Raw genomic sequence first — 72089 nt, forward strand, 5'->3', positions numbered from 1 at the left:
CTCCTCGCTGTGGGATCTAAGGTCCTCCATAGTCTGAATTGAATGTATTTTGTTTTCTATATTCTTCCTCTTTTAGAGCTCCAGTTACATTGGGTAAATTTCTGTTTCTTAACCATTCCAACTCTTATCATTCATATCTGAGATCAAACAGACTTCTTTGATATTCTTTTCTATATGTTATAAGGTATCCTTATACTTAGTTAATTTCTATCCAAAACCTTCTTTACAGCCTTTATCACTACATTGCCCCCTTTGAATATAATATATAAATATTCAAGAAAGACACAGCAAAAAAGTAATATTTATCAATGTTTAGCTATTTGAAATTTCTAAATAGTTTGTATTGCTGTTATTAAATTCCTTCAAATTACCTAAAATCAAATGCATTGTAATATAATTCCATAAAAATAATTTGAAAATGTAAGCAATTAATGTATTTATATATTAAAACAATGCAAAAATAGAGGTAAAAAAAAGGAGCAAATTAACATTATTTATAAACATTGATAATAAAATCTAGACAAAATGTAATACAAATGGGATACAAAAAACAAACCCTTCTTTAACCAGTGCTTCCTCCTGATCTAGACTCAATCAACCTTAAATACAGTGTATTTAACGTTTTAAAAGCTCAAAATAAAATCAATATTAATATATCAAAAGAAACAGACTATAAAGCTTCTCAACAGGTGCCAAAAAGGCATTTAATAAAAATTTAATATGTATTCTTACACAAATAAAATACATTATGAAGAAAAAATATTTACAACCTAGGAATATCTGTGAGAAGTGAGAGAATAAAATAATAAGGGAGAGAAATGGAGGATATGCACGGAGAGAAAAAGAGAATCACTCTTCATGAGTACCTATGATGAATCCTACAATATTTTGGGTTATGACAATACAGCAATTCACAAAGTAGTCTGGATCCTTGGGACAGATAATAAACAAAATTAAAAGAGAAAGTAAGTTCAGCACAATTCTAGAAAAATTTCTAACTCTGTTATAGAAAGTTTATAGAAAGAATGCAAAGAAGTTTTAATAGATGAAAACCATTAATACAATTCAACATACACATAAAAATCTAAAGAAAAAAAATGTGTCTTATGCCAAAAAGGAAGTTTATGATAAGCACAAGAATTTGTGATGAACCTTCTGAAAACAAAATATGTACCTTTAAACACATATGTGCTCTTGCGATTGAAAATCCGTGTATAACATTTGACTCCCCCAAACTTAAGTACAGTCCCTCAGTATGTGCAGAGGATTGGTTCCAGGACCCCACATGGATACTAAAATCCACTAATGCTACAGCCTCCCCCCTCACTTTTTTTTTTTTAATAAAAAGAGGTTATTTCTTTTTGTAATTTTTTTATTATTTATTTATTTATTTATTTATTTTTGATACAGATGTTTCTCCTTTTTCCCCCATTGACACCCTCTTTCCCATCCCTCCCTGCCCTGTCCTCAGCTTTGTTGTTCATGTCCATTGTTCATGCATACGTGTATAGAAGTTCTGTGGTTTATCTCTCCACCCCTAACCCCTCTTCTGGGGATCGTCAGTCTGTACCCTTCTTCCACGTCTCTGGGACTACCCTGTTCTTCAGACTGCTATGTTCATTATATTCCACAAATAAGTGAGATCATATGATACTTGTCTTTCTCTGCTTGGCTTGTTTCACTTAGGATAATACTTTCCAGGTCTCTCCATGTCTTCTCAAAGGATAAGAGATCTTTCTTTCTTACAGTCCTTTAAATAAAAGGGCAAAACACCATGCATTCAGTCAGCCCTCCACATCTGTGGATTCCCAACCAGAGATGGAAAATACCGTTTTCATGTGAGTGTGTGTGTGTGTGTGTGTGTGCGTGTGTGTTTTAATCCATGTACACATAACCATGAAATATGGAGGGCCAGCTATTTATTGGAAAGAAATCTGTCTATAAGTGGGTTCCCATAGTTCAAATCTATGTTGTTCAAGAGTCAGTTGTACTTTCGTAACATAATGATTAAGTAAGTAGAAAGATGGGTAGGTAGGTACGTAGGTAGTGCGGTAGATAGAAAGATGTTAGTGAAAAGTGATAAACATGCCTTGGCCGGTTTTGCTCAGTGGTTAGAGTGTCGGCCTGCGGTCCAGAGAGACCTGGGTTCGGTTCCCCTTAAGGGCACATACCTTGGTTGCAGTTTGTCCCTGGCCCTGGTTGGTCGCGGGTGGCAGCCACTCGATGTGTCCCTTTCACGTCGATGTTTCTCTCTCTCTCTCTCTTCCTCTCTCTCCCTCCCACTCTATCTGAACAAAAAATGGAAATAGGTCCTCAGGTGAGGATAAAAAAAAAAGAAAAAAAAAGAAAAGTGATAAACACATGAAGAGATACCTAGACCTAAGATTCTGCATCTTATTTGATAAAATAAGAAACAAATCCAGGATGCTAATTATCTCATAATTAGCCAGCAAGTACTGGTGGCACTGATAAAATAAGTAGATAAGAGTGTAAACTTTATTTGTAAGAAGTAGAAAATAGTGGTAAATTTATCTCCATTTTTATGTGATATGTTTGTATATCTAAAAATTCTAAAAGGAGCCAATTGAAGAATAATTTTCCCAAATCAAGTAACTTAAATAGGAACATATAAAACTAATATATAGAAACAGTTGCATATTGATTTGTGTGTGTGTGTGTGTGTGTGTGTGTGTATAATATAAAACAAGGTGGAATATATAACAAAGTGAGGCCTGATTGACATAGCACAGAGTAAAATACAATATGTAGTCATGAATATAGCATTACATGCAAAATCTACATAAGGATAATTATAAACATTCCTGAAACTTGCAAAAGAAGACAAACAAATAAAAAGAAAAGCTATATTCTTTGAAAGGCTAGCACACATTAATAATACTTAATTTTTCTCAAATTTAACACATGCCAATAAAAGTGACATTAGTTATTTTTTTAATCCTTAGATAAATCAATTGTGAAGTTTGTGGGGGAAAAACAAACAATAAATAGCTAGGATTTTTCTAAAATATAATAACATGATGGAGTTAGCTAGCATTACCAGCTATTAAAACACTTTATAAAACCTCTATAAGCAGAACAATATAGTAATATAGGAATAGATGGAAATATCAATATTAAAAAAAGAAACTCCAGAATGTGGAGTAAATATGGAAATTGAGTATGCACAAAGGTAACATTAAATAAGGGTGGAAATGTAACTTTTTAATAACTGATATTGAAGCAATTTGATATTCATATATATTTTAAGTAATAAAACTATACCTGCCCTGTACATGGAAAATAATGTAAAATTTTCATTGAAATGTGAAAATTACAAGTATAAATAGTAAAAACATGTTAAATCATTTGTAGTTGGAGATGAAAGACAAATTTTCAAACTGAAACAAAATCAAGATGTAATTAGAAAAAGTTTAATAAATTAAACTACAGGAAAAAAAAATGAAGAAAAACTTCACAAGTAAAGTGAAAAACAAATTACAAAGTGACAAAAATATGTTTTCAACTTGCGTCACATCTAATGGAAAATAAAAAGTCTGACAACCTAATAAGAAAACTGATAAAAGGCAAAGCCAGACAATTCTCAGGTGAAAAAATGCAAGGGAAACAGTGCAAATTAAAATTTCACAGAAATTATATTTCTTATACATCACAATAACAAAAAAATGTTAAAAGTTGGACAATAAAGTCTTAGTAATTCTTGGGGAACTAGACATTTCATTTTGTTGTGATAGAGCAAAATTGTACAATGAAATGGAGAGGATGTTGGCAATACTGATCATAATTTTAGAGTCATTTACCTTTTTTTAAATTAAATTTAATTTTTTCCATCATCATTTATCCCCTCTTCAAGCTCCACCCACCTGCTTAACGGCCCACACGCCCCTCCACAGTCACCACACTGTTGTCCACCTCCATGAGTTCTCTCTCCTTTTTTGCTCAATTCCTCCACTCCCTCCAATGTCTCCCCCACACCAGAGCTGTCTTCCTGCTCTCTATCTATGTGCCTATCTCTATTTTGCCTGGTAGGTCCGTTTGTTCATTAAATTTCATGTACGAGTGAAATCATATGATACTTGTCTTTCTCTGACTGGTTTATTTCACTTAGCATAATGTTTTCCAGGTCCAACCTTGTTGTCACAAAGGGTAAAATTTTCTTCCTTTTAATGGCGGAATACTATTCCACTGTGTAAATGTGCCACAGCTTTTTATCCACTTACTTACTGATGGGCACTTGGGCTGCTTCCAAATCTTGGCTATTGTAAATAATGCTTCAGTGTACATAGGGGTACACTTACAGTCTCTCAAATTAGTGTTTCTTGTTTCTTAAGATAAATTCTAAGATATGGAATCACTGAGTCATAAGACAGATCCTTTTTTTTTTTCAAGGTAACTCCATATTACTTTCCACAGTGGCTGCTCCAATTTGCATTTCACCAAGAATGCACAAGTGCACAAGGGTTCCCCTTTCTTCACATCCTCTCCAACACTTATTGTTTGTGTTGATTTATTGATGGTAGCCATTCTAGCAAGTGTGAGGTGACACCTCATTGTCATTTTAATTTGCATCTCTCTTAAAATTAGTGATGTTGAACATTTTTTCATATGTCTCTTGGCCATCAGTATGGCCTCTTTGGAGAAGTGTCGATTAAGGTCCTCTCCTCATTTTTCAAATTGGATTGCTTGCCTTCCTTTTGTTTAGTTTTATGAGTTCATTATATATTTTTTGAAATTAACCACCTATCAGATATATCATTGGCAAATATGTTCTCCCATAGAGTGGTTCACTTTTTTATTTTGATGTTGGTTTCATTTGCTGTGCAGAAACTTTTTGATTTGATATAGTCCCATTTGTTTATTGTTTTCTTTGTTTTCCTTGCCCTAAGCGATGTATCAGCAAAAATATTACTATGAGAGATTTTTGAGATTTTACTGCCTATGTCTTCTAGAATTTTGATAGTTTCAAACCTAACATTTAAGTCTTTTATCCGTTTTGAGTTTATTCTTTTGTATGGTGTAAGTTGGTGGTCTACTTTCACTTTTTGCATGAACCTGTCCAATCTTCCCAATACCATTTGTTTTTAGTCCATTGTATGTATGCTCTTGCCTCCTTTATCAAATATTAATTGACTATAAAATTTCAGGGCTCTCTGCTCTGTTCCATTGATCTGTATGCCTGTTCTTGTGCCAGTACCAGGCTGTTTTGATTACAATGGACTTGTAGAATAGTTTGGTATCAAGTATTGTGATACCTCCAACTTTATTCCTCTTTCTCAAGATTGCTGAGGCTATTTAGTCTCTTTTTGGTTCCAAATAATATGCTTTTAAAATTAAACTTATTAGATAAGATGGGTTAACAAGTTCATGTAATTTTCATGTGTACAACGCTATAATACAACATCTATATATTTCATTGTCTGTTTACCACCCAAAATAAAATTTACTTCTGTCACTCTATTTTGATCCCTCTTTACTTTCTACTACCTTCCCCCACCTTCTTTCCATCTGGCAACCACTAGACTGTTGCCTGCGTCTATGAGTTTTTTGTTTGTTCATGGATTACCTTCAGTTTTATATCCCTCATATGAGTAAAATCATATGGTCCTTGACTTTTTCTGTCTGACTTGACTTGCTTAGCATGATATTCTATATTATGTTTTTTATTAAGAAAAAAAAAACAGTAGAAGGAGAAAAAGTAAATGAAAATAAAATTACTACCTTTAAGAAGAAGGAGAGTACATATATATTAGAAAGGATAGTGGTGGAAACAAGATTTCTCTTATGTACTTTTTAATTTTGATATTATTTAGGTACTATCTATCATTGAAACTCATATATATATAAAGAAAATTGTAAATTCCCTCTAAATAAAATCAAACTAAACAAATATCCTAATTCTGTTTCAAATTGTAACATGAACATACAGAAATAAAGAACTTAAGTAACTTTAAGACAAAGTATTTGACTAAATGTCCTAATGTTATTTATTCTAAACACACATACAAAAAATTTTGGGAATTTCAAACTTCATTTAAATTTATTTAAATTTTAAGGGAAATGTAAACTTTATTCAGTTATCCACTTTAATTGTAATATCAGTATTGTTCATTCAAAATTATCATATATGTTTTATAAGATGAAGCAATTACATCAATATATTTTAAAGAACCAGAATGTATAATGTAAGTTAAAATAGACAAAAATATAAAATACAGTTAAGTGAAAACTATGTAATAGTGAGGAGTATTCTCTTAAATATGAACAATTAAGTCGTATTTTCTAAACATGTCTATTAAAAAGGTCTGAAGAGGTTTATTCCTTCATAGTAAAAACCACTCAAGTGACATAATGACTGAGTGGGACATAAGGCCATTATTTATATCCTAATTAGAACAAAACAACAGGAAAGAGAGTAGTTTTTAAACAATCAGGTCAATTTGAAGAGGGGCTGGTTATTGAGTGTTATTAAAGAACCACAGCACGATGCTTATATTGAAAATGAAAACCTTTTATTTGTGAGAGGTGAGTAATAAATATTTATAGGTAAAATACCAAATAAATGGAATCTGTTTTAAATTGTCCAGGGGAGGAAAAAATATACTGGATAAGTGAAAAGGCTAGTAAAAGATTGATAGCTGTGGAAGCTAAATTGTGGATATATAAAGATTCAATATACCTTGCACCTTAATTTTGGTTAATTTTAATTTTTCTACATTTAAAAATGTATTAAAATTTAAAAGTAGACAATAGGTTACTTGAACTAAAAATTAAGACTATCTAAGTAATATATAAAAAGTTAGCATATTTTACATTTGTTAAAAGGATCTAAACATTTTTGAAATATAAGTAAAATATAGTTTATTGCAATTTAGTTATTTTTCCTTTATTAACACATGCACACCCGACTATAAAACCACAAAGAATATTGATGAAATACTGCAGCAGGCTAGATCACCTGCCAAGGCAACAGCCTCAGCTGATTCAGTTCTGGGCTGAGAAATATTGACAAAAAATTGCCATCACAAACATATCAACCTGAGTAGATTTAATGAGGATATTTATGAGTATATTTTCAGCAGTTGTGAATGTTAACAGAAAAGACAAGTATTCAATTCTTGCATCCTCTTTTTCCCCCCATTTTACTGTTTTAGATATGTAATCATTCCCTTGAAAAACACAATTTATTGTTGAGAGTATTACAAATGTCCCCCATTTTCCCCAATTTGCCCCCCTCCTCTCATCTCTCACCCCATCCCAGGTAATCATTTCCTTTTAATAACTCTTATGGTGGGCACTGCATATTCAAAATAAAAACAGTTTTTGGAAGTAGTAATACATGATCTCTGGTATTTATACTAACATATATCCTTCATGACACAATTCATTTCTATACCTGTTTATTGAATTTCAAGCATTGATCTTGACACTAAAGCTAAGACAATGAACTAAGCAAAGCTCTTCCTCATGAAAGTCTAGAGAGAAAACTGCCCAATACATAAATTAGCCATTGATAAGTGCTATGAGGAAAAGTAAAGTTGGATAAGGAAGAAACAGAAGGTGGGGGACACTGATATATGTGAGGTCAGAAAGCCTCTCCTAGAAGGTGACAGTGATGTGAACTTGAAGAAATTGAAGGAGCATGGCTGGCTCTCATCAGAGTAAAAGAATTTCAAGCAGAGGTTACAAGGCAAACCCTGAGAGATGGAAGCCACCCTAACACTGCAGATAAATCAAAAAGAGGCCAATGTAACTAGGGCAGAAAAGGTAAGAGGGCAGTGGGCATGGAAAGATTGCATGGCTCTCCAGAGGCTGCCTGATGCAGGACATACCAGGCAACGGCTTTATTTTTCATGCCAAGAGTGACAGGCCTTGAGTCCAGAACTGATACCTTACTTTTAAAATTAACAGTACCCCTGTATAAAGCACATGTAGTAAACCTCGGCTAGGCTCTTGATACGCCTAGAATTCATTAACACATTTTCTGTATTCCTTTCATTATCTTACTCTGCTTGAACTCTTTCATAAACCTTTTTCCCTCCTCCGACCTCCAGCATCTTCTTTATCATTATTATTCATAGTAATAATTTCACTCACTATCAGATTTAAGTGTTGGGGCCTTCTGAGGAGAATTTGGGCACACACATGCCCCCACCCAGGTACCTGCCTCTGTGATAATAAATTTTGCCTTCTTTTCTGTTATTCTGAATTGATGGTCCAAGCTATCAAAAGCCAAACCTTCCAGCAGTATTCTAATGATGCCTTCACTTTTGGTATGCTCAACAATTCTGCTTCAGCCTGGCTGGTGTGACTCAGTTGGCTGAGTGTCATACCATGTAACAAAAGATTGCCGGTTTGATTCTTGGTCAGGGCACATGCCCGGGTTGCTCTCAATCCCTCTGAGGGGCATGCAGGGGGCAGCTGATCCATCTTTCTCTCTCACACTCAGGTTCTCTCTCTCTCTTTTTCTTCTCTCTCTAAAATAAACAAAAACATATTAAAATTATTTTTTTTATTTTACTTCAGAATTTCTTCTTTCTTTGGCATCAATATTTTCTCTCTCTATTGGCTAATTCTCATAATCATGCCAACATGAGGGGATTTTCCTCAACCTCAAAAAAATTTAGAACAATCTTGACTCTACTTCTCACTAAAGTCTCCACTCTAAATCTTTTCTTCATTATAAAACTAAAGGAAATTGTTCCACTGACTACCTTACATTTCCCTCCAGTCTACTTTTGAGCCCATTTCAAACAAGTGAATTCCTCCCACTAATAAATGACAGGGGCTTGGAACAGCAGTGGAGGTCATAAAGAGTGTCAGATTCTTTGTGTAGTTCAAAGGCAAATATGATAAAATTGGGATTTGAACAATGTGAAGAGTCAAGAAGGCCAGCTGCTGCTAACACTCAAGCCTCATCTCTTCATCGCTCTCTAAGGACTTTGCATACCTGAAGCCTTTCTCTGAAGAATAGTTACAGAACCCTGAGAGCAGTCCTCATCCAAGACTGTTTTGCTTTTGTATGTTTAACAATGCAATATATATGATCTAAGGAAAAGTTAAAGTGATCATTAAACCTGAAAGATAAACTTAAACAATTACAACTCTCCTCAGTTACAGAATTATATCTATTAACCAGAAAGGGTGCATCTCAACAACATCCTCTGTTATGAGAAATATTTATAATATTTTTTGTTATAGGTAGAAGGAAGGAAGATAACATCAAATGTTTCAGGAAACATTGATCAGGAAGTGAAATAAGGGGGAAATTGAAGATGAAAACAGGTGTATGGGACAGGGGTCAGAGCACTTTTTCAGCTGACCAAGATGCATGCTATGACAAGGAGCTTCAGATAAGCTCGGGTGATGGCAGAGGTCATTGCTCTGTAGGAAATAAACCTTTCATAGTCTACATTGGTTTTCGAAATCGGATAACTTCCTTAATATTTATTTGATAAAACAAATGGCTATTTCCTGTTCGTTAACATCTAAAGAAACCAAGAGTTGGATCCCCCCCCCCATTATCGTTGCTATAGTTTCGAATTTTCTCTATGACATGGACAGTTTCTTGAGTTATTTCTTAAATTGCACTGGTTGCTTATTTTTGGAAAGTGTTTCTTGCACGTCCTTTATTTTGGAACTCCAAAGTGAAGCTTTGGGCCATGAGAAACATTGTTTGGTCAGAATTCCGGTCTTTGCTGCTGTCTTCACTGGGTTCACACTCTCCACCACTTGCAGAACGTCAGCTCAAATCCTCCACCCCAGACTCCTGATCACTGCCAGCTGACAGATCTGGACCTGAGCTTTGCAAGTTGTCCTGGGTTAGAATCAGAACAGACTCTGTCTCCTTGAGAAGAGCCCCTGGATGGAAATGATTTCATATTCACACTGTAGTCCTGGGGAGTGCTGCTGTGCTGCTGTTTGAGCTAGAAAACCTGTTTGCTGGGTTCACTTGGTTTATTCTTTATTTTAGATTACTGGACTTTTTGCATTTTTTTCCAGCTTTTCTTCTAGAGACTCTAGTTCTTCCGCCAGCAGCTGGGTTTCCTCCTTCACCACCATGAGGTAATCTATGACTGTCAGGGCTGCAGTCCCTTCTCAAAGAGGTTCAACATGTCACTCCAGAACTTGCACATGATGTTGCATTGCATGGTGGGGAGGTGGAGAGTTCCCTGGTCCTATTGTGATCAGCTTTAAGGAGAAAATTCATGTACTCGCCCCACATCTTCCACAGGTAAGCCCGTAAAGAATAGGCTCTTTCCTGAATTTTGAGTTTTTGTCTCTCCCTTTGGCTGTTACACAGGAAGTTTCCATATTGGTAGGAATAAATGTGATTTGAATGTGAATCAGAAACCGCTCATTGAACTCAAACACACAGGGAAATTGTTCCATTAACTGCCAGACACAGTCAATGAACTGGTCAATAACTGGAGAGATTTCTTTTGGCTCACAAGCTAGATTGCCATATCTGGGATTAAAGTCATGACCAAAGGAAATCGGTCCTTTTCAATTAATACCACAAAGCCCTTCAGTCTGGTAGGGTGGATCCAGCAGTAGGCTGGCCACGCAGCACACCTGTGCAGTCCTGTCCCAGCCATGGGACCAGTGAAGTTCACTTTCCCCTTCCTCAGCATCGAGCATCCCTGCATCCATGATGGCCTTAATATGCCTTAACCAGCCAGAATTCTCCATTCCCCACAGAAAGTCAATCACGGAGGGAGATTTAAGTGAACACACTTCCAACATTTTCTGCAGACTGTTTCTCATGACATGGATGTTCTCTATCCCAATACATTGAAACTTGATGCTGGAACAATTGTCTTCATTCCCGTAGCTCTTCCCTTCAGAGTGGTTTGCTGTGGCACTAAGTTTAGGCAGGGTGTCAACAACTTAAATGAAGTCGCTTCTTGAGTTGGTTTTCCTGATGGCCTGGAGTATGTGCTGGTCTTCCAGGTACCGGGAACTGAAGCCTAACAGGGCCTGGCCACTCCGGAAGACAGAAGCGTGGTATCTTTATAGTAGTAAGAAAGGGCAGGAAATAGCCACCTGCTCCGGGATTTGAACTCTCCACTAGGTGCAACGTGTGCCGTGGCCAATCTGGGAACATACAGTGCAGTAAGGTAAGAATTGCAAACTCTGTTGTCTCTGTTCACAACGCTGAGCTGCCAATAATCATTTGGTGAGGCCCATGTGCTTGTATTCTTCACTGAGATGGATCAACATCCAGCCTTGTTCTCTGTCTTCTTCATCCAGCCTGGGGTTGAATGAAAAGCAGTAGAACGCCTCGGGTTTGACTGGCCTTGCAAAGTGGATCAGAGACACGTACATCAGGCAGTCTCTCTCCTTTGACACCATTAACTGTAATAGCTGAAAGTTCTTACAAGGAATAGGCAGATGGCACCCAGGAGTGGCTGCTACCTGTTTTTCAGTGGTGGGAACCTGACGGTGAAGAAGTCATGTTTCTTTTCTGTGTCAGGTACATTTTCCAGAATATGACATGAGTAGCCGTCCAATAACGTATGTAGGGCTGCTTGTTCAGAGTATATTCCATCTGCCAAGCAGACATTTTTGACCTGGAGAGAGCGGATGTGCCCCGTGGCTGACCCCCGCCCTGCAAGGCCCTGGGCAGAGGCTGCCTCGGGCACCCACGCGTGTCTGCAGCACGGTGGGAGGGGACCTGCATTCAATTCTCCTTGGAGACGGTCTACAGTTACTCCCAACCCTCCCCCCACTTTATAAGTGTGATAGCTCTGGAAGATATTTTTTATTCTATTTTCCAGAGTGTCTCTGCAGAGAGCTCCAACTGCTGAAAGCCAGCTTTCAAATGTACATTTGCCGCCTTTCTTTACACGGTCTCACTTCCTTCCACTTTGCCAGTGATGAGTATACATTCCAAATTCTTGCTCTGAAATCCTCATCTCAGTCTCTTTCTGGAAGAACAAAAACTGTATGGTATTCTAGGTTTGGAGAACTGGAGAAAGTAAGCTGGAAAAAAAGTACCCTCAAAAGTGAGTTTACTGCCACGAGCAGAATTAAAACAAATAAAATGTTACTCAAAAATTCATTCATGTGCTGGCAGCTGAAGGGTATATGTTGTACAAATTCTTTCTACATTTTAAACATTAGGGTTAACATCAAAAGGGGATAAGTATTGGACCCCGAGGGAGTCTCCATGTAAGGTCCCTGCGGGTGGAGGGATCATTTGAATTTCTGTGATAGGTAGGACAGCAATATCTCCAATATTTTCGGTGTAGAAGCAGTCAACTTATTGCACATTGCTGCAGCCAGAGCAAAATGTCTGAAGCGCCATGAGATTAAACAGTCAGAGAAGGCTGGGAAAAGTCTTTCCAAAGGTTTAAAACGGTGCGCTTATTACGCGAGTGTCGGCTGACAGCCCTGACAGGTCCGGATCTTGTATGGGAAATCTATGTCTCCAACCTCAGCTGTCCTTGTCTGCTCAGCCACTTCCCTGCTGCTATAAACTTTCACTTTTTATTAGACATCTAGAGTGGCAGGTGAAAAAAATGTGATTTAGACTTTTCAATAAAATAAGGAAAGTTCAAAGCACTGAACTGGCAGCTTTGCTTCTGAAGAATTTTTTGCTGCTAGATTTGGGTACATAACTGAGCTCATAATAAAACTGGCAGGGAAAAGACTTGGCAACGGATCTCTAAAGGTGTCAGGACACACACACGCGCACACACACACACACACACACACTCACAGACACATTCTAAATGATCTGTGTTAAATTCATTTTCCTTATCTAGAGAAATTAGGTACTAGTGCTTGGTCTTTGATGACGATCCATGTACCTCTGTGGCAACTTCAGTTTACTTTTAATATAAAGACATCTGTATCATAATCTAAAAGAGGAGGATGGATAATAGCAAGCAATAAATACATATTTTCAGATTTGTCCTTGTTAATTTCACTAACATAAAAATATTAATAAACTCATACTTGATACTTGAGATTACATCTGATTATAAACATAAGCTATGTCAATAAAAGTGTGGAAGAAAGAAATCAATATGAGCTTATCTTGTGTGTAAGTTCTAGATAGAGGATCTTATTTTTACGAAGTCATAATGTGTATATTTTTCAAAATTAAATTATGTTGTAAAAATCAGCAAAAGGAATTTATGAATATATAAATCTAAAACCATTCTTAAAAGATCATTTTTGAGCCCGGCCAGTGTGGTTCAGTGGGTTGAGCATCGTCCCATGGACTGAGAGGGCACAGTTAGATTCCCAGTCAGGGCACATGCAGGGGTTTCAGGTTCAACCCCCAGTAGGAGGCGTGCAGGAGGCAGCAATAGATGTTTCTCACATCAATGTTTCAATCTCTCTCCTTCTTCTCTCTCTCTAAAAAAAATTAATAACAACATATTGAAAGAAAAAAAAAGACAATATTTTTAGTTAAAATGCCCCCTGGAAAATTGTCAATTGACAAACTGAATAAGGAATAAAGGAGGTTCAAAGGGAGCTCAGAAATATGTTGTATTAGAAAAAAAATATGTTCAAAAAATTAAAATATTAGTAGTTAACCAAGCAACCCAAGTTTTAAGTGAAAATTCAAAAACCTATTAATTATAACTTGTTGAAAAACAACAACAGTATTTATAACATATATATAAAGCCTAGTTAACCAAGGTTTTTAAAAGTGGTATTTTAAATATGAAAAAAAAAAAATAACACAACAGTCAAAATGATTTATTGTTCTTATCAAAATGACTTCTTCCCACCCTTTCTCCTCCCTCAACCCCTTCCTCCCTCCCTCTGTTCTTCCTTGTCTACAACACGTACAGTTCTAAAAATTAGGTGATCTCAAGAGTGAACACCAGTGATCTGTATATGTTTTGAGTGTCTGTTCACTGACACTAATCGATACCCCATGTGATTTCCTTGTAGTAAAATGTCAATACTAGTTCCTGTTTATAAACAGGTAGAAAAACTGGGCTGCTTCGTAAGAACTGCGGTTCTTTCTGGGGAAATCTTAGTCATGTCATGTTGTTTGACACATCGGTGAATTTAATACAGTCCACTTGATTGACAGAAATACGGGCAGAGATACACTTCCCAGAGTGTCCACAGTATTCAGCACAAACTCTTGCACACCTATGGGTACTCAACAAATCCATTGGATGAATAAATGAATGAATGTGGAAATAAATCCAGATGACTTGCTAAATTGATATTACATTTGCTTATTCAGTGCCACTAGTTTGCTCTTTGAAGAAAGCTGAGGACATTGGGAAATCGTCTGCGCTTTATTTTGTCCCATAATTAATTTGTTTGTCTCTATATTTCAAATCATGGCTAAATCGATTGGATCCCACAAAAAAACTGCATTCATAAAATTACCTGAGGCCTAATTAATTATCATGGTTATCAGAACCACTTTCAGTGTAGGATTATAACAGAACACCCAATTCTACCACCATAGGGGCTGTTGGAGATGTGCTGTACCTACCAAGAAATTGTCTCTTAGACATTGGTTTTGCCAAAACCTGACAATGATTATGCATGGGATAAGTTGTTCTCTGTTTGTTTTATGACCTCTATGGGTTAAAGTTGAAATATTTCTGTAGGATTCTGTGTTAAAATTGGTGTTCATTCGATGTCAGTATTTATTCAACACCTATTCTTGCAATGGTAAATACATACATATATGTGTGTATCTCAACATGACTTTTCAGACAATGGCGCAAAGTATCCATGCTCGGGAAATAATTCACCTCTGAAATGAACTTATTTGTTATATACAATTTTTTAAATGGAAATAAATGCTTTCTCACTCAATTTATTATGTGAAATATTTTATGTATAGTCAGTCCTGAAGTGTATTTACCACCTATGAAAAATAAATATAAAAAAATTCATCTTTCAAAGAAGACAATTATGGCACAACTTGAGCATGTGAACGGCGTCCTTCTATTAACTTAAATATGCAGAAGTAAAACAAGACACATATATGCAAAAACTATTTCCATAAACTCTGAGTTTGATAAATCTGTACTGTTAAATATTGCTTAAGCAATTTTTAATTGACAACATATGTTAAACATCACAGAGCAACGTGCACGAAGCGCTTTGCATCTGTCATAGCTCCTTAGGACTAATGCCTCTTTAATATGCTCTGGTCCTTGGTACTGCAGGGTGCTTTGTTTCTGTGTCAGGTGCCAATACTGGAAAATATAACCTTGGCAACTATAAAGGAAGTGATTCTGGAAGTTTTCTTTTTATATAATGATCCATAAATTGACAGCTATTAGAAATGAGAATACATCATTAATTTTACATAAGGACTCAGTTGCTTCTGTTGAATCCAAATAAGGATTTAAGTAAGATGCCTGTAGAGCATGACTGAAACCTGTACCAGCCCGCACATAAGGAGAATTTAGAGGGAAAATCTCTGTGCGCTGTGTCAATTTTATCTCATTAACATGTAGCAAAAGCAGTTAAAATGTTGACTTTATGTCCCATGGGTTATGGTATTCATTTAGTAGAACTCCTAAGGCAAATTATAAAATTTCCATTAATTAATAATATACAAACCCACGAGTTTAGTAGTAGTCAATATACCTTTTGCAGTTTTGCCTCCATGCAACAAGGTATTTCTTTTCCTGCACACATGTAATTTTCTAACACAGTAGAATTTAAGTAAATCAAATAATTTAAGCAGAATTGAAGTCTCCATGAAAGGAACCATCACTTAATGGCATTCTAGATATACCACCCTGCCCAAAGGATGTTGTGTTTTCCCCAGCTCAGAGACCTTTTGCTGACATCAACAGCATGAGAGAGTTTGTATCTCTTGTTCCTGAATTTTTAATTGGTCCATCTTTGTTTCATCACTAGTGTGTTGTAGTTTTTTTTTTTCTAGGTCCCTGCACTTATTTCAAAAGTATGTAAAGTTATTGTGTGCACCACCCCACAGTTATATCAATTCAACTGCTATGTCCAATTATCCAGTTCGTCCCTTCTGCATCTCATCCTCTTCTCTCATTTATTTGTCCTCTCATCATTGGTAAGATATTCATTCCAGTGATAGAACACAACCAGCTTAGCCAGCTGAATAGCACATGGAGGATAGTGAACAAGCGTCTTTAATTCTAGAGAGTTGCAATATAGTCTGTCTCTTTTCAGAATATTCACATTTTCATTAGAGGCAAAGGCGTTGTGTACTACGGATAAAATTGGGGATGGAAAAGGTTAAAGATTCCATAGCTGTACATTTGCAGGGTTGGAAAACAACAACACTGAGCTATGGATGAATACAGTGAGGGAAATATAACAAAATAAAGCTGTGGAGTTATAGAAAAAGATAAAGCAAATTCTACTTATAAGTGTATGAAGGAAATGTGTATATTATAAGTTTTCTAAAATACTCTTTTGAACTTGACAGATTTGAGGTCACCTTTAGCTTGAATGTCTTTTATTTGGCAATCAGTTCGTTTTAGATTTGTTCAGAGAAGTCTAGCCATGTATTAAAAGGTTACTGCTGGTTAGCTGAATGGAAATATGAGCTATTTCAATATTTTCTTCCATTCATAATTAGTATTTTTAAAAATCCTGGGTATCAAAATAGATTCTTATCTGAAATATTACAGCTTATCATATGTATCTCCATTACATTTAAATTATTTACAAATAAAACATTAATACTGATAATGGAGACAATGAAATGGAATAAGCATTGCTAAGGGAGTCATTTAAAATCGAATCTCGAGGCTATTAAGGAAGTTGTCCCTCAGTTCTTGGAGCTGCTATTAAGTTGCTAAACCTGTTGCTAAACTGAGCTTAAGGCTGAGCCATGAACATCTTGGAACAAGAACTGCTACACGGACACATATGGACTTGCTCCCTTGTAGTTTTCTCCTCCCTTTTTTTCATAGTGGAAGTAACCAATCCTTGTTCACCTCTGCAGTAAATTTTCATTTGCATGAAAGACTTACATTTTTTGTTTTTTAAATCTTCACCAGATATTTTTCTACTTATCCTCAGATAGAGTAGGGGGGAGGAGAGAAAGAGAAACATCCGCGTGAGAGGGACACATCTACCGGTTGCCTCCCAATCCCGTGACCGAGGTACGTGTCCTTGATTGTAATCGAACCCGAGACTCGTTGGTCCGCAGGCCGTCGCTCTAACCGCTGAGCAAAACCAGCCAGGGTTGTTTTATTCCTCCTTTTATAAATGCTTTCTTTTCTTTGTTCTTTCCAGAGCTCAGTTTGTGTAATCACCTAAAAATGTATCTTTCAGATTGCAATCGTTTTGCTCAAAATGCCTTTTTTTATTACCTTTCCTCTCTCTCTGAAATCAATAAAACCACAATTAAAAAAATAAATGAATAAAGTAAAACTGTTATTTTATTTGAGTTCTGTAACTGAAATTCAGACCACACAGGCATTTTATGTATCTTCTCTCTATATTACAAGAAAAAGAAGTGAAGAATTTGATCATTCAGAATTTTCTCTTTCTTTGAACTGAATATACATGTCTCCACTATGTTGTTATCTCTACAATCCTACATAGTGGGAATAGCCTTAAGAGAAATAAAATATTGTATTTTATAAGAACATAATGAATACTTTTCTCTTTTTGAAAAATTTATTTATTTATTTTTATTTTTTTCTTTATTGATTTTAGAGAGAGGAAGGGAGAGGGACAGAGAGAAACATCCATGAGAAAGAACATCAATTGGTAGCCTCCTGCATGCCCCCCCCCCCCCCGGGGATTTGGCCCACAACCTGGGCATGTGCCTTGACTGGAAATGGGTCGATGCTCAACCACTGAGCCACACTGGCTGGGCTATTTACTGATTTTAAAGAGAGAGGGAGACAATTTGTTGTTTCACTTATTTATGCATTCACTGCTTGATTCTTGAATGTGCTCTGACCAGAGATGGAACACACAACCTTGGCATATCCGGACAGAACTCTAACCAACTGAACTACCCAGCCAGGGCCATAATTTTTTTTTATAGAAACATTAATATTCAGCACAATGAGCAGTGTCTATAAGAAAAATTAACCCTTTGGAAAACAATGTATTATAGCATTATACAGGGTGTGGCAAAAGTAACTTTACAGTTGTTTTGGAAACTAATACAATACTTAATAAACAATAATACAAGAATAAACTCTGTGTTTTGTGTAGTCACAATCGTAAACCTACTTTTGCCCCAAACCCTGTATTCCAAAAGCAGTATATCCTTGAGTAACTGAAAAATCCAAAATTCTACTTCAATATCATGGAAAATAACTGTACTTTCTCTTAGGCTCTTTTTTGTTTTTCCAAGACAGAACAACTTCAAATGGGATATATTACTAGGACACATATTAAACTATGGAAACATGAAACAGTCACACATCATGGGTTTCCAAGCCCAGGGAGAGCTGTAGACACTTGGCCACGGAGGAGAGAGAAGAGCTACATAAGCGTCAGCACTTGGGTTACTTGGAAGAGAGCAAACTCTATCAAGCAGGATAACTTTCCATCTAGTAAAACGGCTCAGCTCCTCCCGGTGTCCAGCACCTCTCAGCGATTCTCTCATTGCATTTGCTCGTCGGCCTGTCATTTGCTCTTAACAAGTTTTATTTCACATATGTGCAATACAGACGTACAGGATCCATCTCAAAGCCAGTTCTAGCAACGCGTGACATTTAAAAGAAGCATAAATTCAATGTTAAACCTTGAAAAGTAATGCAGCAGTTTAATGTAGATTTCTTACAGGAAATAAGTAAGGAAAAGTCCTTAACCTTCCGGTACACGTATGTGTAGTCTCTTCACTGCTGTACTTTGCTAAGAGTTGTTTACTCACTCTGCTTCCTTTCCCTCTCTCCTCCTCTACATACTCCACTTTCACAATTTTTACGTGTCATCCTTCTCCAGAAATGACAGGTGGTCTGTCCCGTCAATAGCCTCTTCAGTGAATGCTAATTCTTTTATCAGAAAAGAAAATTATCCTTCCTCTTTAAAAATTGTGAGAAGGGATGGACCACAAATATTTGCACTGTGTTTTGTTTTGTAATATTTTCCTGCAACAATGCTGGCGTACATCCAAGAGGTGGGCTGCCCTATTTAGTCTTGGTATCTGATTCCCTTTTCAATCCACAGAGCAGTACATTTATTTATTTCATTTTATTTTTTTAACTCACAAATGTTTATTAATCTAAACAAAGTACTGTCATTTTAAAGCTGTAACTAAAAGTGAATGGTAACAGATGTAAATTATAACCTCACATTTTAAATGACATATATAAATGTTTTGGTTTTGTTTTTCCAGCTTTATTGCGATAAAATTGGCATATAAGATTACATAAGTTTAAAGTGTAAAATGTTATGATTTGATACATGTATATGAAAAATGGTAATCACAATAAGCTAGTGAACACATCCTTTGCCTCATGGAAGTATCATTTTGTTGTTGTTATGCAAGAACATTAAAGCATGGTGGTCAAAGGGTACACATTTTCAGCTGTATGATGAATAAATTCCAGAGATCTAATGTACAGCATGGTGTCTATAGGTAACGATATTTCTTCCTTCTCTAATTGACCTGGGCCTATGTTTCATTTACATTTTATGTCTCCGAACACCATGCCATCTGACTTGTTCTGATTGTCCTCCATCTGTTTTATTTTCCCTTCAGATACTATGTTGTTAGGAAATTTGGAGACGTTCTAGAAGAAACAAATTGCTAATCATTCAGACCCCCTGGTCAGAATTTCTAGTCAGTACAGCGGTGATACAAAGCGGTGTTACAAATTTGCACTCACACAAAATTGAGAATTTCAAGTGTGATTCTACATGTTACACAGGGAAAACTGCCTAATGGGGGTTCAAACTGAGTGCAGACTAAGAAATCCTTGCATGACCTCTGATTCCCTAATTCCCAGAATCTAAGTGGTCCCTTTTCCATCATCTGATCCCTTGTCATGTGTTTTTACTTTTTGTTTTCCTCCTGAAGAGCAGCTGTGAAAAATACCTTTTCACATTCTAAAAAATTGGCTTAACCAGTAATATGAATTCAGTTGGCTGATCAGGTTTCCGGAAATTTTAAGATATTTTTTCCTCTATAATCTTTTAAGAATGTTTCTACTAACTTGCTATTATAGTACAATTATTCCAAATATAACCCACGGCATTTTATAGACTACCACAATATCCCTCTAGCCTGAAAATACATACAAATGTTGCTTCTACTTTTGTAAGAAAATAATTTATGCATTGGACTTATAAACAGGTACAAATATTCAACTTGCCATGTGGGTTTTCTAGGGCTGTCACAGGGACCAGCATTAAAATATAGATCTCTGATGCTGTGATTCAATGAATAGTTCCCAATGCCATCCTCCAAATTCTTACTTACTTTGTGTCGGTTCTCAGTCTTTTAAAAATTGTCACTCCTATACTATTTTAGTAGCATATTCAAATACAGCAGAGCAATCAACAAAGATATTCATTTATACTTTGTTCTTGCTTTATCCACTCTCCTTTTTTCTGGCCTTAACTCTAAACCAATCCGTTTCCTGACATTTGTGTTTCCTTGTTCCAAAAATATTGTGCATCAGAGAACAAAAGTTTTTATGTTGACAAATATTCTTCCTAGCATTTGATTTTGAAAACTAAAATTGTTTATGATGCTTAGGAAAGAGTTGCTTGCAGAACCTTGGAGAGGAACTGCTTCACCAATTACACCTTAGGAGGCTAGACCACAGGTACTGGGCTCTGAGCTTCTGAAAAGATTTCTATGCCAACACATGAGACAGAAGATGCAGGGTGGTGCTCTTCAAGGGTGTATGAAATTCTTTTCAGAGTATTATGGTCCACAGATGAGAGAGTTCTTCCTCAGGGTTTAATGTAGGTAAGAACCCAGCTTCTTCTGCATGACCTTGGGAACCCTACTTTTGATGAAGGTGGATATTCTTCTCACCCAAAACAAAGGCGGTTCAGTGGTAGATTGAATTCATCTAAAGACAATTTTAATATGTTTACAGGAATCATATAACAAATTTAGTAGAATAAGATCCTTTTAAAAAAAAAAATGTATGTTTTTATTGACTTTTAGAGAGAGAGGAAGAGAGAGCGAGAGAGAGATAGAAACATCAATCAGCTGCTTCTTGCACACCCTCTACTGGGGATCGAGCCTGCAACCTGGGCATGTGCCCTGACCGGGAATTGAACCAGCAACCTCTTGGTGCATGGGTCGATGCTCAACCACTGAGCCACACTAGCCAGGCTAGAATAAGATTCTTAACCACCAAATAAACATGTTTTAAATATCTCCTATTCTTGTTAAAGGCTTTCCACATGCCTTTTGTGCTCTTAGGAATAAAAGTCATCCACTTGTACTGTATTTCCAAATTAGTTTTAATTTCTTGTCTATGATAACCACACAGTCATCAGCCACAGTATCTTCAAAAATCCTCAGAATGGGAATTTATTTTAGAGTCATTAAATTGAAAAGGTCACCAATATTTTAAAAATTGATAAATATTTTCAAAAAATTAAAAGGCTAATTAACATATTGAGATTTGAGATCCTCACTGTTTTACATGCTGGAACAAAAATAAAATATAATTTTCAACTGCCAAATTTGATGTTAATCTAAATAAGATCTAATGAAGACAGGAATTCTTACATATTACTGCTGTATTATTGTAAAATAAAAGGAATGTAAAATTTGAGACCTGATATACTCTTTAAATTTTATGTAGAATAGTTATAACTATGTTTTCATCTATTGATTAGATTGTGGGTGATGTTTATTTATTTTCTTTATATTTTCTTTTATTCTTCCCCACTGATTATATATCAAGAAAACAAGTGATGGTTACTCACTCTGATGCAAACATTTTGTTACATGGTACTAATATTTCTCATTGGAAAAATAGTATACCAGAATCCTGATTCTATTGATCCGTGTCCTGTTCCTGCTAGACTTTAGTTTATCCACCTCTGGTAAGTAGAACCAATCTCCTGGCTTTCTGACTAAATCAAGTTACTAAGCCTGTGAGGCAAGAATTCAAACTTCAGTTTTAGTAAGTTCAAAAGGTTATGCATAACTCATACAGCCAATGGGAAGATAGATGGCATGCTATTCTCTGGTAACATGCCAACTTTCCTAGGTAATCGTATTGAAAAGAAAATTTCTCTGTGTTCCATTATAAAAGCAAGTATTAAGAAAAACAGAGACAAACAACATAGCAGAGTAGAAAATATCTATTTCATAGTTACGTTCATTTCTTCTCAGAGCACTTGAAAAGTAGATATAATTAATTTTAGTTTCAATGTTCACTATTTCCTCCAACACTGAATTAAAATGAAAAAATATACAATTAAACGAATGATGTGGTCTGAATACATAGTGTCTAGATTGACCTACATTTGCACGTTTTTGTTGTTGTTGTTATTCCTTACCTGAGGATATTTTTTCTATTGATTTTTAGAGAAGCTAGAAGGGAGAGGGGAGGGAGGGAGAGAGAGAAACATTGATGTGAGAGAGACACATTCATTGATTGCTTCCCACACGGTCCCTGACCAGGGCTGGGGATTGAACCTGCAACCCAGATACGTGTACTTGACTGGGAAATGAACCCACGACCCTTCGGTGTGCAGGCCGACACTAACCACCGAGCAACACTGGCCAGGGCTGCAAAATTTTTCATTTAAATAATTGTCTTTTTACTCTAAGCATAAATTTTACTCTCAGTGTATTTTTTTAAGTAAGCCTTGTGGTCTATAGAGGATTGTTGATTAAAATACATATATTCATAATTCTGTAAAATAAACTTTGATAAAAAAGAAAATAATTCTTCAGAATATTTCTCTAATATGCAGATCATATGCATGTCATATCTATAAACAATTTTCACTACAAAGTAAAAACAAAAGTCTTTGCACAAATATAAATGAATATATATACTATATGAGTATGTGATAGAAAATTCTCTGAAGAATTTCACATCGTTGATATTATGTAATGTCCAGCAGTGCTCTTGGACTCATTTGCTTTCTTCCAGCAATAAGATCTGTCACTATGTATTACTTCTAAAAATTTCTCAGTAATAATATTATAGTCCTTGTTTTCATGATAATTCATTCCACTAAATGATGTCTCTTTAGTTTCTTAAAAATTATATTCAAACAGATTAAAAAATAAAAACATAAGTTAGCACAATTTATCAAAAAACAACTGTCTTGCCCTGGCCGGTTTGGCTCAGCAGTTAGAGTGTTGGCCTGCGGTCCAGAGAGGCCCGGGTTCAATTCCTGCTAAGGGCATTTACTTCGGTTGCAGTTTGTCCCTGGCCCTGGTTGGTCGTGCAGGTGGCAGCCACTCGATGTGTCCTTTTCACATCGATCCTTCTCTCTCTCTTCCTCTCTCTCCCTCCTGCTGTATCTGAATAAAAAAATGGAAAAATGTCCTCGGGTGAGGATAAAACAAACAAACAAAAAACTGTTTTACTAGTTTGACCACTATGCTTTGCAAATTATATGAGAATACTGATGCTTCATCTTCTGTTTGACAATCGTCATTCACAGACAACACAGAAATAGAAATAAAATAGCTCACCATGAAATCCAGCTCCTAGCTCCCACGCAACTTTTTTTAGCTATTTGTGCAAGATCATCACTTCTTTCATTCATTTATGCCAGTATATTGAAATCTATAACCCCAATGTAAATCTGTTCACTATTTATATTTTCAATAATGGTCAGTTATAGTAATAATATTATTATTTATTTCATATCAACAATTAAACAATAGCACAATTATTACATTACAAAGGTGAAATTTTAACTAATGGAAAATCCACTAGGTCAGATTCACAATCCTGGCTGAATTTTGGAATTCCCTGGAAAGTTTTGAAAAATGACCAAGACCCAGTGGTACCAGAGATAAATTTCGAGTTATGGTTTAAATTAATTTGTTAAGGTGATGAGTGTGAAAACCAAGTACAAAATTATTACTAAAAATATGAGGCAGCAACTGTGAATATAAAAATAATTCCACATTTCAGTTTTGTGAGATCTTTTTTCATCATGTTTTCATCTATATCTAACCAGCTACCTATCAACCACTTGATATTCTGGCAGAAAAAAACTCATCATTCACTGAAAACCAAGGTATATAATATGCCTGAATATCTGGTTTAAAATATAACACATCTTATGCTTAATTTTATGTATTTTGCTTATCTTCTAAAATATGATATACAAGTTAACAAAAGATTTGAAGTAACAAAAAAGAGACATAACAAGATGACAGATATGGAAACTATGTTTATTCTAATCAATAATTAAAGAAGGGAAAATTGAAGCAAATTAGCAAATATTTTTAAGAACTAATACTTAATCTCTGCAAAGATTCAGGGCTTGTATAAACCTATAAAAGAATCGTGGTAGTATAAATTTTGACAACTCATTTTTCAATAAACTTAATTATCTAAAATTATGTGCATTTTTTCATTTAAAAATAATGGCATGATTTAGGATAAAAATTCTGACATCATGATACAAAAAAAAAAAAAAGAATAAAACAAAACAAATCCTATAGACAAATAAGGTTTGTAAAACATATCTAAAAGTTTGGAAACAAAGTCAATGTTCTATGACAAAATAACAAATGACCACAGGTATATTCACTCAAAGTGTTATTATGTGGCAGATAATCAGTAATCTTAATACTTGCTCCTGTTGTAATCTTAGAGGTAAATCTAGAGATAGATAATTGCATGTATAATTGAGTGTCAAGTATGTAAAGACCTAAAAAAAGAATGCTAGAGAAAATAAAAAATGTATTTATAATGGCTTTACTAAATTTTGTACCTGAGTAATAACAACTCTAAGTTTTTTATTGTCCCTTCTGACTTTAGATTTGTTAAGATATGTAAAATGTTAGTGTTTATCTTTATAATGGAAATAAAAATAAAAGTGGAACTCTGTTATTGCAAACAAATGGTGGTAAACGTGAAGATCCCCTCCTGGGAGACCCTAATTTTCCATGGTTACTAATTCTGCCGAAACGTCTGCGACGGCAGTGTTCCTCCTCAAAGATGACATGACAAGTTCACAGGAACCAGTGAGTACAGCTGCAAGTCAGAGAAAGGACTGAACACTTCTTAAAATGTACCCCATAAAAATATGACCCCTGTTTGGAGTGCAGTGGATAGCAGTAATAATGATTCTGGGATGAAGGTTTAAACTGGGATTCTCAGGCAATCCAAGACTATTTTCACATATATTGGAACCCAAATAATGGCAGAACCATCAAAAGAGAAATATTAAATGTGCTGTTAGTGCTGTTAGCTTTTATCCTTTGTTCATTTCGACCATGGCATGTCTGTTTAATGATAAAACGAGTAGTTACCATAATAAAAAGTATTTTCTTAATGGATGCAGTAAAAATTGTTTCTCTTATAATTCACAACAACAAAATTATTATTATTATTATTTTTTTTTTTTTTGGCAAATCCTAGTGGCTTTTTTTATTATAGTATTTTGTCATTTTGTTTTGTTTACCAGGCACACTTCATACTTATCACCAGTAAGTGACAACCTTATTTTTACACAATGTATATTAGATGTTTCTGAAAATTCATGTAAGAACAAAAAGGACACCCTGGCCAGTTTGGCTCAGCGGTTAGAGCGTCGGTCAGGGTTTGGTTCCCGCTAAGGGCCTGTATTTCTGTTGCAGTTTGTCCCTGGCCCCAACTCGTGTGGGTGGCAACCAGTCGATGTGTTCTCTCACATCGATGCATCGATGTTTCTCTCTCTTTCTTTCCCCCTCTCTCCCTCCCGTTCTATCTGAAGATACATGCAAAAAACTATCCTCGGGTCAGGATAAAATATAAAATTATATATATATATAAAAAAAAGAACAAAAAGGACAACTTCATATCCAATCAAAGATGCAACATATTAAAATACTTGGAAAAGTTACTAAGGATGCATTATATCTTGATAAGGTGGACCAAATGCTGTATAATTCTGACCTTGTCCCAGGTTGTTAAAACTGAGCATTTAACTTGCACAGCAAAAGCGTCAAGCAGGATGCCAATTTAACAAGCCTTATTGCCACTGATTTTCTCAGGAATAGAAATAAAAGGAATGAAAAACCTAACTCACATTGTTTTTCAATAAATTTTAGCTTTCTTGTAAAATGTGTTCTCTAGGGGCATCTTAATTTAAATTATAATAGTTTGACTGCTGACTATTACTGCAGCAACTTTTAAAACTGTCTGTGTTGCTATAAATTGCCTATGAGTCAGATTCATTGCAAGGTGAGGAAGGGCATTCTGAATGCCCTATCTGTTTTTCTCATCTAATCCAAACCTAAATAAATAAGCACTCATGCATTTTACTTGCTGCATCCAGCTTAAAACAAAAACAAAAAACCTAGCAATAAAATAAATAAAAGCAACAGAAAAAAATGTTTCTGTAATAAAGCAAAGTTTTCAAAATGAGCTAGTATTTGATATAACCTTGTGAAGAGTTCTGATTAGCATTGACCTTCCTTTTCACATGGAAAATTGTGCTAGCCAGGTGGGAAATGAAGTCTCAAAGGTAAAGTAACAGGTCAGTAAAGTCGAGCATTTAATCAGATAATGGAAGCCTATGTCATTAATAAGTGTGTCATTTGCTTCAATAACGGCATCACTTTAAGAAATCAAATCAGTCTTTTAATACCCTGCACATAACTCCTACTATTCCACCCACAAACTCTTCCCTGATCCCTGCTCCTTCTCATTTCTTCTTTCTTATAACACTGTTGTCTTTATCCCTCATTTGACTTTAAGTAGAAAAATTTATTATATAAACATGTATGCTTTATCTATGCTTACTTCACTGAGACAGATTATAAGTCTCTTTAGAACTCAAGATGTGTCTTCTTGTCAAGTCTCAAGAGAGCAGAGATTTCTAAGTTGCTTAACAGCGTATTTAGCAACTAATGCAACCAAGTGGCTACAATGAACAACACCAAAAACTCTGAAAGTAGTATGAATAATATAATATATTTCTTATATAACTGAAAATTATACAAATATAAAAATACACATCATATTTTATCAATTGATTACTAAGCCTGGTATTTGTTTCAATAAATATTAAGAAGTGAATGGATAAAAGGAAAATAAGTTAATTATCACTTTTATCATTATTGGATTTGACTAACAAAAATTAGCAAAACACAAATTCTGAATGTTTTCATATTCAGAACTCCACTGTTCATTCTTTTTTTAATTTAACAAGATCTAGTTCATATATAAGGGCAGTGATGGAAAGAACATGAAACTAAAGCAAAAATATCTTGGTCTTTATTGCTGTTTAGTGGTCTGTTGTTGGACCGATCATATTAACTGTCATATTTTAAAAATAAACAAAATTTTATCCTAATATTTTATAGCTTTGAATCTTATGTATTCCCCAGTGGATTTCTTTACATTTACAGCTTTATTGTCTTTGCACCCAAGAACATGGGTGGTTCCATCTTCCCTTTCTCCTGACATTGACAGCTGAACATGTTTGAAACTACTAATAAAAATATGTTCTTCGTAGTATTCTGTGACATATCTCTATGCTGACCCACTCTCTCTCTTTGTATGATGGTTTTGAAAAGTATTTTTGGTGCCTGATTTCACATTTGTTATTAGCAGTCACTTCTGTTATTGAAATTTACATTAAATTCACTTTTAACCTTCTGAGTACAGTTCCACACATCAATTATTTTATGGATATCTGACTTTGATTTCCCATTTAATAGTATTGACCTCTCATGAACTTTATCCTGGGAGTTTGTTTCTATTTTTTAAGAAAAACATTGATCTGGTGGGTGTAGCTCAGTTGGTTGAGCTTCATCCCACACTCTGAGAGGTCACTGGTTCAATATTCGGTCAGGGCTAGATCCCCAGTAGGGGGCACGCAGGAGGCCGTCAATTGATCGTTCTCTCTCATCAATGTTTCTCTCTCTTCTCTCTCTCTCAAAAATCAATAATTAAAAAACATATTTAACAAAAAACATTCACTGTCTAAATCAAATATCAATAATAGTGAAATATCCAAAGGCTCTACTATTTTGAAAGTATCTTTGAACGACTATTTCAGGCCCTACTTCAAGAACTCCAACAACTAGTTGGATTTACCATACAAGTAAATTATTTCAGCAAAATAATGATGCTGTATGCATACATATGTGTTAATATTGGGGTACAAATATATGTTCATGCACACATTGGTATGCATGTATACATACATTGAGGTTTTTTTAAATTTTTATTTCTTACCCCTTTACTATTAGATTTTATTTATAAATGCAGAAGCCCATGTAATGTGTGGAATGTTTAGCTAGTGAATCCTTATGTACAAAATATATTTGTATAATTCTGAGGAACCAAGAATTTAAGTCTCATTGAAACAACCTGAATGTGTTTTTCTTTTGTTTTAACCAAAAACAAACAAAAAATTCATTATCTTAACATTTTCCCTACTTCTATTTTCTGTCACTGGGAGAGCAATGCAATGAAAATATAAGGGCATTATATTGTTAAAAGCAAGACAACAGGCCCCAAATGGGATTGCTTATGCTAAGTCCCCTGTCACTAAACTGAAATGTAGTTTAATTAAAGTTCAGCTCAGAACTAGTTAGGTAATCTGCCTGATAGACTCCTGTCATCCCCTAAAGGAAAATAACATTGCAGGTTATTACCAACCCGCTTTTTCTGTTTGCCTAGTGTAACTTCCCTGTTTTTTTTCCTGTTCTCTTCTACTCATAAAAGTCTTTTATTTTGTACAGCTCCTCAGAGTTCCTTTCTATCTGCTGGATTGGATGCTGCCCAATTCAAATTGATTTTTGCTCAATAAACTCTTAAAATTTTTAATATGCCTCTGTTTATCTTTTAACAGTTCTGGTGTCAAAAGACAGAACTGAAGTAGACCCCAGACACCCCCCAGAAGCAGCGAGCAACCAAAGGTAGGTTCTTGTTCAACTCCTTAAGCTCTGCTTTCTAGCTGCCTCTGGAGATAGTAGGTAAGTCCCTCTGGGATCCTTTTTTTTTTTTTTTTTTTGAGCATGTCTTTTTTCTTGGCTGGGTCCAACTTTAAAACAGGACAGGATCTAGGGTCATATTGGGTCTCTCTTAAACTGGACTTGGTCCAATTGGAGGCCTGGGGTAAACAACATTTTTAAAGGCTGAACAAGCCGGTGAACTTTGCCAAATACAATTTTGAATTACAGTAGCCTCAGTGGAGAACTTTTAACCTAGATAAGCTTATTTATTTATGAGGTGCCTTAGAGAAAAAGGAGTCTCAGCCAGGCACTCATGAGGTAGAGGAAACTTACTTTTCTTTTTCTGCAGGGGAGACGTCTGTTGGGACACACCACTGGCTCAGGCGCCCGTAGCCCAGATCCTGGGGAAACTGGCAGAAGGTGGCAGCCGGGAGAATTCTTGCCCACCAGCTCTCCCAGATCTCTGTATGTGGTGCCTGGTGGGGAGAGGCAGGTGAAATGTCACATTGTCCTTTCCTTCCAGATTCAGTTTGGCAGCAAAATCATTAGTAAGAATTAGACATTTGAATTGTGACTTATGCATTAGCTTTTGGATACTCACTGGTAGTCCATCCTTTCTGTCCCAGAAATAATAATTGCTTTCTTGTTTGTCTCATTGTGTTTTCTGAAAACTTGGCTCAACAATCATCAGGTTGGGGAACAAAAAATATGTATAGTATATGGTCAGACAGAAGTGTGAGTTGCACAGGTAAGTAATATAGTTCAAGAGCTGGCAATGCACTCTGCAGAAAAGATGTAAACATATACAAAGGATAAGGAATATCAGGAGCATTTCTTATTATGGATGGTGCAATTTTAATTAGAGTTGTCAAGGTAAAACTAATTGAGAAAGTGGCATTGGAGCAGAGATGTGAAGAAATGCAGTATTTAGTCCTTTAGCTATCAAAGCTCTGTAACCATGGCTCCTCGGGTCTGCTGGAAGAACAAGCAGGCCGGCTGGGCGGCCACAGGCCAAAGAAGCCTTGGAGGGGATGAAAATGCAGCACGAGGGGCAGAGCCGCGAATAGATCATTTTACAGATGCAGGCTGTTCTGGGACACAAGGGGAATCATTATGAGTGAGAAAATAAACAATTATATGGTAGACAGCGGATCAGATGAAGCGGCAACATGTTATATTATCACTGGAAGAACGTGAGAGGGTAAAGAAAATCAGGTTTAAATCAACTATCTGGAGAGTAAAATTTAAAAAAAAAAAAAATTGATTTTAGTTTTGGAATGAGTGAGAGCGAGGCAAGTCCTGAAATCCGAGCGGTGCATATGCAGGAGTGACCTCAGGGTTAAAGATGTCTGTATTCAAAGGGGGACTGTTTGGAAAGCGTCTGATAAAGATGTAAATATTTGTTGAGTGAATGATAAATGTCAAGGGGAAGGAAGGAGATGTTCTATGAACAGTAGTGAAGAAACTGACTCCATTTCCACACTCGGTTTCACGAAGGTCATCAGGAGGACAGAGCGACCTCTTGAGAGGGCTACAAGAAGTCATTTTGTAAAGTGGTTTAGGGTAAATAGAACCAGGCACTGTAACACATACATTCTCAACAGCAGAGGTTTAACATATGAATTTTATTTTACTCTCATACCTCTGCTCCACACGATGAGCAGGGAGCTGTGATCCCTCCTGTCAATTGGATTATTCCATTGTGTAGCAGCACCATCATTTCCAACCTGTGTGGACCAAGTCACCTCGAAAGAAAGAATGGGAATCACTGCAGGAGGCTTTTTATGGTCCAGGCATGGAAGTGCTGTATATTATTTCAGCCCCATGTTCCATTGGTCAGAAAGATCCAAGGAGACGCTTTCATACTTTGAGGATTTACCTTTAATAAATTTCTAAAATTCTTTTTCATTTTGACAACCAATGATGCTGGATGTTTCGATAGAAGGCTGAGCATTTCAAGGTTAGATGAAGCAAGAGGTTGGCATAGATGAAATGAAATGAGAGGGAATGAGAATAAAGAGAATGATAGAGCAGGAAATATTTTTTTACTGCACATTGTACCACCCAAGGAGGAAATCTTCAATTAAACAATTTTTAGAATGCCAATGTAGAATATACTGAATTAACATAAAGTTATAAACTGATCACTTGCTAAGATAAAATATTTTGCACTTCTATTACATGGAATAACTGAAAATATTTATCAAATGTAATATGCCATTTCATTATAGATTTGAGATTCCACTTAGGATTTATATACATATTTCATTGAAAACATGTTCTGAAAAAGAACTTGCTTTCAATATTTCACGATATTATAGAAATGCTATGTTACTATTTAGATTGCCTTGGTAGAGATAAAAATATGGGTGTTACCAACTGAGAACAGACACTGATCTCTAATAGTTTTTTAATAGAAGGAATGGTTCATTGAGTTTTGTAAATTGAAACAACTAGTTCCAGGCCAGTATTTAAAGTATAAAAGCAGGTTTTCAGATTTGTCCTTAGTAAATTTACAGAAATATACTAATGAGCTCTTCTGACATAAATGCAGCAGCTCTTTCCAAACCAAAAGGTTAACTGTTTTTTCATCAATGTACTTTCAATTCATTATTTCACATTTAGGAGGATGCAGGTGGTAATATCTCTTCATAGCCTCCAGAAGTAAATCAAGAAGGTCAGGCTTGAAAAGTTCACAATTATATTGAATATATTGACATCTTAGAAAGACTAATGGGATGAAATAATGAAGGCTATAACAATTATAATGGAGAAGATAGAGGAAATTAATAGTAATCATCACCTACAACAGATAATTCAATAATGACTTCCTTTTTAAACTATGAAAAGATTACATTACATATATAATAGCTAAGATTATTTATATGTTTGTATGTATATATATTCTTATAAAAAACTCGAAAGAATGGAGTATCAATCAAATTTGGGAGGGAATTGCTATTTTTTCAAAACACAATTTCAACTGGGTAATTTAATGGGTAATCATCAGCTTATATAACAAAAACTTTTGGACTCTATAAAACCCAAGCTTTTCTTCCTTTATGTAACAAATGTGAGGATACATATTATAGGCAAGGAAATATGCTAAGGCCTATCAAGTATATAAAGAAAAACAAAAGTTCCAAGTTGCTTCAACAAAGTAGCAATATTTCAGAAAATGGTCAGGTTTGTTCTTCAGTTTTACAGTTTTACCAGATAAAATGAGTGATTGTGTGTGTGCATGTGTGTGCACACAAACATGTATATATACATATGTTTACACACATATACACAAACACACATACATATACACATATATGCATGTTTGTATATACATTCACACATACACAGAAATATACACATGTACTTGTAATATATTGAGGGTTTATATAAAATACCTTACTTCTATCAAATGTATAAAATTAAAATTAAAGATAAATCAGGAGGGATATTATAAAATATGAAATCTGCTAAGAAGTAAGATCTCTGAGAGGAGAGACCATGTCTAATGCCCAACACTTTATATAGATGCTTAGAAGATAGTTTTTAATTAAATATGTCCTTTTAGTTCTGATGGCATTTAATTTATTGTCCTAAGTTTGCCAAATAGATTATTATATGAGCAAATAGTACTTTTTCTTTTTCAATATCTTTACTTTTCTTTTCTCCAATTGTATGATAGCCATTTTTATAATGCATATACCTGTTTTAAATACCATTTATAATCTTATAAAATATCATTGTATAGCATACTATTATTTAAGATTCAAGTGTATTGTAAAGTAATGGGATTTATAATATGACATAAACATTATTCTTATAATATTGAAATATTGAATATACAAGATTAGAAGTTGCTGGAATGATTAAGTTGCATTAAGATTTTCTTGTTAAAAAACAAACAAGCAAACATTAAAAAAAAAAAAAAATAGAGTGGAGGTATATTCAGAAGAACCATTAATTCTACATTAAAATTTAATTTGAGCCCTGGCGGGTTTGGTTCAGCAGTTAGAGTGTAGGCCCTCGCATCATAGGGTCCCAGGTTCGTTTCCCGCTGAGGGTATGTACCTTGGTTGCTCTGTCCCTGGCCCCGGTTGGGGTTGTTCAGGTGGCAACCACTCAATGTGTTTCTCTCACATTGATGTTTCGCTCCCTCTCTCCCTCCAGCTCTATCTGAAGAGAAATGCAACAAATGTCCTAGGGTGAGGATAGAAAAATAAAATAAAATAAAATAATGGCTAACGTCTAAAAATAATTTAATTAGAATTCTCCTAACCAAAAGACAGCTTATTATTTTTGACTATTTTATTTAGTTTTTTAATTTATTGGGGTGACACTGGTTAACAAAATTATACAGATTTCAGGTGCACAATTCCACAGCATATCAGCTGTACACTGTATTGTGTGTTCAACACCCCAAGTAAAGTTTTCTTTTATCCACTTTTATTCCCCCTTACTCTCCTTCAGTTCCCTGATCCCTTTTCCCCCAGGGCAGTCTCCACACTTTTTTTTTTCAATTCTTCCACTCCCCCCAGCCCCAGCCCTTCAACTCCCCCCACCTGACAGCTGTCAGCTTGCTCTCTGGAAGACAGCTTATTATTAAGGCTTTGCAAATATGCTCATTTTTCTACTTCCAAATGGAGTGCTCTTCTCTCCTTAATGCATTTTACACACCTTCCCTTGCCAAAACATAACTAGATTATTCAATGTTCTCTTTGCCCAAATGCATACCTAAGCTTTTATATTTCTCCACTCAAAGAGTGGAATTTGTTACCTAGGGCAAGTTGCATGCAACTGATTACCTTGAAGTCAAACATTCAAATTCACTCTGTTGAGAAGAGCTAACCTACCTGTGTGAGTTGGTAGGAGGATCCAGAAACCTGATTTTATTCCCTGTTTCTGTCATTTACTGACTGGATGAACTTATATTAGGTAACACATTAATGTTGTTTCTTCATGTGCAAAGTTATTGTTTTAGGAATCAATTGTTAAATTTATTCAAAATATAATACAATTCTATGTCATTATCAGTAGAGTTCTCACATGATTTATCAACCAAAGTAGGATAATTTAATACTGAATGTGGGTGCTCTAGATAGTTATTCTTGGACAATAAATGTAAACTGGTACCACCCAGAGCAAACCAGGTTGTATGACCAACATATATAAGTATGAAATAAATATTAGCTATGTGACTGATAATGATTATATTGATGTCTCAGATTTTGAATTTTAGCATTGTCTTGAAAATATTCAAAAAATGTAAATTAAACTTATCTTTATTGACATATATTGAAGTATCAGTGTTATACATAGATTTGTTCTACTCCATATATATCTATGACTTTTGGAAAAATAAGCAATTTTCTTTGAACATTTCAGTTATCTCATGCATAATATTATCTTCTTTGTATTTTTATGGATTAATGTAAGAATTAAATATGAGTATATATATATATATATAGAGAGAGAGAGAGAGAGAGAGAGATTTATAATAAAGTGCACTGTTTCATTTCTTTACTGCATAAAGTTAAACATGTAGTATATATTAGAAACACTTTTAAGAATCAATGATGATTTACTGCAATTTTTCATAGGCTCATCTGGCTTAGATGATTGTCTTTAATGGTACTTAAGGTAAGTTTAATTTAACATGCAATAAATAAATTAAAGAGTTACCTGCAAATTATAACCTTTGCTATGGTATACAATTACACATACTTTACAAAATAATTAATTTAAGCATGAATATATATGGCAAACTCCAAATAACACACAGGGTATGCCTTGTATTTACGCAAAATCATTTTCACTAGAGAATTTTAAGAAATCCTTAGGTTTATATGTCTAAATAAACATAGGAATATGGCAAATGTACTCAATTTATTCCTACTTTTATGATACCTATTTAAAGATTATTGAAAAGAAACAGCAAAATGACAAATAAGAACATTTAAATAGATATGTCATATGTTTTATTCTTATTTCTTTCATTTAAATCCTGGTTTATATTATCACATAATTTCTAAGTATGTTTTCTTTATAAGTATTCTGTTCATTTTATTGTCTATATTTTATTTCTTTGCTTATCCAGAGAGCATGTTACACAAACTTAACTAGATATTTTAGATTTTCATTTTATTCCTTACTTATTTTTTAATTAGGTTAAGACGTAGTGTGGTATTAGATTATACTATGGTTTTCCTAGATTCTTGAATTAATTTTGATAGGCAATGGACATAGGTTGGGAGCTAATTAATCTAATGCAATATTTTATGTGTTGGAATTTCTAGATCTGCCTAGGTTTAAGAAGAATAAATAAAATTTCAGTTTATATAAGTAAATCATCTTAAGATTTTCTAGCCATCAACATAAATAAAACACCTTCTATGAAACTGAGCAGCTCACATCTGGTAAAAAAGCATAACCTAAATTTCAAGCCAATATCTTGAAGACTATAACAAATGTATAATCAACATGTGGACACTACTTTGCTCCAATAAATTACTAAAAATTAATTACCTGCTCTAAAGTCATTAATGTGTCCAATTGGCCTATTGGAGCATTTGATCTCTTATCTGAAAAGTAGTTGGTATTTCTAGAGTTATCAATATCTAGCTTGACTTGCTTTGGGTATCATGTTAAGATTTCTATGTAAACATAAGCCTCTGTGCTATAGACTAAATGGTGGTGTCCATCCCCCAATTCATATGTTAAATTATATCTCCCATGTGGTAACACTAGGAGGTGGGATCTTTGGGGGGTGATCAAATCATGAGTGTGGGGCCTTCACAATGGGATTAGAGCCCTTATAAAAGAGACTTCAGAGAGGTACCTTGCTCTGTCTGCCTTGTGAGAACATAGTGAGGAGGCAGCTGTCCCTGAACCAAGAAACAAATTCTTAGCAAACACCAAATCTGCTGGTATGTAGATCTTGGACTTCCCAGCCTCCAGAACTGTGAGAACTAATTTCTGTTGTTTGCAAACAACCCAGACTATGGGTATTCTGCTATAGCAGCCTGAATGGAATGACTGTGAAGAGGTTTAATTAAAAAAAAATAAAATAAATAAGCCTGAATAATGAATGCATCAGTGTACTGTAAATGGCTGGAAATTTTGGGAAATCACAAGTAATGATATGTAGGAACAGAGCTCAGTCCCTTGTTTCATATTCTGCTACATAAAGGCATGGACATATACAGTTGTAAAACTATGGCTCATTTGTCTGATCTGAAACACACAAGAGTGGTGACAGCTTTGATGTCTTGCCATCTACAGCGGCATTTGTTTGCTGCTCTCACATTCGTGATTTGTGTTAAACATTTATAACATCCTGAATAAATCCAAGCTTCAAGCCTGATAGATTTGTCTTTTAGCTTTATGAAAGTTAACATACTGAATATTCTTAGTATTTAGACATTGTCCTATAGAAGAGCTCTGTTGAAGTTACTGGCTTATATGCTTTGTAAATATAAATAACTACTGACTTTATTCTGCCAGGTTTAATGTCTTACTAGAGACTTAGAGGTGGCTTTATTGATCAACATTTAGGGGCAGCTGGTTACAAAGTGACACACCACTGTTGGTCAGGAAATTAATGTGCACTGGAACAAAATGACAAAACTAGACTAGAGAGTGTTAAGAAGAAAACAATCAAATTTCTTGCCTGAAGAAACTTTAGTACAATTAGGCTAGGTTTGAAAATACCAAAACATTTGCTACAGTTTATTATAATCTCTTAGACCCACCAAATCCACTGTAAAGCTATTTTATTCTTCCAAAACTCCCTGGACTGACTACATTAAGCATAAGCACAGTATCTTATGTTCTAGAACTTTATAGGTCTCCATACTTGCAGTTGTAGAATATGGATGAAACCGCCCCCCTCTCACCTCCCTTCTTTCCTTTTTGGGGGAACCCATTGCCCATTAGCCTATTACAGAAAGTTCAAATTAAAGTGATAAAAAGATAAAGCAACATAATACTGTTTTTTTCAAATTAAATAATTTACTTATATTGTTTTAAACGTTAAAACAGAAAACATTTTTAATAAGCAAATACAGGATAAATATGCAGCCCAATCCCCTGGAATGCTCATGGGGTCCCTGTCCCTGAAGCTCCACTGGAATACATGTCTCCTCTTGGTGGGGGCCCGGGGCCTGCCCCCAGTGATGTCCTTTCTCCACCCCAACACTAATCCCTTCCTTCTATACTCCTGGACAGAAGAAGAACTTGGCCCAACCCAGCCTCTCTCCTTTCTACTCCCTGGGAGATCAGCGTTGTGAGTGTATATGAAGCGGGACCCCCTCCCCCTATACCAACACACTTCCGGCTCCTGTGGTCCACTCACTGCACCCTGACCCCACGTCCCCTCACCCCACCTCCACAAAGAGACACTGGACTGGGAAATGGGAAGGAGTGCTGGCTAGAGGAAGACCTCTCTCCAAAGACATTTGAAAGGAAAGGGCTGGCTGGGGGTACCCCACTTATTTCCCCTCCCTTCAAACACCTAATGGACCTCCTGGTTTCCCTTACACACCCTTAGGTGAATCCTTGGTGATGTTTTTGGCAGCTTCAATATAAAATGTCAATTCTCAAGGAACAAAAGTATATAAATATCTATGCAATTATATGTTACTATATAACCTTACACATTATAATTTGCTGCTTATCAATAATATTTCCTCACATTTCTTCTTACCTGACTTAAATTCTCTTATCCTTCATTGAGAACTTCTGTGTATATCCCTTCAACGGCTTTGCCCTTTTTGTCACATTGGTCAGTTGCAATTCTAATGACAGACAGCTCTCAGTATATTGCCTGCCTGCAATACATACAACTGAATAAAGTTGAAGAATAAGTCAAATTTTAACTTGTCTTCTTTTATGTTCATGACCACTGTCCTCAAGTGAGACCATAATGCTACCAGGCAGTCATACCCTACTTCTTCTTCTTGAATCACGTTCCTTCATTCCTATGCTGTTGTACTTTACCTCTGCTCCCTTCAAACTCCTAACTGTTCCGCTCTCTTCACGGGTGATACCTTTGCTCTCTATTTCAGTTCTAAAAGTAATTTCCCAAAAACATCCTGCCATTCATACCATCTTAAAATAAATCAAACACAAAAACTCAAAACTATGTTCCTTAAATCAAACCAGATTTTGCTAAAATCACAGAGGCATCCATACCGATGCTATCTATACTGAGCGACCAATAGTCTCTCTTGGTCTCACTTCAGTTATTAGTAGAATTTGATCAACATTATTTCATTCTCCTCCTAGGAACAACTTCTTTATTTAGCATCCAGATGCCATATACTCTTGGCTGTCCAGCTGCCTCATTGCACATTCATTTAGCATCTAGAAAAACAAAGAAAGAAAATTTTTTTCTGAGTCACATAAGTGAGATGGCAAAGGGTGCATCATTGTCTGGAAAGTGTCACGATAAGACATGCACACTGTGTTTCCACCACCTTATCGATAACCTGTGGGAAATGAACAAACCTGCTAAGTGCAAAGAGAAGGGTACTGTGTGCCAAGACTGAAACACAGACTGCCACCAGTCCTGGTCCAGTGGGGCGTCTAAAGTTGCAGACCACAGGTGAACTCATGAGTTTCCTGGAGGCACTGCCCCTAAATCTGAGAGGGCGGCAGGCGCACCACCCAGTTCATCTAAGAGAATTGAACAATTAGTTGCTAACTAACTGTTTTGTTTTTAAAATATTTTTTTGAAATGTGCTTGTGTGTGTGTGTGTGTGTGTGTGCGTGTGCGTCTGTGTGTCTGTGTATGTGTGTGAGTGTACTTACATTTAAAGTACTTTGAGCCCTGGCCAGTTTGGCTCATGGTTGGAGTGTTGGCCCTTGGACCAATGAGTCCCGGGTTTGACTGGATCAAGGGCACATACCTCAGTTGTGATTTCTGCTGGCCCTGGTCCGGTCATGTGGGAGGCAACCAGTTGATGTGCCCCTCTCACATCCATGCTTCTCTCTCTCTTCCTGTCTCTCCTGCCCTCCCACTCTGTCTGAAGATAAATAGATAAATATCCTCTGGTGAGGATTTAAAGAATAAAACAAAAAAAATAAAATACTTTGAAATGTTTTTCTACCATATACTTCTCTGCTCTGCATGTTAACTTAGACATTAATGAATGAACTGAACAAAATATATCAAAATTTGACCCTAAATTTTGTTAAAATTTCTCTAGCATTCATTTCTCTTAACCCTTTCTAACATATTTATGATATTTTTGTCATATTCAGAGAACATATTCTTTTGATTTAGTTATTAATTTTTCTTTTTCTTTTTCATTGATTTTTTAGAGAGAGAGAAAAGGATAGGGAGAGAGAGATAGAAACATCAATGAGAGAGAACATCGACTGACCAGCTCCTGTATGCCCCCCCCCTCCCCCGCCCCTAGAGATTGGGCCCACAACCTAGGCATGTGCCCTGTCCGGGAATCGAACCGGCAAACCCTTGGTTCATGGGTCAGTGCTCAACCACTGAGCCACACTGGCTGAGCAAGAACATAGTCTTTTTAAATAAATATGTTAAGACAAGCCAATTAAGTAAGAAAAAGTCAACAAATATCAATTAATGCATTTTAAGCACATACTGGTGACTCAAAATAATTGTACTGCTATAGGCATGCTTAATTTTTTTTATTTCTACAAAAATATTATTTAATATGTTATTTCACAATATAATTGAGTACTGGGCGCCCTATGGAACTGTATATTTTGCTTACAGAGAGGCGCAGAAAGAACACGGTGGAGGTGGAGCCGCTGGTTGTTACACAGAAGCTGGAACAAATGATCTATGAAACGAGGAACATAACTATCACCCATTACTCCAAAATTTCTCCTTGGCTTCCTGCTGTCGAATTTTAAATTTTATTTCATTTTTCATTCACTGGACATCTGTACAATGTGATGAAAGGAATGTGTAAAGAATTTCAGATCTAAAAAGTAAACGAATCCACTAAGTTTACTGACTGACTCTTCCGACACTGGTTAAGAAATATTTTTACTGTTATCATCTTGTTTCAAATCTAATCTTACGAAGCTTTTAAGAGAAGTAATACATATTACCATGCCAATATACTGTCTGTGGGATCTCAGACCTAGTTAGCATTTTTATTGAACTCCTGTGTTAACATTTTCAGAAATGCTCTGTTATTAATTACCAATTTAAATCCATATTTTGATACCATGGGTCACTATTAAATGGGTCATTTCAGCAGTAATAGCTCTTACTAACTGCAATACTTCAATTTCAGCAGATTTCAGTGTTAATAATTAAAGTGTGCATGTACCACAACCTATTTGTCATGATAACTAGACAGCATAAGACATTAACATCATTTTGCTTTTGATGAAAGACACCATTCCACTCCACTGCTGTTTTCAAAAGCATTTTACTTCTCTTAATCTAGTCTAATTAAAGGAAACTGGTTATTTACCTGTCATGTAAAAATAATAATTTCATATTTTAACAGTAATCTGGGGAGGTATGATTGCTAAATTTGCTAGTTGACTCTGTAGGAAATATTGCATATAATTTATTATCGTTTTGTTAGTTCTGCAAAACCGACTATCACCGGCATCGTTAAGGACTAAGAGTATTCCTCTGTGCATATTCATCTTCAAGGCATCTCAAATGTAAAATGTGCAAATTTCTTCCTCTCCAGCTCTTACGTTCCCACAGCCTACTTGTATTCCAAAGAGAAAACTGGCAAATTTGAGCAGCAGGCTACAAAATAACAGCTCTGAGATTATAGTTTTGTCTCAATTAGTCTAGCTGTGGGATTGAGAGAAAAACAACCTACTCTCCTTGAACTCCAGTTTTCTCTTCAGTATTATTTAAACTGTGCTCCTGGCTTTGGAATTCCATAGTTTTATTTAATCTCTAATAAAGTTAGAAGCAAGCTAGAATTCAACAGAAAATAGTCTCAACTCTAGAAAATGTACTTTGACTTCACATAATAAACATCATTACAGATCATAAGTTTACTCATGGAATGTGTGTTCTCAATGTATATGTATTACAATATCACTATTGTAAGTTACTTTAAAGGGAATGGATATCTCCTTTTAAAAATGAGATTTGAGTCTTTTTATCTAAAATTGTTTAATATCTTATGTGAAAAGACATAAAAAACATGTGAAGAGTGGTAAGTAGTTTTTAAAAAAAAGAATGGTTCATCTCTTCAAGAAGTACACACCCCAGCTCTTTGTAGAGAAGAATTATTTTCTTTAAAGTTCATACATGCACACACATAATCACACAGAGTTTTCTGTTTTAAAGTATTGCTGTGCTATAAAATAAAAAATAGTAATATATTTTAACCCAACTGGCCAATACTGCATTTGAGTTGTGAAGAAAACACTATATTTTTTCTTGTTTTCTAAATGTATTTCTCATTTTATGCTATATCCATCAAGTAATCAGTTGGCCATAACCAAAATATTGTGAGGTCAGCCATTTAATCTAATCCCTGAAGGTAGAAAGCGTTATGTATACAGGAAGGTAATTATGAGACTGTAAAAGTGTGCCTCGTAGGTGAGGGTAGTGGCATTGTTACTTACCTTATCCATAGGATAGTGTTTATCTTCTTGTTTTTAATTTTCTTCTATGTATTGATTCTTTCCTCACTCACCCTCGTGCCTCCTGGAAGCTGATGTCAAGCGCAGTTTGAGGGGTGGGCCTGATTATTCTAAGACTCTAAGGGCTACTCTGTCATTCTATGGGTTTCTCAACATTAGCACTACTGACATTAAGGGTTGGATAATTCTTTGCTGTGGGAGCTGTCCTGTGCATTGCTGGTTGTTCAGCACCACCGCTGGCCTCAACCCCCTGGATGCCTGCCATGCTGTCCTAACTGTGATAACTAAAACATGACTTCAGTTATTGTCAAATGTCCCCTCCAGGGCAAAATCGCCCTCCCAATCACACCGCTGAGTCTAAGGACATTCTAAATATCTTTGCCAAAGATTGGCTCAGAAATGAGCATTCAGATATAAGAAGGCTTCTGGAAAGTCTAGGTAAAAGTTACAGCACCTGTGTGAAGACACAGGGAGGAGGCTGTTTCTCATCTTCCTCTGAGCATGGTCACGTCAAGGCTCGGGGCATGTAACTGCGTCCCCGATTTTTTGATGCACCTGAGGGTGAAGCCCAGCTTCGGAATAGTGAGGGAATACTGTAGACGCAAGGATCCTAAAATACAGTTCAGGAGGTTAATGAATCAGCCATCCTTCAAGCCCACATTTGGACTTTTACTAACGTGGTGGAAGTTATTTTCTTAGTGCATAAGCAGACATGAGTCGGTTTTTATTTTAAAAAAAAATTTACATGTTACCATAAGGAACTATTATAAAGTTTACATTGGATTTTACAGATATTTTCCTTGATTTTCTTTCCCCTCTTTCTTTCTGGTGGTGTAGAAACTTTAAAAATCCATACCAAAAACTTTTTCCCCCTCATTTTATTTGGGTTTTTCAGATTTAGAAAATACATACTCTTTTGTTATCAAAAGTTCAGCTGAGTAATATAAACTTGAAAATCCATGACTTAGATACAAAGACTAATTTAGAAAATATTTTATTTCTATAAAGTCTGAGAAGCAACATGTACTAGTCTCAGTTAAAGCTAATTAGGCTGCAACATGGTATTAAGTTTCAATGCAGAGATGACCCCCCCCCCCCCGGGCCTTTTGTTCCCCACCTTCAAATGACATCTGTTTTCAATCTGACTTCAAGGTTTATAACTCACTTTTCTGAAAGAGTTCTAAAACATATTGTTGAAATTCAAATAGATCACAAGCCACTCTGCTGTAGCAATATGAATCATAGTTCTTCATGGTCTCTAAGCTTAAGAAACACATTGTGCAAAAGAAATTCCCTTCTGTTGAGTAAATCATGATCTTCAACTTAAAAGTGCTGTCCTTACCCTGGCCAGTTTGGCTCAGCGGTTAGAGAGTCAGCCTGCGGTCCAGAGAGAACCGGGCTCGGTTCCCACTAAGGGCATGTACCTTGATTCAGTTTGTCCCCGGTTCTGGTTGGATCATGTGGGTGGCAGCCACTCGATGTGTCCCTTTAACATCATGTTTCTCTCTCTCCTTCCCACTCTATCTGAACAATAAAATGAAAAAAAATGTCCTCGGGTGAGAATAAAAAAAAAAAAGTGCTGTCCTCCATATGATTGTCGTGTTTTGGTACTTTATTGCAAATTAACTAAACAATTATTTTTATTTTGGCCCTAACAAATCTATTTTTTCAAATAAAATATTCTACTCAACAAAGTATTTCTTTTAAAAAAGAAAGCTGATTCTTCACCTAAACGTTGCAGAAGTCTAACATGCAATCTCAGGGATGTGGAGGTCAACATGCACAGTCCTTCTTCATGCCTCGTCTTCATCAGAGATGTGTGTAAACAGGTATATTCACAGATAGTTACAAAAGAGATCAATAAAAATCTACTACTATCTACTATTAATTTCATTATTAATGTATTTCTAAAAAGCTTTTATGAAGGCTAATCGTTTTCAAGAATTGACATAATTCTATAAATTTAAAATTGTTGCACATTAAACTGTTACATCTTCTCTGACCCCACCTCTTGTCCTTCCAGATTATAACCTTTAATGCCTCAACACCAATAAAACGTTTGACACAGAGGACTTCGATGCCTTGAACATTACAATTTCACTGTCTCTTCCCTTCTTGAAAACCTTTTTTTATTCCCTACCCAGTGTATATATCTGGTCCTTATTTATAATTCTCCTCTAAACACCGTCACATCCCTTGCCCCTTATCGCTTTGTCATACCTGCTTGGCAAAATCACAACGTTAGCTACATCCAATCTTAGGTACTCTGACTCTGCACTAATGCAGCCAAATGTGAACAAGAAAAAGCACTCAAGCATCCTATCCGGTCTCTTTAATTGCATCATTGTGAACCGGAGTGAACACTGCGCGCTGCCCAGGCACCATAATGCATTTCTGTATTCCATTTGCTTCTCTCCTCTACTTAAAAGCTATTTTCTACTCTCCTCTCTCCAAACAGCCATTGTTTGCCCCTCTATTCTATTCTCAGGCAGCAACTTTCTTTCTTACTTCCCCAAGAAAATTAAATACAAGATTCTAAGAGATGCCCACTATCCTATCTACCCATCATGTAACATCACCAGCCCTCCACACCTTGGAAAATTTTTCATTTCACATTCTTGCACACCTAACTTCATAGGAAATCCATGCTTACAGTTGATTAGGTCAAAACCATCAAACTCACAAGGGGCCTATTTTTCTCTCTTTCACTTTATGCTGCATTTGTCAGGATATCCTATTGGCTCTACTTTCAAAAACACATGCTGATTCTGACCCATTATTATTATCTTCACTTCTAGCAGTTTATTTCTCACTGTATTATTTATATAACCTCGAGTATGTCTCCATGCTTCTATTCTTGTCTCAATACAGTTGCCAAGGATGCTCTTATATAAACCTTCATTCAATGAGTTAACCCAATGTCTTTCAACTAAATTCTTCTATATTATTCTTTTTTTTTCTTTTGATAATTCAAAATAAGTTTATTTTATGTTCAGACAATGGCTGTACCCAGATCTTTCCATATTTGGTTATGTGGTTTTTCTTGGTTCATTTCTCTAGCTCTAATTATACTGCACACTCATCCAGAGAGAATTACTTAGTTCCACATTCACAACATTGCACATTTTCAGCTATTTATTAACTCATGAATACTAATAATATTTTATTTTTTACTTCTCCCCAATGTCATATAGTATTAATATACAAATAAGAACCTCATCTTAATATCAAATGTCATAAAATGTGGCAAATATTCTTTTTTAATTGCTAAATCTTTAGCGAATATCTAGGCTGTGCCAGGACTATGCTACATTCTAAGACTACATTGGTTTACAACGCAGCATTTCTAATCTCAGGTATAGTTTTTGAGAAAGACATTTTAATGGCTACAGTAGGGAATATAAAAATATTAAGATCCATGTATTTCATGGAGATAGTAGAGTGTTATGGGAGCTTGTAAAAAATATGCCTATTGAATTCCACACCAAATAATTCATAGGACGTCTCTGGGCAGATACAAGAAGACGAGGAGGGCAGGCAGCAAACAAGTGACTGTGTGTCGGAAGGTGACACCATACGTCAGGGCGTGAGATGTGAGAGGCAGGTCGCGAGCAGCCTTCCAGGACTGAAGAGCATAATGAAAAGCTTCTTTCTCTGTTCTCTATCTAATTTCTTTATTTTTTTCAGAGATAATGGCTTGCATTTCTTCTTTATGAATATTTTTGGTTATCTATTACATGTTACATTCATTTACTACAGATTACAACGTTAACACAGCAGTTATTTGCATTCATAATGAAACACATTGTCCTTCCCATAATCTTTACTGTTAATGCTCATAATTAGTCACTTTCTCCTTAATGGATTCTCTAAAATCTAGCACTTTAATCACTGCAAAAGAAGTGCCTACAAATAGCCCAAAGGAAAGAGAAAAACTTATAAACTACAACCATTTTAACTGATGAAGGGTGCATAAGGGAAATACAGTCCTTATAAATTATGAGTAACTTGTATTTCTCATATCTCATTGTGATTATTATCATTCATTCAATAAACATTAATAGCTACACTGTTACATTTATATTATACCATAATTGCATTGTATGTTATTATGTTATGTCATAACAAACTACATTAAAACCCCCTACAAAGCATCTGAGAAAGTGAAATTACCATTTCCCCCTATAAAATAAATCTCTAGAAGGGAAAATTGTATCACATAATTTGTTTTATTTTCTTTCTGCATTTCCTGAAATGTGAGTTTCAGATAAACGTAGTCTGCCTTATAAAATGTGCACTAAGAAAAGAAACAGATGATGTTCTCTTTTTTTTAACCTTATTTTTATTGTTCACGCCATTACAGATGTCCCCACTCCTCCCAGCCCCCCTCTGCCCACCTCCATACAACCCCTGTCCCCTCTTTCCTCTGGCCATCACCGCACTGTTGTCTATGTCTGGGTTCTACATATGTTCTTTGGCCAATCCGTTCACCTTCTTTCATGGAGAGTAACCCAAAAGTTTGGTCAGTCTCTGGCTCCCTCTCTTACAATATGTATAATCTCTGGTAAATCACTTAACTTTTCTGAAAGTTTTGATCACATACAACTAATAAACAATTATAATAACATTATTTTTTATTATATATATTATTATGATTTTACAGTGGTACTTTATGGAATCTGCATTTTACTTTGTGGCGTGCATTATTTTTCTCCTCCAGGTATCTTGTCCCTTTCTAATTTTTTTCTTTGTTGATTTTAGAGAGAGAGGAAGTGAGAGGGAGAGAGAGATAAAAACATCGATGAGAGAGAACATCAATTGGCCGCCTCCTGCATGCCCCCTAAAGGAGATTGGGCCCACAACCTAGGCATGCGCTCTGACTGGGAATCAAACCAGCGACCTCTTGGTGCATGGGTTGACGCTCAACCACTGAGCCACACCAGCCGGGCCCCTTTTTAATTTTCTTTTATTTCTTCCTCTGTTCATCAAAAATATTTAATGGAGTTTAAGTCAGGTGATATAAATACAGAAAGAAATTGTATAAAATACATTTTATTCATATCCAAAAATAAAACATCTGTAATTATTTCTCTTATAAAGGAAACTTAAAATTTACATATTTTGTTTTGAAAGGCACATTTTGACATTTCATAATATATCATTTTATCTTTTATTACTCAGCATCTCTATTACTTATAGAATAAATATGGCAATAGCAACCCCTTGATTCTGATTAAGGAAAATATATAGGGCGCCCCCCAAAATCGATACACACTTCCAATAATTATAAAGCCAGTGTTTATTAAAATAAATTTCATTTTAAAAATTTAATAGAATCGACAAGCATCCTGTATACATTTTTGGGGGACACCTTGTATATTGGTAATAGTAATTGTGCATGTAAATCTAGGTATAATAAAGAAAAGACTTACTGCCCTGGCCCATGTGGCTCAGCCGGTTGGGCATCATCCCATATACTGAAAGGTTGAGGGTGTGATTCCTTGTCAGGGCACATGCCCAGGTTGTGGGCTCCATCCCCGGCAGGGGTGTGCAGGAGGCAGCCCATCAATGTTTTGCTCTCACATCACTGTTTCTTTCTCTCTTTCTCTTCCCATTTTCTAAAAATCAATAAAAAATCTTGAAAAAAAAACAAAAGACGTATCAAAGATTAGAAAAGACAAAATCATTCCCATTTTAAAAAATTTGATTTCTGCATATGCCCAGGTTGGGGACTCAATCCCCAGTGGGGGGGGGGGGAGCGGGTAGTGCAGAAGGCTGCCAATTGATGTCTCACTCTCACAGGAATATTTCTCTCTCTCTAAAAAAAAAAAAAGCTCAGTAAAGAATTGATTTTTCACAAACATGCTATTTCAAATGTTTAATGCTATTGAATTCCTAGATGTCTAGTGAAGGGGTGTGATTCTGAAAGTCTAGTAACATTTATTCTTTACATATAGTGAAGATTTATTCATTGTGTTGCATATTCTCAATTTTTTTTTACCAATTTGAATATCAAAAATTGCTGTATCTTTCTTGGTATAATCTTTAATTTGCTTAACATTTCCAGACTAATGTCAGTGCTTCTTTCTCAGTTGCATTTATTGCATATACTCTGATGATCGATTATGTAAAAAACTCGGTGTGCCACTGGAGTAATGCAAAATGGCACTGAGAAATGACATGTATTTTAACATGGATGCTCTTAAACACCATTGTATGTCTTTAACCCATTTATAGTTGATATTTGAGAGTGGTATAGAAAAGAGTCCAATTTCATTCTTCTACATGTGGATATCCAATATACCAATTGTTAAAAAGACTACCCTTTCCCTATTGTATACTCTTGGTACATTGTTAAAAATTAGTTCATTATTTATGCATGTGTTTTTTTCTGGGTTTCCTATTTTTTTCCTTTGATCTATAAGTCTATTTATATGATCGTATAATGCTATTTTAATTAGTATAGCTTTGTAATATATTTTGAAGTCATGATGTGTGATGCCACCAGCTTTGTTATTCTGTCCCAAGATTGCTTGATTATTTGAAGTGCTTCATAGTTCTATACGAATGATAGGATTATTTTTGTTTTTTCTGCAAAACAATGCCATTAGGTTTTGACAGACATTTACATTGACTCTGTAGATCTCTTAGGGTAATATAGACATATTAACAATATTAAGCCTTCCAATCCATGAACAGAGGAGTTCTTTTCTTTATTTTAGTTTTAACTTCTTTCATCAATATTTTGTAGTTTTCAGTATACAGATACTTCATCTCCTTGGTTAAGTTTATTTCTAAGTATTTTATTCTTTTTGATGTGATAAATGGGATTGTTTCCTTAATTTCTTTTCTGGATAGTTTGTTATTATTGTATAGAAATGCAGCTGATTTTTGTATATTGACTGCGTAACTTGACTGAATTGGTTTATTAGTTCTAATTGTTGGTGTACGTGTTTCTTTGAGTATATATGTGTGTGGAGGCTGTAAGGATTTTTACACATAAGATCATGCCATCTGTGAACAGAAATTATTTTATTTCTTTATTTTAATTTAGATAGGCTTAATCTTTATTCTTGCTTAATTGTTCTGGCTGTGACTTCCACTACCTCATTAAATAGAAGTGACAGGAGTGGGCACCCTTGATTGTTCCTGATCTTGGAGGACAAGCTTTCTGTGTTTCACCACTGAGTATAATGTTACTAGTGTGTTTGTCATATGTGGCTTTTATTATGTTAATGTATGTTTCCTCTATGCCCAGTTGGTTAAGAGTTTTTATCATGAAAGGGTGCTGAACGTTCCCTTTTCTGCATTTATTAAGCTAATAATTATGTAATTTTAATCTATTAATTTATTAATGAGGTATAGCACCATAACTGATTTGCATATGTTGAATCTCATTTGCATGCCAGAGATAAATCTTCCTTAGTCATAGTTTATGATTCCTCTTAATGTCCTGTTATCCTCTTAATGTCCTATTGAATTTGGTTTGCTAGTATTTTGCTTAAGATTTTTGCATCTGTGTTCCATAGGAATATTGGAGGGTAGTTTTCTTATAATATGTTTTGCTCTGGTATCAGGGTAATGTTAGTTTCATCAAATGAGTTTGGATGTACTCACTTTTCAATTTTTTTGGAACAGTTGAGAAGGACTGGTATTAATTCTTCATTGCATGTTCGGTGGAATTCACCAGTAAAGTCATTTGTTCCTGGGTTTTTGTTTATTGGAAGGGTTTTGATAACTGATACAATCTACTTATTTGTTATAGATCTGTTCAGATTCTCTCTCTCTTTATTATTCAGTCATGTTGGGTTGTATGTTTCTAGGAACTTATCTATTTCTTCTAGGTTATCCATTCCATGTAACTTTATATTGGCATCTGTGCATTTGAAAACACAGCCACCCTTCCAGAGTTTTATGAACTGGTTTCTATAGGAAAAGACCATCACAAATTAGCCTGGCTAGAGATTCTTGGAGCCTCTCAACAGCACGCTAGCCACCCTCTTCCCTTTGTTCTTACCTGCCCCCACCAAACTATGCTAGCACCTTGAGCTCTGGGATGGTGGCTAGTGAGCAGAAACAAAAAAAAAATCCTTTGAGCAGTTTACTGGAAGGCCTGGATTTTGGAGGCACCTGTGACTTTTCCCTGTTCCTGTGCCTTTTCCTAATCCTGCAGAGTCCTGCTAAACTGCAGCAAGCTGACCTCCCCTTTCCTTTGCTATAGCTTAAATCCTATTTGGCTGTTTGTGATTGGTTGTCTTTAGGTTTAAATTTTACAACCTTGAGGAATTTATTTCTAAGCTTAGACTTTGGTTCACTTATAAAGATCACCAAAGCATTGGAACCGACTCAGTCTGATGGCTTCCCTGTTTAATTAATTTAGCAATATAGCAATGCATATAAACTACATGTTCTTAAAAATCAAATGTAGCTGAAAAAAAAAGTTATACTTAAAATTATGCATACATTTTCTGGCCCACTAAATATAACTCATTGAATAGTTAAATCTTCATCAGAATGAAGCCAATGTGAATTGCCAAATGTCACCGTCATCTGAATATTCATATAATTTATCAGTTTTATAATATTAATAATTTTTCACATGACCAGGAATAATCACATAAAATTCATTCTCTCTTTAAATAAAACATGCTCCCTATAAGAAAAGAGAACTTAAGTTGGTTATATTATTTTGTACAATCATTTAATTGCATTGATTTAAAATTTTAGAAAATTGTAATTTAAACATGAGCATGAGATCATAAAATGATTACTGCTTTTTATAATGAAGGTTTTTACTACATACATAATTAATCTTTATTTTTAATATTAGTTATAGCTCAAAATGTAAAGCAATTAATAACTAATACATTCTGGGATCTTCATATCTTGTGTAGACTTTCAAAATGTATTGACTTTTCTCCAAGGCTGATTAGAAATAATTTTCAATTAAATTGCTTTGCAAGTGTTAATTGAGAATCAAATTTTCTTACACAAAACATTTTCTATGGAATTATCTAACTTTAAAGAACTACCTACTTTTTATATTTACATGAAAATACTTTTATTTTTCATCAGATTTAAGAAAGAAATTTAGTAATTCCAGGATATCTGGAAAATATTAAAAGACATGAAGTAAATATCTGGTGACTGCATTTTATCAGACAACAAAAAACATAAATGTGCATTTTCTCTAGTATGATTAAATACGCCAACCTGGCATTTACGTTTTATCACAATTCACACATAATTTGACACACAGTATTATTTGTGAGTTAATTTTTTTCTTTCCTTGTTACCAATCTATCTTATACCAATATTGTTAGTGTAATGTTAACATAAACTGATCCTATTTATCATTTATCTTTCATCTATCATCTATCTATCATCTATCTATCTATCTATCTATCTATCTATCTATCATCATCTATGTATCATCTATCTATTTAAATTTGAAATATAAAGCATAATATAGTGAGTCACAAATTAAAATATAAAAATAATTTCTCAAAACAATGTTTAAAATATTATAAATTAGAGATATAGCTACCATGTATGAATTATGTATTTAACCCCTGTGATTCCACTTCTAAGAATATAGCCAAAGAATGCCGAAGCACCGACCGGAAAGAATATATGTACCCCAATGTTCATAGCAACATTAATCACAATAACTAAGGTCTGGAAATATCCCAAGTGCCCATCAGTAGATCAGTGGATAAAAAAACTGTGGTACATTTACACAATGAAATAATATGCAGCTGTAAAAACAGAATAATCTATTACCCTTTGAGACAGCATGGAGTGACCTGGAGATTATTATTGTAGGCAAAATAAGCCAGTCAGAGAAAGACAAATCTCACTTATTTGTGGAATCTAATGAAAAAAATACACTAACGAATAATATAAAACCAGAAGCATGAAAACATGAAAGACTGATGAATCTCAGTGGGAAGGGGGCAGCAGGTAGTGGGAAGAGATTAAGCACAGAATTTGCACACACGTATGCATTGCACATCAACACAATCGGGTGGGGAAGGCCTGGGTCGGGAGCTGCATGGAGGGGGCAATGGGGAAAGACAGAGGGAATGACTGTAATACTCTCAACAATACAGATTTTTAAAAAGTTGTAAAAATCACATGAAAATATGCAATTTGATTCATTTAACTTGCCAGAAAAAAGGGAAAGAAAATATTTTTGTATACCTCAATTATTAATGCACTCATTCATTCAGGGCGTATCTATTGACAGCCATTTCATGCCAGAAACTTCAAATTGATAATATATCAAGGAGGATATCAATAAAGTTCTAAGTGGATTATTATTTTTTTGTTTTTTAAAAAATCTCCTCTACATTCTTTTTTCTAGTCTCATACCCCATGGTCATGATCGTTTGCCTTTGCTCTTTTAGTTTGCGGTATCTGGACACTCTCCAAATATCTGAAAAGAAAAGAATACCAAGGGATTATGTCGTTCATTGGCCAAGTCATTGATATGCCTCACCTCACACTCATGCCTCTCGAAATTATTTTCTACCTAACAATCTTACCAACAGTATTTGTGTTTATGGCTAATGATTCTTTTTAAATATATTAAAAATACTTAATGAGACTCCTTTCTGCAAAATAAAATTTAGGCTGTGATGACAGAATACAGGCACAGATCTTAGATTTGCTGACCATGGGTGAATTTAAATTATTACATGACCCACATTTCATTCTAGATTCTTTAAGTTCATTCCGTGTGTTTATTTAAGGCATCACTTTCCATATCGCCTAGCAATTTATTTGTTCAATAAGGATGTGAGTGCCCAGTCCAGGTTCTAGCTGACTGACTAGTCAGTATAGGCTGATTATATTTTTTTAGTTGAGGCCTAAAATTATAATCTGTGCTGAATAATAGAATGCACTAACATTGTACAAATAGAATGTAAAGAGAAAAATTACATGTTTAAAACTAATTAAGAGTACTTAACAACGTGCTTAAAATGTTTTATGAATAAAATTATTCATAACAGAACAATTTCAAGTAGCACCTAATTTTTTAAATGTATTGGTTTTCAATTTAATACATCTAAAAATATTTTTTAATGGAGACCATCAATGTATGTATGCAATGCTAATGTTTTCTCTGCACTCAGTACTCTTCTCAGAACTTCAGATACATTGCCGTGGCAGGTTTGGCTCAGCTGTTAGAGCGTCAGCCTGTGGTCCAGAGAACTTCAGATACATCAGTGACCAAAAAACCAAAATTCTTGCTTCTTGGAGCTCGTACTTTAGCCATAGTAGATGGATAATAAATGTGATGATTAAATGATAGCTATATAAAAAGTTGATAAATACCATAGGAAAACAACCAAAGAAAATAGTCTTACATAAAGAAGATCAGGAGATTTTGGAATGGAGATTTTAATATGGAGAAATGGAGAAATTTAACTATTATAAATATATGAATGAGTACTTTAAACACAGATATGAAGTCCTTGGTTTTTTCTACCTTTCCTTAGTAAACAGATTTTCCTCTCATTCTTCATGGATGTCTTCAGAAACTTATCTCCCTTTATTTGGGATTATATTCCCCCATATGCTGCTCATTGAAACATGTTACTCAGGACTGCACACCCCAGGAAGTATAATGGACAGCATTTCCCTTCTTATAATCCCCCCAATTTAGGTCAGCTTTATCTCATATTTTATTAAAATTAAAGAATCATAAAATATAATTCATATGTTGACTCTAAGTGAATGCCTCTACTTTACCTCCGTTCTTCTCTGTTTTCTAGTGTATTCGTTCCTCATTCATATACGTACATTGTCCACGGATTATTACAACTCCATCTACAGCAATGCAGCATTCCTCTGAGGCCCTCTCCCTTCCAGAAAAAAACAGAAGGACCTCCAAACACCAACATGGACATGTAAAGCATGATCTCACCAACATGGACATGTAAAGCATGATCTTTTTTGTTTTTCTTACCAGTTATTTACTGCCTAACACAAATGAAATGGTAATTTCAGAATCTCTGTGACAGAAATGCTGCTGTATATGGGACACAGGAAGGCTTACTCTCCATAATTAATGATATATATATATATATATATATAATTATATGTATATAATTTATGCAATGTATTATGTAATACTTCTCAGTATTATTTAAGCTATTTTATAAATTGGTGGGTAATGAAACAATTCATAACCCAGATCTATTCTTTTAGCTACTAGAATTAAAAACAAAAATGGTGAATTTCTGACACCTTGTTAAAAGAACCATCTTTTTTTGAACAATATCATTTAGGATAAACCTGATCTACAAAAGGGTTGGTGAGAGTTAATACTCTACAGCCGCACTGCCATCTACTAGAGGAGGATGAGAAAAAAGTCAGATATTTATTTGCATCCATTCAGCTTTGTTGTTCTGGTAGTGGAGGGTGTTTTTTTTTTGTTGTTTTTTTTTAAATAAAACACAACACAGTTATGTGTCATTTAGTGACAGGTAAATGTTCTGAAAAGTGCAATGTTACATGATTTTTTATAGTGCAAACATCAAAGAGTGCACTTCTATAAATCAGGATGGAGAGCCTCCTGCACACCTTGGCTACATGGCACAGCCATGGCTCCTGGGTTACACACCTGTACAGCTACTGTACTGAACATTGCAGGCAACTGTAGCAAAGCGGTGTTTGTACATTTAAACAGAAAAGTTACAGTAAAAGATGCTCTACAGTAATTTTATACCTTTGGCAGCACAATAGATTTGTTTATACCAGCATCACCACAAACATGTGAGTAATGAATTGCTTTACTACATTATAATAGCTATGATGTCACAAGGTGTCTAGAGTTATTCACCATCATATATGCGGTCTGTGATTGACTGCAACACTTTTTATGCAGCACATAACTGTATACTTTATCTTTATGATCCTTAAATTATTTAAAAATAGTATTTTTGTCCCAGCCAGTGTGGCTTAGTGAATTGAGTGTCTTCCCATGGACTGAGAGGTCCTGGTTAGATTCCCGGTCAGGACACATGCCCGGTTGCAGGCTGGATCCCTGGAACAGGGCGTGCAGGAGGCAGGTGACTGATGTTTCTCTTTCATGGAGATGTTTCTCTCTTTCTCTTTTCTTTCCTTGTTCTGTAAAAAAAAAAAAAAAAAAAAAAAAAAAATAAAAACACATTTTAAAAACTAGCTTTTTTGCTTCGATGACAATTCATGAACAAGCGATATTATGAAGTTTCAAATTGTATCCTTAGATTTTTTTTTTTTTAAGTTAGAATTAATAACACTCCAGGCACACTAATGCTTGTCTATCTGCTGCTCAGCAACAATGACGCTCCTTGTCACCATCCCACTAGCATTTTACTTCAAATACAAAGGTTTTACTGAGAAAAATTAAGGCAAAGTAATCACTCTCACCCAATTTCACGATATTCTTGAGAAAATCTAGACAGGCAAACAGTTCTTTCAGCATCCACTAAGTAATTTTGTAAATATATGATGGACACTTATGCTCCAATTTTGAGGGGTAGCTAAGATATTAGTAATGTATATTATATGAGGAATGTACACTCAAATAAGCAGTCAAATAATAACATTCTGTTCATATCGGTTGTTTTATTTTTAAAACCATAATATATTTTGCTACCTGTCATCATATTTAATTTCAGAAGTAGCATGTGAACAATTGGGCCAGCATCATCTCATGCATAATATTTTAATATATAATAGTATTCATTAAAGTAACCAGATAATGTTAGTCAGATATAACAAGTTGCTAGTATTCACAGCCATAAATGTAAATGTGGCATTAGTAAGTGTGGAAAAAGCCAATGAAACAATCTATGAATATGCAAAAATTATAATGGTGATAATTTTTAAAGTTTTGATTAGGATTGCATATGAAAGGATCTTTACTTTTAGTACATAGAACCCTCAGATTATTATTATTATTATTTTTTTTTGGTACGAGCCCCTAGCGGGAATCAAACCCAGGACTCTCTGGTCCGCAGGCCGACTCTCCAACCTCTAAGCCAAACCAGCCAAGGCTCAGACTATTATTATTCCTTAAATTTTTGATACTTGAAAAAGAAAAATTGATACTTGAACATACCCATTCTTAAAAAGTTTCAAATTAAAATTGGAAAGATAATTTTCCAAACACTACATAACTTTGGGTTGTGGATGGCCACAGATAAGCTCTCCTGTAGGGATGTGTTTGTATTGGCTTAACACTGCCTGTGGCCAGGGGCTTCAGTATGCAATCTTTCCATTCTGTTCTAGAAAAATAAGATATGTACAGTCCTTAAAGCATGTTAATTTTAATATATTTTTAATTTGACAGCTTGAAAATATTGCTAGGAAGCAATAAAGGTTTTATCATTCCTTTCTAACACCGCATCCCATCCCCTTTTTTAAGTTAATGCCGACAAAGTTGTATCTCTACTGCACATCAAATGTTAATTCTCCTATGTTATATTTTAGTTTTTATTTTTTAATTGATTTTTAGAGAGAGAGGAAGGGAGAGGGAGAGAGAGAGAGAGAAAAATCTATGAGAGAGAATGTTGATTGGCTGCCTCCTGCATGCCTCCCACTGGGGATCGGGCCCACAACCTGGGCATGTGCCCTGACCAGGAATCAAACCGGCAACCTCTTGGTGCATAGGTGGATGCTCAACCACTGAGCTGCACTGGCTGGGCTCCTACATTATATTTTAAACAATAATATCCAAACTTTGTAAAGAATCCCTTAAGTGATCCACAAACATTCTACGCATAGTCCAAAAATTACCTGAAAAGTACAGTACATTTTTTAGCTTTCTGTAGAAAAAGAGATCCATTTCATTGACTCTTAATACACTTTGCGAAAGACCCATTAATAATATACTAAAGGTTAGTAAGTGTTATTAAATGTCAATATCCACAAATTTAAATCTGTGTGCCACTGAAATGTATATCAAAATATTTTTTGCTATGGTATCTGACCACCACACAATGTTTGGAAATATTGAAAAACAGTACATGTCCATACATGTGATCATAATAGAATTTCTATTCTAACTAAGGGATAGCCCCCTATATTTGTCTTGAGTTAGATGTAGTTTATAACCTTGTTTTAAATAAGAAAGCAATTTATTAGCATGATATTGAATAGCTCATAGAGTCACCGGCAGCATGAGAAGCCAGACTTAGAAAAGGACAAAGCCAAGTTATCTCAGGTTAAAGGCACCATAAATATTTGATATTTTAAGCAAAGTGTTGTCATTGAAATGATCACCTCTAATTATTGTTGTGCTTTTGTGTAACTCTACTACAGATTGCTAGTTTCATATCCAGTAGCTTTTTTCTCAGCCTTAGCAATAGACTGATTTTTTGCTGAAAATCTTCACACCTGAAATACCATGCTGGCATCCTGATCTCAGACTTTCAACCTCCAGAACTGTGAAAAATAAATTGTTATCATGTATAAGCCCCTCAGTCTGTGGTATTTTGTAATAGCAGCCTGAATAGACTCAGACACACATTTTTCCTTCTTTCCTCCTTAGAAATGAATGGAAGATCAGTTCCTTCAAATTATGGTCTTTCTCCTTGAAATTAAATTGTGTGGTTCTGGTCAGTCTTTAGGGCAGATAAGCTTGTGTCGGTGAGCTTCCCAAGAAGGACAGAGATGTTGTCATGTCTTCGATGAATGCATCGAAGGCACAGTCCCCCCAGAGACTGCGTCTCACCCTCTGGTGTCATCTAAATGTCCCACCCCAACAGCTCCAGCTTGAACTGGGAACTCTGCGGCTGCTGCCACAGCTACAACCAGCATGTTGCTGGTCTGTTTAAGCGTGATAAAGGCAACAAACCTTAAACACCCTTAAAAGTAATTTCCTTCTGAAGTACACAAACTTTGAAAGAGGCATAAACGTTTAGAGGTCACAATTGTTTTGTTTCTAGAAAGAATTTAAATCTTACCTGAATCAGTGCATGTTAGCATGTATGGTCCAATTAGCCTGAGTATATTTATTTTACAGCGATAGTTCTAGGTGGATTGGAAGCAGCAGAATTCAGCACTCTGTAAGGTTTTTAAATCACCTCAGTCACCTACAGAAGCTATAATTTGTTCATAACAAAAAAGTACTAGTGAGAAATAGACCTCTGTCATGTACCTCACCTAAACTATTAAGCAGAAATTCACTCTACAGTAAATTCCTTTTTTTAAATGGTTTATCTTACACAGTTGTTGTTTTTTTTTGTTGTTTTTTTTTTTAAATAAGTGTAGCATATTCTTAGGGACCCTAATATTCTGTTTATTCTGTTTACTAATCATACATTTGTTGCTGCTGTTGTTTTCCATTTTTCGGCTTTGATTTAGCTTCCACATTAGACAATATTCTATTCCTGGAGTATTTCAAAGCTTGAATTGAATAGACATTTATTTTCTTTTAATTGGGTAAACTTAAATGCCATGAGAACATTTTCTCACAATGCTGATATCCAGCATTACAAAAGCTATTATACAATGTCATTGTCTGGCAACAACTGGCACCTACCCCATACAATAGCCTTCATGCATCCAGTCTCCCAGCCTTCATGCAGTGGTTTAAAAGCTGAATTCAATTATCTTTCATTGCTGTCCTTTTTGGGGGAAATTTTGTCTGTGCAACTTTCAGTTAAGAAATATTTTGCAGTTGTAGTGATTACATTAATTTGCATAAATGTTAATCTGTTAGACAAAGATACCCAGGATATAATGGTTTATGCAAAACATATCCTTTTTATTAATAATCTACTGCAGAATCCAGCAAAGCTTTTTTTCTGTAAAGAACATGTGGTCTTTGTTATTACCACCCAACTCTGCTGTTGTAGCGTAAAAGTAACAGTAACAATAAATAAGTGAATGAAAATGTCTGTGCTCCAGTAACACTTCCTTTACAAAAAACAGCCTGGGAACTGTAATTTCTTTCCCCTTGATCTATCAGGGGTGGTGAACGTCGGGCCCGAAGGCCATCTCCACAAAATCAATACCAGCTAACATCACACTCCTCACCAAATTAGCCTGACCAAATATAGCAGGATAATTTTTAAGTTGCTAATTGTGTATGGCCCTCAGATGATGTTATAAACATCCAAATGGCCCTTGACAAAGAAAAGGTTCCCTGAAAGGAAGCAATGCAGGGCTGGTAGGCAGCTCTGTCGTGCTTATTTCAAGGGTTTGCAGTCTCTTCATCACCATATCTCAGCAGATGACCCAAGTACTTAATCTATAGCAGGGAAGGGAGGAGAAGAAAGTCCTGGGAAATAGTCTGTTAGAAAACTGCGGTGTTCATTCACTTACCCATAGTTCATTTCTAGCCAGTGATCCAAAAGAATGAGATTCTAGCTGGGCACTCAAGGGCATGAGTCAAGATCAGTGATTCTATTCTAAAAGAAAGAATTGAGCCCTGGTCGGTTTGGCTCAGCGGTTGGAGTGTCGGTCTGTGGACCAGAGAGTCCCGTGTTCGGTTCCTGTGAGGGGCGCATACCAAAAAAATAATAAAATAAAATAATAAATAAAAGAAAAAAATTGAGCCATGGATATGGGAATGCTGCTATCAATTTCCACCGTATCCATGACTTCTCCACCTTGACCACACAAATTCCTTCCCTGAGATGAAAATCTAGTCTCATTCAGCTACTGCATACAATCGCAAATCCTCGAATCTGCGCAAAGCGTAGTCTTCCTTCTTGCTTTAGGCCTAACTATGACATGGCTCTTTGTAATCCAGCAAACTGTAACCTAGTAAATTATCTTTCTCCTATTCCAATTTAATATTCAAAAAAGGAATATGATCAGAAAAGCCACCCATAAACACTCTCACAGAAATACTTAGAAAAAATGATTGGTCAAATGTCTGGACAACTCTTGACCCAGCCAATTTGCCAACTCTTGACCCAGCCAATTTGCCACATAAAATTAACAATTGGAAGTTTTCATTTGTATTTCTTCTTTTGAGTCATGGATCCTGTAGGTATGTATGGCAATGATACACTTTTAAATGTATTGAGCTTCATTTTTGATGCAGCATATGCTCAATAGTAGTGACCAAACCATGTATAAAGGACAAAAATTAAACCTGCATTTGTTGACTCTAGTCTTCTAAGTGACTATTTGCAGGTTATTATCTTTATTCATTCATTTACTCTATACCTCTCTACCCATTTTTAAAGAGTTTTATCTAGTATACAGCATATAGTTGAATTTTATTTAATAAAAATTCTACCTATTAAAGAAAGGAAATTCCATTTTCAGTTAATAAATTTAGTGATTAAGTTTGTCTATCATTTTCTTTTCCTTTCTCCATTTCATTTTGTTCCTTTGTCACTTTCTACCTTCTTTTGTAGTATTTGAATAGTTTGTTTAGAATTCTATTTTACCTATTTTCTTTTTAGGTATCCTTTTTCTTTTGGCATTATTTTAGTGGTTTCTCTAGCAATGACAATATACAAATAATGTAATTTTCACAATTAATTTTGTTTAATTTTATGTGTTTTCTCAAAAATTTAGACACTATGCAATATTTAGATCCATACCATTATTCATGTTGTTTTAGTTATATATGACGACAATGTATAAAAAAACAAATCCACACCTGACAGAAGTGGCTCAGTGGTAGAGCATCAATCCATGAACCAAGAGGTCACTGGTTCGATTCCTGGTCAAGGCACATGACCAAGTTGTGGGCCTGGTCCCCAGTAGGGGCATGCAGGAGACAACCAATCAATGTTCTCTCTCATAGATGTTTCTCTCTCTCTCTCCCTCTCCCTTCCTCTCTCTCTAAAATAAATAAAGAAAAAGAAAAAAAATAAAAACCCACAAAACAATGTTATATTTTTTTTATTTAGAGAGTACTATGCATTTTAAACAAGTTAACATGTTATATAGTGTTTTATACTTATAAAGATATATAGCATTCTCTTTTAAAATTAGGAATGAGATAAATAAAATAAAAAATATAATGGTTAAAGAAAAAACAAAACTAAAACTAAAGTCCAATTTAAATAACTCACCCCATATAATATTTTCTTTTTTTCCCTCCAATTATTACTTTTATGTTTTTAATTCATTGATTTATTTTTGTTACAGATGTTTCCCCTTTTTAACCCACTGATTCCTCCCTCCCTCTCCCTCCCCACCCTGTCCCCACCTTTGTTGTCCATGTCCATTGTTCATACATACATGCATATAAATTCTGTGGATTATCTTTCCCCCCACCCCCTCTTCAGGGCATTATCAGTCTGTACCACACTTCTACATCTCTGGGACTACCCCGTTCCTCAGACTGTTTTGTTCGTTATATTCCACAAATAAGTGAGATTATGTGATATTTGTTTTTCTCTGCTTGGTTTGTTTCGCTTAGGATAATACTTTCCAGGTCCCTCCATGTCATCTCAAAGGATAAGAGATCTTTCTTTCCTACAGCTGCATAGGACTCCATTGTGTATATGTACCAGAGCTTTTTTATTCATTCGTCTACTGATGAACACTTGGGCTGTTTCCAGATCTTAGCTATTGTAAATACTGCTGCTACAATCAAGGGGATACATATATTCTTTCTGATTGGTGTTTCAGGCTTCTGAGGGTATATTCCTAGAAGTGGTATCACTGGGTCAAATGGAAGTTCATTTATTAATTTTTTGAGGTAACACCATATTGTTTTCCATAGTGGCTGCACCAATCTGCATTCCCACCAGCAGTGTACTAGAGTCCCCTTTTCTCTACACCCTCACCAACACTTGTTGTTTGATGATTTGTTGATGGTGGCCATTCTGACAGGTGTGAGATGATACTTCATTGTTGTTTTAATTTGCATCTCTCTGATGATTAGTAATGTTGAGCATTTCTTCATATGTCTCTTAGCCATTTGTATGTCCTGTTTAGAGAGGTGTCTAGTTTCTCTGCCCATTTTTTAATTGGGTTCCTTGTCTTCCTTTTGTTGAGTTGTATGAGCACTCTATATATATTGGAAATTAACCCCTTATCTGATATATCATTGGCAATTATGCTCTCCCATACAGTGGGTAGCCTTTCCATTTTGATGATTGTATCTTTTGCTGTGCAGAAGCTTTTGAGTTTGATGTAGTCCCATGTGTTCCTTTGTTTCTATTGCCTTAGGTGATGTGTCAGTGAAAATTCTGCTGCTCATGATGTCTGAAATTTTGTTGCCTACAGTTTCCTCTAGGATTTTTATGGATTCATGAGTCACAATTAAGTCTTTTATCTATTTTGAGTTTATTCTTGTGTATGGTGTAAGTTGATCGTCTAGTTTTATTTTTTTGCATGTAGCTGTCCAATTTTCCCAACACAATTTATTAAAAAGTCTGTCTTTACTCCATGGTATGCTCTTGCCACCTTTGTCAAATATTAATTGAGCATATTGCCTTGGGTCCATTTCTGGGTTCTCTGTTCTGTTCCACTGGTCTATATGCCTATTCTTGTGCCAGTACCAGGCTGTTTTGATTACAGTGGCTTTGTGGTATAACCTGAAATCTGGTAATGTGATTCCTCCAACTTTTTTCTTCTTTTTCAAGATTGCTGTGGCTATTTGAGGTCTTTTTTGGTTCCATATGAACTTTTGAAGTATTTGTTCTAGTTCTGTGAAGTATGTCATTGGTATTGCATATAATATTTTCCACGTTCAAGAGAATTTATAAAAAAATATTGAGTGTTTACAATAGAGTTTGTAAAGGCTGCTGGATCATTAATTCAACTTTTGAAAATCATGTTCATCTATGTATCCCCACAAGAAATATTAAATATAATTTTAAGAAATATAGCATTTATAGAAGCAATAAAATATAAACTATTGAAGAATAAATAAAGCATATCTATTTAGATTTTGTGAATTAACCTGTAAAGTTTAATTGAAAGGCATTTAAAAATCTGATCAAATAAAAAGATATATAAAATATCATTATCTATTATACTTAATGGTATAGAGATGTCAATCATGCCAAATTATCTAAGAATTATTCAAATTATGTATATATTTTATAATAAACAATTATACAAAAATTCCAATAGTGTCTTTTACTTTGGTGAAAATTTGGCAATCTAATATAAAAATTTATTCAGAAATATAGAAGGTTAAGTGTCAGCAAGAATGTTTGATGAAGAACAGCACATTAAGAAAATTTACCAAAACTCATTTTCAAATATAAATAAAAAAAGTTGCTATTTGCATAAGACCAGATTATTGAGCAGAATGTAAAGCACCAATTTTATATGAAAACTTTATACATGACAAAGGTGACATTACTAATAAAAAAGCAATATGAGATGAATACCAAGGAAATGCCATTGGTGTTTCTAATTACATAGTTATTAGTGTCCTTTAAAAATCAATTTAAAAGTAAGAACTATATTTTAAGTGGTTGCGAGGAGAATTGGAAATAGGAAATAGACAGAGGCAAGTGCGGATTTTATTTTTCCTCCTAAATTTGGAGAGAAAGCATATGTCGATTATATGCCAGATATTATTTGAAATGCTCTCAAACACATAATACTGTGTTTCCTCTTTGAATAACCCTAAATGTATTATTTTATTATTCATTTTACAGGTGCTAGAAATGGAAACTCTGAAACATGATCCGCCTGGTTCCCATAGCTAGTGTGGACAGCTGGCACTGGACTCTGACTCAAGACCTCCTCTTCCTCTTATTCAGATTTTTGCTGAATAACTGATCATTTCCTCCCACATCTGCTCCCTACAACCTGATCATCGGGAACTTCCTATAATGCAGATACTTTTGTTCTTGACACTGAAGGGATATCTTTCCACCTGAAACCTAACAAATCCTAGCAATTTACAAGGAAATGTAGTCAAAGGACTTGAGAATACCTTTATTAGTAGATACTTTCACAGTGGTTTCTGAACTGACTCTTTACCCTCACCCCTTTCTTTCAACCAAATTTCTCACAGGAAAACTAATTAGAGCAAAACTAATACCATTCAGTGTCCATAGAAATTTACACAAAAAGGAATTTCCTGAAGCAATGCATTTTTTGGAATTGGTTTCCCTAAATCTTTCAAAAATGTTAGTCACAAGAGAAAAATGGTGTCCTTCAATGGCTACACAGCATTAGAAGTCTTACAGCCTAATGCCACAATATTGCTACAGCTGTTATTTCTAGAATTTTAAGAATGGAATGAAAAAATAAAAACAAAACAACAAGTGGATGTTATGTGATTGAAAGGAACAAAGAAAACCATGCACAGGGGTTGCCTATATCAATGCTCACTGAAACAAACCATTACTCACATTTAATAATGTAGCAATTTGTAAGCTACTGCACTCATTAATACAACAGATACTTTAATGTATTAAACATTCTGCTAATACAATATTTCACCTGCCTACAAGGGAAATGTAGCCAAGTGAGGGAGGGAGACTTGACTGAGCAAAAAATATAACTTGTAACTAACTCTGCCTTCAGAAGACAAGTAAGGCTTCCTTCCCATGGCTGAAGCTGACAGTTTTGTCTTGCAGTAAAAATTTAAAAAATTCCAGGAAGCTATAAAACAACTAGAATATATATATATATATATATATATATATATATATATATATATATATTCTACATATATATGTGTGTGTGTGTGTGTGTGTGTGTGTATATTTGTGTATATATAAATATATATGTGTGTGTATTTAAAAAAGTGAAAATGAGTTAACTGTATTTAGGAAATAATAGAAACTTAGTTCAACAGTGTCATATATGTTTAGAAAAAAAATGATGGGGTCATTAGATAACAAGGTTCACATTTCATTTTGAATGATTACAAAAATAGGTAAATCTTACATAGTACCACCTGTCTGGCATTGTTTTAAATATTTTGAATATAGCAACACACATAATTTTCATAATGACCTAAAATATATTAAATAAAAATTGCATAGGACAATTTAAACACGAAGACTTTATTCAAAACGTTTGCAATAGGGGAGAGAGATTGAACTCAGTTCTGCTGAAACACAAGGCAGGTGAGTTTTTAAGCACTTGGGTGAGATAGCGGAGAAGAACTAGAAGTTGGCAGTGAGGAGGTGGGTCAGTATAATCAGGATAGCTGTTTGCAAACTGACATTTGTTGCAGCTTGGATCCCACTGTTCCATAGAGACTGAGTGATGGGAACACCATTTTTCTTTATGATTATTTTTCAAACGGGTGGCTCTCAGGTCTTCGAGAAAAAATATTTCTAGGTTGTAAAACTAGCAAGACTGGGAGATCTACATCTCAAAGGGAGAAAGAAATAATTACAAGTTTTCTAAAGTAAATGTTCTAATAAAAAGGGAGACCAAGGGTTTATAGTCTGGAAGAAACCTGTCTAAAGTCTGGTCAAGCTGAAGGAAGTATTAAGGTCGTCTTGGTTGGGTAAGTGCTATTATTTTCCCATTTTATAGATGATAAAACTGAGTCATAAAAAAACTTAAACAGATTGTCCAATGTCATATAGATTTACATACCAAATTAGGATTAAAGCCCTGACAGCCTGGTTCGAGTATTCAAAGTTATTTCTGAAATATCACACTATTTTCTGCTATTCAGTGCATTCTTAATCTTTATTCAATTAATATCACTTCTGAAGCTATAAGGAAAGTGGTGAAATGTGTGTTTTAGGAAGATGTCTCTGGAGTTTTTATGCTGGATGGAAATGCACTAAAGTTTATTATACTGGCATAAAGAATTGTATATCATATATATCAATGCAGGTCCATTGTAGGGGGAAAAGTAGCTAAAAATCCAATTTGAAATACTGATCCATTGATCCATGATATAGTGTTTAGCACGGAAGTACAGGCAGCAAAATCAGGCAGGTCTTTAAAAGGAAAGTTCAAGATCAGTCATATTTAGTGCTCTGTGTTTGAAATGAACATGGAGGGACAAGGAAGAACTGTAGGCAGGAAGGAAGGAAGGAAAAGGGCAGAGACCATATTCTTGAACTCCTGTAATGACGAATATGATGGTGTAGCCTTTTTTTCTTTCTTTCTTTCTTTTCTTTTTTAGTTTACAGCCTTCCTCCCTCACTCATAATTCATTCAGGAGCCAGCAGAGGACTGAAATATAGTGGAGAAGCCACTAAACCCATTCTAATCTCCTTCCTTTCTGTCAGAATAGGACATGTGCTCCTCTTCCAGTTAAACCTAATCTCTCTGCCTGTGACTGTAATTTCATTTCTTCCACCTTCCTTAGATTTTCACAATGTGGAGTTCTCCCTTCTCTTTCTTTTTTTACTTTTTAATTGATTATATAGAAAAGAAGGGAGAGAGAGAAAGAAGAAAAAATTGATATGAGAGAAACATCCATCAGTGTGCCCCCCCATCCCCCCACCCCCCCACAATGGAACCAGCAACCTGGGTATGTGTCCTGACCAGGAATCACACCAACCAATTCTTGGTGTGTGGACAATACTCCAGCCAACTGAGCCACACCGGCCAGGGCTCTCCTTTGTTTTAATGAACCCTAATAATTTGATTTTTCCTATTGATTAGTGAATCTATTGAAGTATATCCATAAAAAGAAAAATATCCACAGTTAAAAACAACAGCAGCCTGGCCAGTCTGGCTCAGTTTGTTGAGTGTTGTCCCCATGAACCAGGAGGTTGCAGGATCGATTCCTGGTCAGGGCACATGCCCAGGTTGCAGGTTTGATCCCAGTAAGGGGCGTGCAGGAGGCAGCCAATTGATATTTCTCATATTGATGTTTCTCTCTCTCCCTATCCCTTCCTCTCTCTGAAATCAATAAAAACATATTAAACACACACACACACACACACACACACACACACACCAACAAAATTCCAAATCTTACCTTATCCCACATCATCCATCTGTCTCATCCCTTTCATAGCCATATATCTAAAACAGTTAGTGATGTATCCCCATTTTCTTACATCCAATCCCCTTTTTTGTTTTTCCTTTACTGATTTTTTAGAGAGAGAGGAAGAGAGAGGGAGAGAGAGATGGAAACATCGATGAGAGAGAACATCAACTGACCACCTCCTGCATGCCACCCACTGAGGATTTGGCCCACAGCCTGGGCATGTGTTCTGAACAGGAATCGAACTGGGGACTTCTTGATGCATGGGTCGATGCTCAACCATTGAGCCACACTGGCTGGGCCCAACCCTGTCTTTAACCTACTGCTTTTGCTCTTCTGACACTAGCAATTTCCATTCCCAGCAAGGTAATAAAAGATACGTAAATTCCTAAGTTCATACCATTTTTAAGCTTCTCCTAACCTTATCCCTTATTAGTACTCATTTTTTCCGATCACTTCCCAGTACCCTGTACATTCTGTACAGTCTCTTCCCTTGGTTTTTATGACACAGTACTAACCTCTCCCCATTTTTTACTTTCATTCACAAGCTTGCATTTATTTTTTCTGTCCATAAAATGAGGGAAATCTCTGAAGTTTCTACAAGAAATGAAAAAGTTTACATCTCTAAGAAAAATTATCCTTTGACCTTCATAGCAAATTCTAATTTGACATGTTCCCTTGGATTTTAAATTAAAGATGTTAGAAACTAAACTTTATATTTCTTCACCACAGATCCTGTTTCTTTAATATTGTTCACAGTTCATACCATAATGAATTCAAATGTAGAATTTAGTTGTCATCTTTGACACCATTTTTTCCTGCATTCCTTCACACTCCAAATATTCTCATCTTCCATTATTATTCCAATATAAGCACTGACATCACTTGGGTCATTAGACATTAATTGTCCAATGCTTAAGGGGATGCCAGGCTGTGATTGCTATTAGCACTCACATTCTAGTTATAAAATGCATAATTTTTTTTCTTTTAGAGTCGTGTTTTTCTCATAATCCAATGAACTAAACCGTGTGTTCTTTAAGAAAAAGGCTGAGCTGGTTAGGTCATATATACATGTATTCTGTACCCTAATCCATTCTGATACAAACACATCTTTCCTGGCTTTGTATATGTCTAGGGTTTAAGTATAAGTAGGTTATTTTCAACCTTTTCCTTTAATGTGAGAAACTCTGTGGTAAGATCGTAAGGCCAGTCCCTAAGTCGAAACTCCAAACTCATGCACAAATCCAGAAGGATGAAGAATGAAAGATTTCAAAATCCTGGCTAATTGATTACCGGCACCTCATTGAGCTCTCCTGGGACTTGCGCCTATAGCATGGAGAGAGGTCAGTAAAACATTGTTCAAGTAGAACTACATAGCAATTATTTTTTAAAAAGCAGTTATCCATTTTCCCTGTCATACATTTTATTCTAAAGATAAGTTTGGAGTAATAAAAATAATATCAGTCCACATATGTGTTTTCATTCCTACCCAAAATTTCAGATTTAATAAAATGCATCATAGTTTTCCTCTAACTACGTTTAAGAACATCAAGTAGGAAAAAGTTTATCAATTGATTTGAGGGCTCATCTGTTTTCTTTATTGTTTTATGTACACAATATTTAGGGGGAAAATCCACTTTATTCAATTAACAATTTCAGGATTACATGAAATGAAGTGATCATGGATAATATTAAATAAACCAGATTTTTAAAATTAGAACAGTGTTTAATACATTTCTGAGAGTTTTGCCATATTTTAATGCCTGTATCCCAATCTTATAAGTGAAGGAGAGGTTTTCTAAGGTTAAATAATTTTTATTTCTATGAATTAACCTCAGAATATTTTAAGATGGAATTGAATATTAAGACTGCGTTTATTGTAGCTGGTAGTAGAGAGAAGGGAAAATAGAGGCTTTTCCCTTTGGGGCAAAGACCTCTGCCCCGGTCCCTGAAGAGGAAGGGAGCGTAGCAAAGCTTTGCTTCAGAGGGAGCCACCTTCCGTATGTACCATAAATCTGGGGATACAGCAGGGCTTCAGCCTGATACTTTTAGACTTGACTGTGTCTTGTATTTCTCTTCAATATCTTGGAATCTGTATTAAATGGAAGCTCTACTCAACACAAAACAATGAATTATTCTTCACAAGTAATTTGGGAGCCATATAGATTTTACTAAAGTTTTTTAGCATGACTGAGAAGATTTAAGTCCCAAATTGAAACTAAAGTAAACTAAATGAAAACAAATAAACAACAACAAAAAAAAGAACCTCGTAAAAGACCCAATAGATACTTCCTCTTCGAGTATCCTCCTTAGGCACCAGCTGCTGGGCTCACCTCTGTGCGTTGGTATTTTCCTCCTAAGCAGCTCCATCTTTCCTGGCACCTGTCCTTAGGTAAGTATAATATAAGAACTCCCATTTGGGTCTCTCAGTATCGTTTGTTCTTTTTCTATATCTACCACGCCTCTCAAAACACAAAGAATCTATATTTCAGGGAGGGGAGTGGAGTCTACAAATATTCTTGTTACTCCCCCCCCCCCCCAAAAAAAACATATTTCCATATATATTGTTTTCTCTTGGGGGAATGTTACTGATTTGAAGAAAGGATCATGTCTACTTCTACTTTTTATCCTGTGTACTCTTTGTACATATTAAACCCTAAATGCATATCACTTAAGTAAAATACTTAAGTAAATAAGCTAATAAACAAGTGCAAAACTAAGAGGTAATTCAAACCTTAAAGAGAAAAATCGGTTCATAAAATTGTTGAAAAAAGGGAAATTGCCAATTTCGCTGGCAGCAAGTTCCACTTTTCTCCTCTTGTTCTGATACTGCTACTACTTTGTTAATTTCACAAAGGCTTGCAAAGAGTATTTTTTTCAGATGAATTAAATTGAATAGCTTCCAAGTTTCAGAATTTCTAATTGGTAAACTTGGTCACAGGGGTCTATTGTCTGTTTCGAAAATAGCTACTAACATGCTAGATTAAAGGAAATAGTCAAAACAAACCAGATTTAAATTCAATTACAGCAGGGGCCTCAGAACCAGTATTGTATTATCATGATATCATTGCAAAGCTGAGATTGTATGTTCTTTTTCTTTAAGCTCTAGTCATTTCTGTCATAATGAACTTTCAAATTTATTTTGGTAATTCACTACTAGAGCTTATTTGCACCCATTCAAATTATTACATAATAATTCTCCAGTGATTTGCTAGTGTTGCTTGTTTTATTTAAAATACTTTGAGACTTTTTTTCTACCTGCTTGGGATTTCTCTTAAAACATAATATTGCCCAAATCTACAAAAGCCCAGAGTATTAATTTTTTTCTGATTGTGGGGATTTATCCTATAAACTCTTCCTTTTTCATTGACATGAGCTTTCATTCTTCAATGTTCATCAAGACATCTTCATACGTTAAACTGCATCTAGACAATAAATGTTACAGTTGCATGTATTTACTTTATAATATATTCTAAGCATTTTCTCATATAGGAGAACAAATCTTATGGAGAAATAGGTGTCAGTACCTTCTGTAGAGACTGGACAACACAACTATGCCTTGAGCTCCACATTACAACTTCTAAATTGGAGGCACCCAGACTGAGTTCTAAGAATGTTTAATCACAGAATATTTAACAAGTTATTTGCATATAAATCCTGATTAAAGCCAGGCTTTAATGGAGAGTGAGAGATAGTGATGACATTTAATAGTCACTGTTAGTTTCCCATGTGCTAGCCGTTGTGTGAAATCCTTAGTGTGCAAGAACTTCATTGATGGTTACAACTCCTCTGTGAGGTAAGTATAATGTTTCACCCTTAAAGTTCAGGAATGTCAAATAATTGCCCCGAAGAAACATGACTATTATGTGTTGGAGCTGGGATTGCTCTACACATTACTCCAGTATTTTAATCATGTGGACATGTACGACTAATAAACATAATCTATGATTTTGGGGCATTTAAGATGTTTTAAATGTGTATAATATTAGGAATATCAGTGTAAAGTAGTATTATATACAAATATTTCCCAGAATCAGATTTATCCCTTTTCAGATAAGTTTCTAGAGCAGATTCACTCCAGAGGGTACTCACATTTCTAGAATTTCTCTAAACCTTTATGTATATTCTATCAGGTCTACTTTGCATAGTCCTCAGAAACACTGGATGTTATCTTTCATTTTTTAAAGCATGTAATATGGCAAACATAACTTTATTAATAGTGATGTGATTTGGGGGAAGGTTTTATTTTTCCTTTATGAAGAGTTTCCATATGTCACCGACACTGTGCCAGCCTATTTGCTAGACATGGTATTTACACCAGTCAGACTGGTAGGAGAGACGGCTTTTTACAAACAGATGTGATGACAGGGAGCCATCATTACTACACCTGGTCCTGAAAGGATAAAGGGAGAGTGTAATCATCAAAATCAGTGGGGAAGGCCTGACCAGTGTGGTTCAGGGATGAGCACTGTCCCATGGGCTGAGAGGTCTTGGTTTGATTCCTGGTCAGGGCATATGCCAGGGTTTCAGGCTTGATCCCTGATAGGGGGCGTGCAAGGGGCAGCCAATAGATGTTTCTCTTTCACATTGATGTTTCTATCTTTCTCTCCCTTCCTCTCTCTCTAAAAAATCAATATAAACATATTAAAAAGAAAAAAAGACAGTGGGGAAGAAGGGGCGAGCAGAGAGAAAGCACAGTTGCAAGTGAGCTTGCAACATGTGTAGAGAGCATCACTGGACAAGAAACTTGAACACATGCAGTCAACCTACAACCTGCAGTAAGAAGTCAGTAAGAATGAACACCCTGACTCTATTTCTTCCATTCTCTGGTCTTCTCCCTTGACTCTATAATAATAAAACCCAATGCAACACCAGAGGATTAGCACACCTGTTTTCCCTCTATCTAGAGCCAGAAGAATGGAAACTGACTATAGAGAGACATACTAAAAATATACCCACTTTCAGAGTTGCATTCTCAACTAGAAACTGGAATTCACTTATCAGAAAGATAGACCTTCAACCTCAGCATTCCTTGGGTCACAACCAAACTGGGTCACAAATACCGAAATATTTTCCCCGGTATGACCATTGCCTTCTGTTCTCATCTTTCAGTGAAGAGTTTATGCAGTGTAGGGTAAATAAATTTATGACAGATATTTGATAAATCATCAAGGGAAATAAAAGGCAAGGATAAAAAATGTTAAATTTAATATTAGTTTCATAAAAATTAAAAAATATATTTGTTCTAAATGCAATAATAAATTTAGATAGGAAAAAATTTTAATTAAAAATAAAAGGGTGTAAACTCTTAGAAGAAACAAATGAGTAAATCTTTATGTTCTTGCAATTGGCAATGTTTTCTTAGATATGACACCAAAAACATAAGCAAAAATAGAACATGATGAACTGAACATCAAAATGAAAAACTTTTGTGCATCAAAGGACACTACCAAGAAAGGGAAAAGACAACTTACAGTATTGAAGAAAATACTTGCAAATCATACATTTGATAAGGCTCTGGTACCCAGAATATATAAAGAGCTCTTACAACTCAACAGCAAAAAGAAAAAACACCCTATTAAAAAAAACTGGCAAAATAAATAAATAGACATG

General features: G+C 35.2%; 1 pseudogene; it reads right to left on the reverse strand.

The window, feature by feature from the left end:
* Positions 1 to 9898: 9898 nt before the first annotated feature.
* Positions 9899 to 59017, reverse strand: LOC118622406 (annotated as a pseudogene).
* Between the last annotated feature and the right edge of the window lie 13072 nt (positions 59018 to 72089).

Source organism: Molossus molossus, unplaced genomic scaffold (genome assembly GCF_014108415.1).
Source record: "Molossus molossus isolate mMolMol1 unplaced genomic scaffold, mMolMol1.p scaffold_m16_p_9, whole genome shotgun sequence".
NCBI lineage: Eukaryota > Metazoa > Chordata > Mammalia > Chiroptera > Molossidae > Molossus > Molossus molossus.